The 70,563-nt window shown below is 42.1% G+C and overlaps 6 protein-coding genes across 9 annotated transcripts; 5 read left to right on the plus strand and 1 right to left on the minus strand.

Moving 5' to 3' along the window:
* Window positions 1-2,234: 2,234 nt before the first annotated feature.
* pak2a (p21 protein (Cdc42/Rac)-activated kinase 2a) lies at window positions 2,235-17,717 on the plus strand. The gene is given in 17 exon segments (XM_080837787.1): window positions 2,235-2,380; window positions 8,346-8,559; window positions 8,830-8,936; window positions 9,189-9,342; window positions 9,503-9,624; window positions 9,986-10,100; window positions 10,805-10,868; window positions 11,075-11,123; window positions 14,265-14,298; window positions 14,301-14,376; window positions 14,620-14,737; window positions 14,862-14,961; window positions 15,214-15,339; window positions 15,342-15,409; window positions 15,652-15,771; window positions 15,773-15,790; window positions 16,697-17,717. Coding segments are annotated over 16 exon segments (1,527 nt in total). The 5' UTR covers window positions 2,235-2,380; window positions 8,346-8,390; the 3' UTR covers window positions 16,784-17,717.
* A 920-nt stretch (window positions 17,718-18,637) lies between these two features.
* On the plus strand, window positions 18,638-22,959 carry klhl6 (kelch-like family member 6; the record flags this gene model as incomplete). The annotated part of the gene is made up of 7 exons (XM_080837785.1): window positions 18,638-18,900; window positions 19,070-19,235; window positions 19,827-20,276; window positions 21,351-21,588; window positions 22,043-22,245; window positions 22,360-22,573; window positions 22,658-22,959. The coding sequence occupies 7 exons, from the start codon at window positions 18,638-18,640 to the stop codon at window positions 22,957-22,959; spliced, it is 1,836 nt and encodes a 611-aa protein (XP_080693911.1).
* A 233-nt stretch (window positions 22,960-23,192) lies between these two features.
* Window positions 23,193-27,972, minus strand: ccnl1b (cyclin L1b). The gene is made up of 11 exons (XM_080837786.1): window positions 27,683-27,972; window positions 27,315-27,389; window positions 27,008-27,120; window positions 26,786-26,906; window positions 26,637-26,701; window positions 25,065-25,164; window positions 24,780-24,884; window positions 24,469-24,610; window positions 24,285-24,381; window positions 24,070-24,159; window positions 23,193-23,916 (listed from the first exon to the last, which is right to left on the minus strand). The coding sequence occupies exons 1-11, from the start codon at window positions 27,932-27,934 to the stop codon at window positions 23,547-23,549; spliced, it is 1,530 nt and encodes a 509-aa protein (XP_080693912.1). The 5' UTR covers window positions 27,935-27,972; the 3' UTR covers window positions 23,193-23,546.
* A 5,572-nt stretch (window positions 27,973-33,544) lies between these two features.
* On the plus strand, window positions 33,545-35,471 carry ptx3b (pentraxin 3, long b; the record flags this gene model as incomplete). Its single annotated transcript, XM_080836146.1, has 3 exons — window positions 33,545-33,629; window positions 34,156-34,722; window positions 34,855-35,471. 3 exons carry the CDS (start codon window positions 33,545-33,547, stop codon window positions 35,469-35,471), a joined length of 1,269 nt encoding a protein of 422 aa, XP_080692272.1.
* A 1,902-nt stretch (window positions 35,472-37,373) lies between these two features.
* On the plus strand, window positions 37,374-44,298 carry golim4b (golgi integral membrane protein 4b; the record flags this gene model as incomplete). 3 transcript variants are annotated; one of them, XM_080837908.1, is made up of 14 exons in its annotated part: window positions 37,374-37,814; window positions 38,578-38,652; window positions 38,826-38,875; window positions 39,080-39,133; window positions 39,261-39,411; window positions 40,330-40,412; window positions 40,700-40,783; window positions 41,916-42,092; window positions 42,405-42,726; window positions 42,818-42,876; window positions 43,064-43,231; window positions 43,665-43,730; window positions 43,834-43,926; window positions 44,158-44,298. In XM_080837908.1, the coding sequence occupies exons 1-14, from the start codon at window positions 37,628-37,630 to the stop codon at window positions 44,296-44,298; spliced, it is 1,710 nt and encodes a 569-aa protein (XP_080694034.1). In that variant the 5' UTR covers window positions 37,374-37,627. The 3 variants fall into 3 exon arrangements, with proteins under 3 accessions (XP_080694034.1, XP_080694035.1, XP_080694036.1); XM_080837909.1 differs by having other exon boundaries at window positions 43,834-43,906; window positions 44,158-44,292; XM_080837910.1 differs by having other exon boundaries at window positions 43,837-43,906; window positions 44,158-44,292.
* A 703-nt stretch (window positions 44,299-45,001) lies between these two features.
* On the plus strand, window positions 45,002-50,023 carry pdcd10b (programmed cell death 10b). 2 transcript variants are annotated; one of them, XM_080836393.1, is made up of 8 exons: window positions 45,002-45,131; window positions 46,093-46,274; window positions 46,644-46,697; window positions 46,858-46,975; window positions 47,485-47,611; window positions 47,957-48,035; window positions 49,307-49,389; window positions 49,516-50,023. In XM_080836393.1, exons 2-8 carry the CDS (start codon window positions 46,185-46,187, stop codon window positions 49,595-49,597), a joined length of 633 nt encoding a protein of 210 aa, XP_080692519.1. In that variant the 5' UTR covers window positions 45,002-45,131; window positions 46,093-46,184; the 3' UTR covers window positions 49,598-50,023. The 2 variants fall into 2 exon arrangements, with proteins under 2 accessions (XP_080692519.1, XP_080692520.1); XM_080836394.1 differs by having other exon boundaries at window positions 45,013-45,094.
* Window positions 50,024-70,563: the final 20,540 nt, after the last annotated feature.

Raw genomic sequence — 70,563 nt, forward strand, 5'->3', positions numbered from 1 at the left:
TACCTTTATACTTGCTTTGCGTGTTACTTGTCTCTGTTCTTTTGCCATTACTGCAAAGGATGAGAACACAGTGGTCATATGAACTGTTAAATACAATTTATTTTTGGTATGACATACAGGTGCATCTCAATATATTAGAATATCATCAAAAAGTTGATTTATTTCAGTAATTCTATTCAAAAAGTGAAACTCATGTTTTATATAGATTCATTTCACACAGACTGATATATTTCAAGTGATTATTTCTTTTAAATTTGATGATTATAACTTACAGCTTATGAAAACCCAAAATTCAGTATCTCAGAAAATTAGAATATTACTGTAGACCGATAGAAAAAAGGATTTTTAACACAGAAATGTTGGACTACTGAAAAGTATGAACATGTACAGCACTCAATACTTGGTTGGGGCTCCTTTTGCATGAATTGCTGCAGCAATGCGGCGTGGCATGAAGGCAATCCGTCTGTGGCACTGCTGAGGTGTTATGGAAGACCAGGTTGCTCTGATAGTGGCCTTCAGCTCTTCTGTGTGTTTGGGTCTGTTGTCTCGCATCTTCCTTTTCACAATACCCTATAGAATCTCTATGGGTTTTAGGTCAGGCGAGTTTGCTGGCCAATCAAGCACAGGGATACCATGGTCTTTAAACCAGGTACTGGTACCTTTGGAAGTGTGTGCAGGTGCCAAGTCCTGATGGAAAATGAAATCTGCATCTCCATAAAGCTGGTCAGCAGAGAGAAGCACAAAGTGCTCTAGAACGTTCTGGTAGATGGCTGTTCTGACCTTGGACCACACAGTGGACTAACACCAGCAGATGACATGGCACCCCAAACCATCACTGACTGTGGACACTTTACACTGGACCTCAAGCAACTTGGATTCTGTTCCTCTCCTCTCTTCCTCCAGACTCCGGGACCTTGATTTCCAAATTAAATGCAAAATTTACTTTCATCTGAAAAGAGAACTTTGGACCACTGAGCAACAGTGCAGTCCTTTTTGTCTTTAGCCCAGGTGAGACGCCTCTGACGTTGTCTCTGGTTCAAGAGTGGCTTGACACAGGAATGCGACAGTTGAAGTCCATGTTCTGGATACGTCTGTGCGTGTAGGCTCTTGAAGCACTGACTCCAGCTGCAGTCCACTCCTTGTGAATCTCCCTTGAATGGGCTTTGTTTCACAATCCTCTCAAAGATGTCGTTATCCCTGTTGCTTGTGCACCTTTTTATACCAAATGTTTTCCTTCCATTCAACTTCCCATTAATGTGCTTGGATACAGCACTCTGTGAACAGCATGCTTCTTTAGCAATGACCTTTTGTGTCTTACCCTTCTTGTGCAGGGTGTCAATGATCGTCTTCTGGACAACTGTCAAGTCAGCAGTCTTCCCCATGATTGTGTAGCCTACTGAACTAGACTGAGAGACCATTTAAAGGCTCAGGAAGCCTTTGCCGTTGTTTTGAGTTAATTAGCTGATTAGAGTGTGACACCATTGGTCATCAATATGTAACTTTTTCACAATATTCTAATTTTCTGAGATACTGAATTTTGGGTTTTCATTAGCTGGCAGTTATAACAATGAAAATTAAAAGAAATAGACACTTTAAATAGATCAGTCTGTGTGTAAACAATCTATATAATATATGAGTTTCACTTTTTGAATAGAATTACTGAAATAAATCAACTTTTCGATGATATTCTAATTTATTGAGATGCACCTGTATGTTGTATACAGTAAGAAGATGTTTCACATAGTAAATTGTGTGATTTTTAACCACCACTCATAGCTTAATATAATTTTTTAGTGCCACCTCAAATATTCAGAACATCCAGAAAACGCCATATGATCTTGGATACATCGCTCAACTCCGGTTGATTTTCATGACGTACCACCGGATGCTAAATAATGATGGGAAATGTAGTACAGAATCATGTCAGCTGCTCAACAACGTCACTTTCAGAAAATCCGTACTGCACTACCCATCATTCATGTGATGTCATCGAAAACGATTCATACTACTTAACAATGACACTGATTTCACCAGAAGGAGAATTTCCTATAAGCACAAAAAAAGATGCAATGGGTCTTTTACAGACAATGTAAAAAAAAAAATGAATCACATTTTCAGCAGCTTTTAATGTTAAAATCACTTCTAACATGTCCAGACTGGGCTGGGTCTGTAGTTCCGCTTCCCCTCCGCCATAGCGGGTCTGTCCCGGTCCAACAAGAAGATAAAAGAATAAAAAGAGATCAGCGTGGTTGAGATTTCTTCCCACACACACAATCGATAGACTGACTAATTACAGGTTCTATAGGACCGGTGAGCACGATCAACAACAAGTGGAGTTAACTTTCAAGAGTTTGCTGGACTTTACGCCGTAGATTTGTTGGTGAGTTCATTGCAACGGTAGTTCATAACACACATTACATTCTAACCATTCAAGGTGACGGACAGTTGAAAGCAATATTTTAGGCAAGCTATTTCATAACTTCATGAAGTTGTAGAGTAGGTCAACTTTATGAATGCTTCATGATATTCTCTAGCTAAATCCTGGGTGTGCTAACGTAGGCAGGACATCACTGCCTTCGGTTACTTTTTGCTGTGGAGACTCCTGTAATCGTCATGATTCACTCCCAAAAATACAAAACCTCAATGTTATTTTGTGTCTAAATTGCCCTGAATTGGCAACTCATAGTCGAAGTCTGCCTAATCTTGATCAACCGTGGCTAAGTTTGTTTACTTGAACGGTTTTTACAGTAGAAGTGGTAGCCTCAACAATTTTGTAATGCTATGTTGCTGTATTATGTTGAAACTGTATGGTTTGATGTTTTGTGCAGACCTATCTTAAAGGATAAATCTTAACTATCCTTGTTTCAGCCAATAACATTCAGCAGGATTTTGAATGGAATATCTAGCTTTAGGCTATGGACATGGACACGAACATTAAAACGTGGAGCCAACTGCATTGTAAGATCAAACGGTACATTTTACAGTAGGCTGTTCTGTACAGTTTAACACTTAGCCTGTTTAACATAATTTGATTTAAAAGTCAGTGGGAATGACCGGCTTTAGCAGATTGTGGCATGGGGTGCAGAAGCCTGAATTTGGAGAGGCTTTGTGATGTTTTTTTTTGCTTCTGATGGATTAAAGCCAGAGGCAAATATTTTGTTGGTTAATTAGACATTTTAAGGTCATTTATAAAGTTGGAGTAGGCCTACTGTTTATGAAGACTTGATCCGTGAATTACTTGGGTCAACATTTTCATTTAATTGCATTTATTCTTAATAAACATGTGTTCCTATCAAAACTGACATCACTGACAAAGGTTAAGAAAATGTCCTTCATAACAGAAGGCCCTAAGGTGGTTGCTTGACCTTTTGGCAACCTTATGTTTATGTGAACTTGTTCTGTAGTGGTTTGTGGCTGCTAGCCGTGATTTAACTAGTTGGTTAACTAGCAGATGAAGCCGATCTGGTCTTGCCCTCTGAGGGGCATCCGTGTCAGCAGGCCCCGTTCTCTCCTGTGTCAGCTGAGGGGGAGGGCAGGTTGTGTGTACGTCCAGGAAGCCCTGCTCAGAATTTCCTTTTATAGAAACTGCAAAACACAAAAGGCTCCTGGTCGCTCTTCCTGTAAACAATTCCTCCACACAGCCACACATCTGCGGTATGAGACCGAGCATCACAACCTTTGTGTTCTAGCCCAGATTGGCTGGATTGAGCGTGTCACCCTCTGTGACCAAGGGGCCCATGGGATAAGGAGGGTTCTTTCTCTTTCCACTCTTGTGGCAGACCCCTCAGTTGCAGTTAAAAGGCATGGCTTGGTCTTTCATTCATTCATTGTCATTCATGGAAAAATGTTGACTGTGCACAATTCTCATTCATTAAAAGGTATCCCATTGACACTGTATAATGTTCTGTTGTGAACATTACAGTTTCAACAGGCAACCACAAAGAAGCAGACAGCCATTTGTAAACATTTTCCCCTCATCCTCCATTGATGCATGCCATCCTGACCCAATGGCTTGCCTATTATTATTATTATTATTATTATTATTATTAATGTTTTGTATCCTTGAGCTGGTGTAGCTGGTGTGGTGGTCGTATGGCGAGGACTGAGGTGCCGTTGCTGTGGTTATGTTGCTCCCCAGTGCACTGTAGACTTTGTGTGATGTCTGGCAGAGTACTGTGAAAAACAAACATGAGCTCATGACAGGGACTCAAGAGGAATTGTAGTGACTCAAGGAAGCCGAGGGGAATGTTCAGATGCTTCCTCTTAAAGGAGTTTCTCTGGCTTTGTGTTTTCACTTCCAGTAATATTGCAGAGAGCTTGAGAGAAGATAAGTAGAGTGTTGGCTTGGTGGCCAACTGACAACCACTGAAGGCGGTTTTCCACTGCAGGAACTAGCGGGCCATTTTAGGGCAGCCTACATCTTTGTGCGTGTTCCAAACACAGGAACCTCCCCTCCTGACCTCCTTCAGGGCTGTTTTCGGGGTACTCCGGGTAGGTCCTTCTGTGCAACCGAACAAGCGCCATTTAAAAGAAAACAGCGTATCAAAAGCGTATCTATTACGCTGGGAATACAGCAACGGGATTATAGAGTACCAAGTCGGCATGAGGTTTGAGGTTACTGTGACTTGACTGAACAGGTTAGAAAGTGTCCGCTGGTGCTGGTATTGTAATTTCTTTATCAAGTAATTACAGCTGCCATGAAGCCATTTAACAGTATTAGCAAAATTCAACTTCTTACTTGACCTTGGGTTAATCCTAACGTTATATAGAAATTATCTGGTTAAGCGGTGTAATGTTAAAGCTGACATAATGTTGATGCTGAGATATCGTTATTTTTTAGTGCTGAGAATTGACATTTGGATCCAAGAGTAAAGGCTAGGTCAACCTGTAGGTTCCGTAGGACCTGCACTGTGGTGGAAAACCAAAACATAAAAAGGGCCAAGCAGTGAGACATTCCTGTAAACGGTTGAGCCACTTGAAAGTTCCAGAGATCTTGCAATGGAAAGGTGCCTTAAAATGGTTGACAGAGGGCTGGTTGAGGACCAGAAAGAAAGAAAATGAATGTCAGAAATAGGACTCTGCCAGCATTTGTAGAAAGTTAAAAAAAAAAAATTGTAGAAACTAAGTAAAATACCTTTTAACTGTTCAAGGATTGTAACAGAAATAGGTTACTTACTTACATCAATACAATGGATAATTTAGTGGCCTAAAGGCGTAAGCTTTAGAGTGGGAGTTTTGCAAAGGTGGATTGTGAAAGGTATGCCTTCAGGTCATAAGAACTTGCCAGCCCTCGTGTGTTATCAGGATCAAGGAATCTGTCTTGCTCTCCCAACCATGTACACACAACACACCCACACGCACTCCCACACACACATACACATACACACACACACACACAGTGCCTTGGAGGTGTTGACTGCCAGAAGACCACACCCAGCTCTGGAGCACCGGCTGTGTGTGAGGGCAAGTTTAGACTTGGCCACCTCTATAACTTGTCTAAGCGCCACGAGTGAATACCTAACAGCACTACTCCAGGACACTCCCTTTGACTCTCCCTTCCATCAAATAATTTATTCACATGGCTTCGCTCAGCGCAGTCCTCATTGCCTCGTCAGTGCTGCGGACAGCCGCAGCCTTACACATAAACAGCTACAATACAGATTCTGCCCAGTGTTTTTCTGCTGCATGAATTCTCTATCCATTTTGCTGTCAGCCATTTTCCATTTGCAATTAGCTACGGCATGGGCCAGGTTCACAGTGTAATGTAAAGCCACAGATCCGAGTCTGCCAGCCTCTTTGCCACAGTTCACACACACAAGAACCGTCTGAACTGCCTGTCATATGTGACGTGGTGCTTTCCTAACCAGAGATAAGCTGAGGCAGTTCCTACATCTAGGCTGGAAGATGGCCTCCTCATTTCACAGCCCGAGGGGAGAAGGAGGGAGGGCAGGGGGGTGGGGGGGCGGAGCCTATTCTCTGTTGGAGTAGTGTGTGTACTGGATAGCTTCTGAACAAGACTGCACTCGCAGCGTGTGGATGAGCTGTGGAATGAGGCCCGCCTGCACAGGCTTGCCCCCTACTCATCTCCTGACGTGGGAAGGAGAGGGAGCGACGAATGACACTTTGGACACGTAGCGAGAGAGAAGAGACCCACACACACACACACACACACACACACGTTCACACACCCTCACTTGCGTGCCTGCCTGGTTGGCTGGCTGGTCGGTTGTTCGGTGTTGTGGTCGGTCGCTTGACGCACAGGAGTGAGTGGCAGAACTAAAAACAGGAGAGGCCAGCTGGATCTCTTCTCGTGGGGCATTTCAGGGTGAGATGGTGGTGGAACTTGACCACTTTTGTTTTTCTTTGTTAACTTAATCTGCCATGGACGCATCAGTGTGCAGAAAAGCCAGGGCAAGTTTGTAGGCGCACGGCTGTGCTAGCTTCCTTTTTCTGGTTTCCTAATAGCACGAGGGCCATGGCTGTGAGATTGTGATCTGATGTCAGAAAATATTTCCTTTTGCTTATCACCCGAACCTCTCCCTGCCTCTCAGTAGTGTGATAATGTGTACTAGAAACACGTTGTATAACTGCTTAGAAAATATCTCTAAAACTTGCAGTTGGAGCCATATGGTAAAAAATATGAACCTGAACAATGATTCTGTTATGCTGACAAAAAAACATCTACAGGCACAGTTTAGATGTCTGGCCTGGGAGTTTGTGGTCTTGATCTTGGGTCTAGTAGCCTATAGGCTACCTCATAAAAAAAATACAGTGGTTAGGAGACCAGGGGCAATTTCTTATTCTACTGGCGACAATTGACATCTTCAGATCCTCACTCTAAGTCCCTGTGGCTTGTCTTCTGTTACAGATTGGGTAGCATCTTTACTGGCATTCATGGGAGGGTTATATCTTCGTTCTGTTGATGTCTCTGTGACTTCTGTCCTGATCACTGGTTTTCCAAGTGGCCCAAGTACTCCTATGGTTGAACACCACTCATGTCAACCAGACAGAGCTCTACTGTTGCTACTTCTATTTTTATGAAGAAAACAGGAACTAGCTTGCGCTCCACTGCATTTTTGCAACAGGCAACTTTTTGTCTGGCATTTCTCAACTTTGCACGTTCTCTCACGCTATATTCAAACACATACGGGAGAATGGTCTGCCCAGTTGACTGTAATAGCAGTCAACTGGGTTTACCTTTAGTTCAGAATCTTAGCTAAAACGCATGATTATAATAGTTTTGTACTTCAAGTGAAATATTTCAGATTTCTGGTGGGTCTAGCACCATGATGAATCACCTAAGACTACGAATGGCTTAGTTGATGGAATCATGAAGCCTGCTTAACTGAGGGGACTAAATTAGTGAGGTTGCAATGAATGCTGTGCTGTCAGAAAGGCAGCAACTGTGGTCAGGTTGTGGTCTGCCTTCTCGAGATTGGTGAATTCACTGTCATTGAGGAGGGAGAAGCACTCTTTAACCTTATTAGGGCATGTTAAAATGGCATGACTGCAGGGCTGCAACATGGCACTGATTTAAAAACCAAACCCTGTATCAGTGAGTGAATGTGAATTGGTAGGCAAGACCAGGCGCATCAGTCAGTTTTGCCTACACACACAATTGCACACACACACACACGCGCACACACACACACACACACACACACACACACACACACACAAAGGCCTGAACTAGTTTAACCCTTCGAGAGTCTCACCTTCTAAACACGTCAAGCATTGAATGGTTTTGCTGATGCTAATCGTAGGTGACGCGGCCTGCGTGTGCATTTAACCTCCGCGTCCTGGCTGACACGCGGCTCACTGGTTTGGTTTCCTGTTGTGCAGTCTTACACCGCGACCTAAAAACCTCGTGTGAAGAGCGTTTATGCATCATCTGCAGAGAAAGCGGTGGTTGCACTACTTAGTTCTCTCATAGCTGGTGTCTCCTGCCCGCCAGTAAATGTAGCCATAGTTGCCTTCTCTTCCACACAAAGGCCATCTGTGAGGACAGTGGCCCATATGAGAGAGAGAGGCTGAGGCTGAACTTCCCGATGAACACTAGTAGCCTCTTTGACACAAGTCTCTTTTCACAAAATGGTGGGCTTGTTAGCATACTGCCTTCACTTGGTTGAAATTTACCTCTGTGCACGTCCATGCCTGCACAGAAACAGTAGCTTAAACTCAGGACAGTGACGTTCTTGGGCCTAATTTTTACAGAAAATGCCTCTAGTACTTTCACTGTCTCAAAAGAATTAGCGAGGACTTCCTTATTTTTTCACCTGTTCATGGTCTTGCGTAACATGAGCATTCCTCACTGAGCAGCAATCTGATGTTCTCGTCCCCTGCAGGTTCATCTCTGAAGCCCTGTGTTCACCTGACTGCGCCTCCCTGTCATGTCTGATAACGGTGAGCTGGAGGACAAACCCCCCGCCCCCCCTGTCAGAATGAGCAGCACCATTTTCAAGGACAACCAGTCGGCTAATCACAGCTCCAAGCCCCTGCCCTCTGTGCCTGAGGAGAGGAAGGCCCGCAACAAGATCATCTCCATATTCTCAGAAAAAGGTGAGCTCAGTGTGACCGCTACTAGGCATCAAGACATTGCCTAGTCATTGTTGATTGGCGGCTGTCTTAGTTCTGCCTTAGTTAGCTTGTGTGAAGTGAAAGTAGGAGCTTCCTCAAAAAAAAACTGCTGATGGTTTTGATGGAACTGCCTATGGCAATGAGAACCAGGATGTCAGGGAGGGAGTTCATGGCAGTGATGGTATGATTGTAGTTTCATATGACAGAAATAAGAAAGTGACATTTTGTTTCAACATTGTCATGACATTGCAGGTGGACGTAAGAAAGACAAAGATAAAGAGCGGCCGGAGATTTCGCCTCCATCGGATTTTGAACACACTATTCATGTCGGCTTTGATGCAGTCACCGGCGAATTTACAGTAAGTGACTGTGAGGTTTCACTCACCTCACTAAATCACTCATCACTCATCACTTGTAGATCTTAATGAAAGGAAGCATCGCTTTCAGTGTTTCAGGATGTTGTGATGTACAATTAGTATTTGCTGAAGAAATGAAAATGGTATTGAATGGTATGAAATAAAGATTTGGCAAATGTAGTACATATTTACCTACTGGTTGTACCATGAACAGTGATGCCCCATTTTAAAGTGGATGTGTTTATCTTTCCATAGGGCATGCCAGAGCAGTGGGCTCGGCTGCTGCAGACCTCCAACATCACCAAGTCTGAGCAGAAGCAGAATCCCCAGGTTGTGCTGGACGTCCTCAAGTTCTATGACTCTGCCGGTGGCAACGGCAGACAAAAATACCTCAGTTTCTCCTCCTCAGGTTAGCGACCCTTCTCTCACTAACTAGCTTGGACTAGCTGAGTCCATTACTCTCTCTCCGTCCCTGTTTGTCCCCCTCTCTTTTTCGAGATCTCGCTCTGTCTCAGTTTGGTAGTCTGTCCTCAAACTCATGAGACTCCTCCGGTGTGTTTGTGTTGCAGACAAAGATGCACAAGCCACAAAGAAGGGCACAGAGCCTTCACCGTCTAACAAAGAAGAGGATGATGACGATGATGAGACACCTCCCCCGATTGTAGCACCTCGTCCTGAGCACACCAAATCAGTAAGTGGATACTACCCATCTTACTGATGCTTGTGTTATAAAACATGCCTCGGGCAAGTGTATTTTGGCTTTTTTATGATGTTTTTTCTTTCTTTTTACCTTTTAGAGTTAAACTGAAATTCACCAATTCATGGCCAATGCCCTGCACATATGTATAAATACAGTTTGAATAAATAAATGGCATCATTCTAATGTGATGCACACAGAAAGATTCTACTCAAAATATCTGGTGGCCTGGAAGCTTTATCTCCCATAAACTGTCCCCTTGTAGACAAAATGACTTCCATACAAAAATGATTTACTAAATGTAAAAATGTACTAAATGTAAAATCTCCGTATTTAATATCCTGTTCCTCTTCAGATATACACACGCTCCGTCATCGACCCCATCCCAGCGCCAGCTCCGATGGAGACGGACAAGGGGAAGAAGGGGGGAAAGGGCAAGATGACTGATGAGGAGATCATGGAGAGACTGAGTACGTTAATCTCCTCCTTCACTTTGGTAAAACATGTGACGTGAACAAAAATATAAACGCAACATGGACAAATCTCAAAGATTGAATTGAGATTTAATTGAGTTAGAGTTCATACAAGGACATCAATAAATGTATTATGTATTGAACTATGGTTTCCACAAGACTCCAGGGTGCAGATATGAGATATGTTACCATTGTGAGACTGTGTGATAATAATCTAAATTGATATTACTATTTGTTAGCATGAAGAGCTCACATTAGCTGTTTTGGCCCCTTGGTCCTGCCACTCCTAGGCTATACAGTAACTCCCCTAATTTTACCGTACTACATTGTGAGCCAGAGCTCATCAGAAAACAGGGTAGGAAGTGTCAGGGTAGGAAGTGATGACCTCATGAATCACAATAAGGAAGGGCAGTGGACATTTTGTTTATGGATGTTACGTATTTGGAATGTAATTTTTACCTGCCTATCCCGGATAACCATCTCCCCAGTGCTGCCTACAGTCCATGCACAGCTGCTGCATAGACTAAAGGGGGCGCAGTGGGTCGTAACAGTGAAGTTTGGAAAAGAATAAAGTGCTGCATTTCATGCAATGGATATGGATTTGTCTGCTGTATTGCCATTACCTGTTGGCATTTGGAATTCATAAAGCTGGTGTCATCCTGCAGACATTTTAACATGCTGATTTTTGACATTGTGTACAGGAACCATTGTCAGTATTGGTGATCCAAAGAAAAAATACACAAGATATGAGAAAATTGGACAAGGGTAAGTTTGTGCAGATGTCTGTGTGTGTTTAAAGGATTACTTTAGTAGTCACTAAATATCATCCGGTGAAAAAATATTACCTGTTGAGTATTAATTTAGATGTGTATACCACACCAAGACTTTTTCTACCTAATGTGTTAATTGCTGAATCACCTAATGTGTAATGTGTCTCTCTTTATCTCCGTCTGTCTCCTCGCCCTTTGCAGGGCGTCTGGCACCGTGTACACAGCCATTGACGTTGCCACGGGTCAGGAGGTAAGCAGTCCTCAGACAAACTGACATGATGATGTCACAATGGGCACATTCCAATTGTGCTTCCTTTAACACAGTGGTCTCAAACTCAAATTACCCGGGGGCCGATGAGTGTCCAGTCTGGTCGTTGAGGGGCCACATTTTTTACGGTAAACATTGGGGTGGCCCATTTAAATCAATGGGACTCTTTTGTTTATTATTAATGGAACTTTGCGGGCCAGATAAAATCCGGAATTGGCCCGGGGACCTGAGTTTGAGACCCCTGCTTTAACACATGCTGTCTTATGTGAAGGACATGGAATGGTCAGGAACAGGGTCTGAGTTTTGATTCTGCTGATCCAGTCAGGGAGAGCGCACAGACTGACCTACTTGTCACAGCCCAGTAGCTTCTTCTTGCAAAACTGCTGAACACACATGTTTAGGGACCGTTAGGAATGCCTCTGGCATGGCCTGAATGGGAGTGCATGCGCACATTGTATTGGTGCACTGTGTGTAAAAAATGTGTTTAAAAAAACACAAAACCACTAGAGGAAAAATGTTCAAGGTATGTCTTTACCACACCTAATACCCATACAGGACATGCCAACTCTGACACCCTGACTCTCTCGCTAGCTGAGTCCTGTTTGTGACGAGGGGTTACTACACTTAGGGGCTACCCAGGCAATGAGGTGGAAGCGAAGTGAACCACAAACAGTGAATGACTCCATTCCTGCATTGATATTGCCAGGATGTAGACTTACCATATACTGTTATGTGGAAGGTCGACGGGTGTTGTGGGATTGCTGCAGTAGACTATATATGTTATTAGTAGTCATGTACACACAGCTTTGTGGGATTTCTCCGGGCTGCCTTAACACAGACTAGCTTTACACAAAAAGCAAAGGGGGGGGGGGGCTCTCAAGGGACAGCTGAACAGGTTATTAACAGCTAGACTTAGAATGGAAAATGGCTGCACATTACAAAGCAGCTGTGTAAGCAAGGCATTTAACCGTTGCCTTGTCGACAGATGCTTCTACTAGGGTGTAGCTGGGCTGTCAAGCAGTTCATCTATTTATTTTTAGCCTCCCCTTAAGTAAGTAGCTGTTGGTGTCATTTCATATGAGGTGATACTTCCGAGATCAAGTACTAGTGTAAAATAGCGGGTAAAGTCAAGACATCTTATTATCACTACTGTGTCACTCTCAATACTTTTGTCCTCACTCAGTTTAAAATTGAATGGAGAGTTTGAGGGGAAGCAATATTTCTTATATCTCACCCAGTGCTCATAGAGTTCCTTCTATGAGAGAGTCTTGAGATTCTATGAGACTATGACAGCTGATATAAAACATTTCAGAGCTCAAGAATATGGTTTAATGACGACAGTAGTTATTGGCCATCCCATACTTCTGAGATGAATGTCACATTTAGAGTTTGAGAGGAACTCCGATCTGCTGTAGCAGGACTTCAGCCACATTTCCACAGTTTGTATGTGTGTGTGTGTGTACATACAGCGGGTAAAATAAGTATTGAACACGTCACCATTTTTCTCAGTAAATATATTTCCAAAGGTGCAATTGACATGAAATGTTCACCAGATGTTGGTTACAACCCAGGTAATCCAAACATACAAAGACACCAAAACAAATTTGTTTAGAAATTAAGTTATGTCTAGTAATATGAAATGACACAGGGAAAAAGTATTGAACACGCTAACTGATATGTATTTAATACTTTGTACAAAAGCCTTTGTAGCTAATGACAGCTTCAAGACGCTTCTTGTATGGAGAAACTACTTGTATGCATTGCTCAGATGTGAGTTTGGCCCATTCTTCCACAAAAAAAGTCTTCAATTCTTGAAAGTTCCCTGGACCTCTTCCATGAACTCTGATCTTCAGTTCTTTCCATAGATTTTCAATTGGATTCAAGTCAGGTGATTGGCTTGGCCATTTCTAGCAGCTTTATTTTCTTTCTCTGAAACCAATTGAGAGTTTCCTTGGCTGTTCATTGTCTTGCTGAAATGTCCACCCTCGTTTCATCTTCATCATCCTGGTAGATGGCAGCAGATTTTTTATTAAGAATGTCTTGATACATTTTTCCATTCATCCTTGCTTCAATTGTGTGACGTTTGCCAGTACCATATGCTGAAAAGCAGTCCCACACCATGATGTTCCCACCTCCAAACTTTACTGTTGGGATGATGTGCAGTGCCATGTCTCCTACAAACATGGTGTGCATTATGTCATCCAAAGAGTTACATTTTTCTCTCATCTTACCAGACTATATTCTCCCAGTATTTCACAGGCTTGTCCAAATGTCGTGCACTGAACTTTCAACAAGCTTCAACATGCTTTTTCTTCAGCAATGGAGTCTTATGTGGTGAGCGTGCACACAGGCCATGGCGGTTAGGTGCATTACTTATGGTTTTCTTTTAAACAACTGTACCTGCGAATTCCAGGTCTTACTGAAGCTCTCCACGAGTGGTCCTTGGCTCTTTGACAACTCTTCTGATAATTATTTTCACTCCTCTTTCAGAAATCTTGCGAGGAGCACCTTGCATGGCTAGCTTATGGTTAAATGATGTTCTTTCCACTTCCGGATTATGGCCCCAACAGGGCTCACTGGAATATTCAGAGGTTTAGAAATGCGTCTGTAACCAATGCCATCATTATGTTTTGCAACAATAAGGTTGCAATGGTCTTGAGAAAGCTCTTTGCTTATACCCATCATGCGATGCTTCTTGTGTGACACCTTGGTAATGAGACACCTTTTTATAGGCCATCAGTTGGGATATTAATTTGCACTGACTAGGGGCCGGATTGCTTTCTAATTACTGAAATATTCCAGCTGTTTTCTTGGCTTTCCATGCCTTTTTGCATATCCCTTTCTTCATGTGTTCAATACTTTTTTCCTGTGTTATTTCACATTAATACACATTACTTAATTTCTGAATGTATTTTTCTTTTTTTCTTTGGATGTATGGATTATTTGGGTTGTTAACAACATGCGGTGAAAGTTTCATGTCAAAAGCACCTTTGGAAATATATTTACTGAGAAAAATGGCGACGTGTTCAATACTTATTTCACCCGCTGTATGTTCATATGTTCATGCTGAAAGTGTGCAAAGCAACATTTAACACACTACACTGTTGTTCACTGCCCCATCAGGTGGCCATCAAGCAGATCAACTTGCAGAAGCAGCCAAGAAAGAGCTCATTATCAATGAGATTCTAGTGATGAAGGAACTCAGGCAACCCAACATTGTCAACTACGTAGACAGGTAATGGCCTACAGATATACCACTTTGACACTACCACAACTGAATGTACTGCAGGTTGGTGCTAAACTATTAATATCAATACGTGGTATTAGAATTACATTGTAGTAGAGAAGTATGTTTTGCTGTGTGCCCCCTCAATAGTTGGTGCTAAACTATTAATATCAATACATTGTATTAGAATTGCATTGTAGTTAGAGAAGTATGTTTTGCTGTGTGCCCCCTCAATGTCTTGGTTCTGCTCAGTTTTCTAGTGGGTGAGGATCTCTATGTGGTGATGGAGTATCTGGCTGGTGGCTCCCTGACCGACGTGGTGACAGAGACCTGCATGGACGAGGCTCAGATAGCTGCTGTTTGCAGAGAGGTGAGATGGAGGGGAGGGAGGAGGGGGGGGGGGAGGAGGAGGAGGAGGAGGAGGTGGTGGTGCTAAGCTGTGTGCCCTCTCCTCTCTCAGCTCTTCACACTCTTTTGTTCTCTCCTCTCCACAGTGTTTACAAGCATTGGAGTTCCTACATGCCAACCAGGTCATCCATCGAGACATCAAGAGTGACAATGTGTTGTTGGGAATGGACGGATCTGTCAAATTGAGTGGGTGGCTTCTCTGTCTCTCAAGCGTGTCAGACTGGAAATACCTCAGCTAAGCATACTTGGCTGTTTATCAGGCATTCTGGGAGCATCAGTGTCCTGTTTTCTTTAATGGACTCTCCTCTTTGTGTGTCTCTTTCTTTCTTTCTCTATCTTTCTTCCTTTCTCTCTCTCTCTCTCTCTCTCTCTCTCTCTCTCTCTCTCTCTCTCTCTCTCTCTCTCTCTCTCTCTCTCTTTCTCTCTCTCTCCTCACAGCTGATTTTGGCTTCTGCGCCCAGATCACACCTGAGCAGAGCAAGCGCAGCACCATGGTGGGTACGCCGTACTGGATGGCACCCGAGGTGGTGACCCGCAAAGCCTACGGGCCCAAGGTGGACATCTGGTCCTGGGCATCATGGCCATTGAGATGGTGGAGGGAGAGCCTCCTTACCTTAACGAGAACCCACTCAGAGTAAGACACATCTTTAGGGAACTCAATGCTACTTTTAAAGATCCTCTCACAATAAGAAGCAGTATTATTCTAAAGTCTTGATGACTAGCTTGATTAAAGAAGAACTGCAGCTGAAGATGGTTTTAGTTTTTCTGTATTTAGTTTCACCTATTTACAGGCACTTAAGCAATCTTTCAATGTATAGAGTTGGCTGTTGACAGGTGAATATCCCTCTCACCCCGGTGCTCTTTGTTTAACTCCAGGCGTTGTACCTGATCGCCACCAACGGCACTCCAGAGCTGCAGAACCCTGAGAAGCTGTCTCCCGTCTTCCGGGACTTCCTGAACCGCTGCCTTGAGATGGACGTGGAGAAGAGAGGAGGAGGGAAAAGAGCTTCTGGCAGGGGTAAATGGCAGCAGGCAGGATTGTCGATTTAGTCATAAGGCAAATGTTTGTAGCTTGTATGACTAGTGTTAATGTACTAAACACAGAAAATTAGTAATTCCAGCAGACATTTAAACATGTTAGGGTCTGTTTTAGGTGCAATCCTGTCGCAGAGTGTGCCTAAAAATATGGCATGCTATGTAGAAAACAGACCACGCGTGTCTGAAATCTCATTCTATCTGCTACAGGACCAATTTTTTCTCATTGTCAAAAGGGGGCCATGAAAAGTTTGGGAACCACTGTTATAGTTGCACGAATAGCCATATATTCTTATTGAGTGGTGTAGTTACTGCCCTGTTTTATCTCTCTGTTTAACAACACCTTATTAAAATGTATATATTTCCCAAACATTTGATTCCTTTTAATGAGAGTTGGTGGTTCATTGAGACAGGCCTATGCCATTTAATTTGTCCCTGTTATGTGAGCGCGGTGAATTACAGTTGGCGGTGACAAGCCTTGATTACGCAATACCAATCAGTTACAGGTTTAGTACAATTAACGTAAATGAAAATACACAGTGTGCTTCTTGTTGCGTTGCTGTCTAACGTATATCTGCCCCCGAGCCTTAAAATCTTAGAATCAAAATGTCATTGGTTGTGTTCAAATGTATGTAAAATATAGTAAAATACTTTAAAATATAGTAAACTGCAGTATTTTATTTTACATTTGATGCATATAACCTCACACAGAAAGTATGTTAAGTATGTTTAATGTAATCATTCTATCTATTTTGCTATGTTGTGACTGATTGTTATGGAAATTTAAGCTTGGGAGGTGCAGTAAGATTTTGTCATGAAAATTGAAATAATTTCCTTAAGAAGTAATGGGAATCCTGCCTAACCAGAGCTATTTTATCCCTCCTAGCATCCCTTCCTGAAGCTGGCCAAGCCTCTCTCCAGCCTCACGCCACTCATTCTCGCTGCCAAGGAGGCCATGAAGAGCAATCGCTAGCCTTGCACCAACACCAGAACTCAAGTGACCCTGCCTGCCTTCTACATTAGGAGGACACCGGACTGTTCTCCCTCCTTGGGCCAATAAACTCGCTCATAACTTGTCTTTGCCAAACTATGCGGCCTCACTGCACCACGGTGAGCTGTACTGGGGAAAGGGCCATCTCGTAGTCTTCGATGCCAGAGAGCTGGAGTACCATTTAAACTCAAAAACTGCAGATACTTTTCTCTGCTGATGTATCTGTGCTTTGTTGGTGGTATTGTTGATCTGATTTGTCTTTTTTGTCCATCACTTCTGTGTGATGTGATGGAACGGTGTAATGTTTTCGTGTTTTGTGTTTCGTTATTGTTGCCTGGTTTCACCAAGCCATAATTCACACTCCATCTCTCTCTCTCACTCTCTCGGTTTCTCCCTCTCCCAGGCATACATGAAACTTGAAATTTTATAGGCCTGTCTCAATCTGTCACCCTGTGCCTACTACCTATTTGCTTTTTCTTGTCTTAAAAGATTTTTAACAAAGTAGAAAATTGCTGTATGGAATACAATTTCTTTCATTAACAGAGTTTGAAAAATGAAAAGTAACCTTAAAAGTTTTGTTTTAAATGTATTAAATCTTTTTGTATATTATGTACTTTGAATAGCAAATACAGAGCGAAAAAAAGCAACACATCAGGACATTTTTGACTAGCTATTTTGTATTTATGTGTATGTATACTGTGTTTTATATTTTGAACTAACAACCTGACAGAATAACACAATTTGATTTATTTCAACCGTCTTGATCAATAAGTTCCTGTATTTCTTTGTATGGGAAGCCTGAGTTGTTTCTTAAGTCGACTATAATCTATACATATCAGTGGAAAATGTGTTCAAGACATTCCAGTTACACAAACTTGTGAAACTACCCATTGTTATTAAGTGATGAAACCAATCTCAAAGCTCCTGTAAATTATAAGTAAAGGTTGACCATGAATCAAATCAACATGACAGTTTTGTCATCTTTGATGTTTTGAAATGGCTGTCGGCTCTAACTGTTATTTGGATCACTTGTCATACTATGGTGAAGGAACACAAAGCTTTAAACACATGGCCAAAATGGCAATTTACCCAGCTGGTTCATGGGTCATGAACCAATAAAGATCTAAGATCCTCCTCATGGTGTTGGGGTGGCAAGAATGTTGTTCTCATACAGATACAGTAATCCTATTTGGGGAACACCAAAAAGCCTTTTTACTGTCTATCCCATTCAGCAACATAAGTCATTATTAAAAGGGTTATATCCTTTTTTGCCAGTGGTATATTTTGAAGCCACACTTTTACAGCAGTATTGCAGAAGTTAACACTTGAACTCGGATGCGCACATTCACAGGAAGATGTGCTGATGGTGTGCACATTTGTGAAGCGGGTAGTTCCTTTTTTTCCTTCCCCAAAACGTAACATTCATGGTTCCCCTTAAATAAGTGGTCATCAGCACTGACGCACATTTAAATAGAGAAACCCATCTCTCTAGTGCAAGGAGGTTAATGTTATCCCTCAGTGTAATGTAGTGTATCATATCCACCTGTATAGTTATATAGAATACCCTCTAGAACCCCCCTCAGGGAAAGCAGAAAACATGTAAAAGGCCTTGCTGCAGAGTACAGAGGAAGTGAATTTAAGAAACTGCTCAGCTTCCTGTTTTGGCACCTGCCCTCATTTAAGATTGTGTTGCAAATAGGAAGTCTGCACAGAGTCCGTTAAGCTTGAGGCCTGATGGCTCATACTGCCCCGTGACGCTTCACCCGGGATTGTTTGTTCTTTTGTCTAAGTGGAGCCTAAAGTAACAACCAACGTGTAGGGTGAGCTGCCCTGGTGATGGAGAAGAGCCCTGCCTGCTCCCCCCTCCGACCTGAAGGGGCAAGTGGCCCAGAAGAAGGAGTGGGGATGTTGGAGAACTCCACACAGGATAAGCAGCACGGAAGACTCTTGTTTGACGACTCTGGACTCCCTGTCCAGCTCCAGAGCAGTCTGGAGTCTCTGAGGTTGGAGAGTTCTCTGACAGATGTGACTCTACGAGTCCAAGGAGTGGATTTCCCCTGCCATCGAGTTGTGTTGGCTGCCGCCAGTCAGTACTTCAAGTGAGTCCAAACTTCCGTATCTCCACAGCTAAGAATATGTGTGTGAAATGTGTGGAATCAAGTTGGCATTGAAAGATGAATGCATATCTCCTGGCAATGATTCTGTTGAAAACTACGTTTTAAAGATATGCCTATTTGTCTTCTTCTGTTTGGGTGTGTTAATCTTCAGAGCCATGTTCTGTAGTGACCTGAGAGAGAAACATGAAGACAAAATCAATATTAAAGGGCTTGATGCAGACACCATGGCAATCCTGCTCAATTACACCTACACAAGCAAGGCACTCATTACTCAGCACACCGTACAGAAAATTCTGGAAGCTGCCAGCCTGTTTCAGGTGACATTATTATAAATGCATCATTTACCGTTGCTTTTTATTGGATTGTGCCATTGAATCTGGTTGGTTATGTTTCAAATTGTTTCCATCCCCTTGTCTTACATTTAGAATAAAATATAATAATTATGAACAAGATGTGTACTTTGCAAAAGGGTTTTCTTCTTAGTCTATGCCTTTTATACAGAAAAACAGGATGCAAAGGCAGCCTCAAGGCACTTAGACAGGGAAGTAAAATTGACCCTTGTTTACTTGTACACATTTTTCCATCTGTTCTGGTCTTGTGGGTGTGAGTTCAGTGGCACCACATGTTTATAGCACATCGTTAATGTCTGGTTCCATAGGCTGGGTGTAAACATAACAGAGGCTTTTGAGTGTAAAAAAACACCAGACAGGTTTGTGTTTTAAGGCTTATGTGTAATATATTCAGACAAATCCAAAGAAATGCCATATTGTTTACTTTTTCATAACTTTCTAAAAAAATGTTGTCACTGCTGATTCTTTGGATGAAATGTCACAGTATAGTACAACTGTTTTAATATCACTATGGTAATCTTGATAAATCTAAATGAAAAAATGATTGTTTCTCTCTAGTTCACTCGCGTGGTAGATGCTTGTGCCAACTTCCTGAAGGAGGCCCTTCACCCAGACAACTGTGTGGGGATCCTGCACTTGGCAGACACTCACTCGCTGACCAGCCTGAAGGCATGCGTCCAGGCCTACATTATCCAAAGGTTCACCCTGGTGGTGGCCCACGACGAGTTTCTGGAGCTGCCCGAGGATGTGCTCGTGGTCCTCCTGCAGACCGACGACCTGGCCGTGTCAGAGGAGGAGCTAGTCTTCACAGTAACCATGCGCTGGGTCAGGGCCCGGGAGGCAGAGAGGGCACCCTCCTTGCCGCAGGTGCTCAGGCATGTGCGGCTGCCCCTGCTGGACCCCTGCTACTTTGTGGAGATGGTGGAAGGAGATCCGCTCATCCGTGGGTGTGAGGCGCTGTTCCCACTGCTGCAGGAGGCACGAGCCTATCACCTGTCTGGGAATGAGGTCAGGTTATAGTCCAATTTATGGCAATAATTATTTTATTTTTTGTTAACAGACTTGGTGAACTCAACAATGGTGAATGGAAGCTGAGGAATTGTGTGTTTTTGCTTTGTATATCAGAATTGTCCTTTCATCGGTCAGTACAAGTTTTGATGCAGCCTGTGTCCAAATTAGTTGGATATTGACGCCCCTTGGTTCCATATCTCAGGACGTACTGATTGCATGTCATAATAAACGGCAGGGCTATCCTTTTCTAATGACGCTCCTTACTAGTCTGTGCTGAAATTTCAACTGTCATGGTTTCATCTCGACATCTATCTGATTAGTATTGTTTAAATTACTCATGAAGCTGTTATTGTGTAGACAATTATGCAGACTTTATGCTTCACAATGACACAAGTAACTTGTTTGTGAAACAAAGCAGGTAGGAGTAGTCATGTTTTGAAAACACAACAAGTTAAACAAAGTTGCAATCATTGGTCATTTCTCCACACCTTTGTGTTAACGCTCAATAAGTCGCCAATTGTTTATAGCCTTGAACATATAAAAATGAACAACAGGACTGACCCTTTAAAATGATAGTTGCTATTCTGTACAACAAAGTATGGTGCAGTAATCCAATTGAAACTACAGCAATGTTCAGTGTTGTTGCATAATATACTAATATACAGTTGCATTATAAACTATATACAGTGTCCCACCATCATGGTTCTGATATCACCAGATTACAGACAGTCTTGTCTATACATACCTGAACAGCTATCCTCCTTAACATCAAAATATTTAAATATTAATATTAATAATAAGATGTAAATGTACAAGGTAATAGACTATCTAGACCCTCTACTAGACTAATAGTATCATATAAAATGTATACACATAATATTATACAGTATGTCAAATAAAGGCAGATCTGGATAACCATGGCTGTCATATAGCATGAATGGCTTCCTCTTACCAAGATAGAGGGTCAGATGTAAAGTTAGTGATGCTGAAAATTGCATAGGAGTTAAGGTTGTTCCGTGCTTTGCTATCAAAAGTGGTTACAGTGGCGCTCTTGTGTCAATATTTCCCCAGGTTATTTCAGAGCGTACCAAGCCCAGAATGCACGAGTTCCAGTCAGAGGTGTTCATGATCATTGGGGGCTGCACCAAGGATGAGAAGTTTGTGTCTGAGGTCACATGTCTTGATCCACTACGGAGGAGTCGTCTGGAGGTGGCCAAACTGCCCATGACCGAGATGGAGACAGAGACTGACAATAAGAAATGGGTGGAATTTGCTTGTGTGACTTTCAGGAATGAAGTGTATATAACTGGTGAGTGAGAATTTTTGGTTCAGCTCATGCTGTACATGTGATTAAGCAATAAGGTCCAAAAGAATGGTCGATATCATGAAAACATTTGGCTAATGGCTTACTTATAAAACACACAGCTGTTTGAGCTGCAGTGTTGTGAAATAATATGTGAGGAGGATGTGGCAGTTTATCAGAGTTTATCATCTCACAGTCACTTTATTTTCTGAACATGAATGTCAGCTGCATTAAATATTGGAATACATTTATATTTATAGTATATATACTGTAAGCTGTTTCATTAATGTGTTTGTAATGCAAATGATTTATTTCGGCATCAGAATACTCTCAATATCTACAGTAAATCTCAACCATGCTCTATGTTTTATGTCATGTTCATAACTTTGATCATCAGTTAGACCCATATAGTAGGTTTGATCTGAAAGAGGATTGACAAATGGGTTGGTCTCAACCACAGGTGGGAAGGAAACTCAGCAGGAGGCGTGGAAGTACAATGCTTCCCTCAACAAATGGATACAGACTGAATACATGACCCACGGTCGCTGGAGACACAAAATGGCAGTTGTTGGTGGAAAGGTTTACGTTTTGGGAGGTTTTGATGGAGTCCAAAGACTGAGAAGTGTGGAAGCATATGACCCCTTTCACAACTGCTGGACTGAGGTAAGGGTTCCTGATGGTGGTGATAGGCTTATGGAATCATGAAATACAGATCCTGTGATGACTAATTGTTCTCATAATTATTTCAGCCAGTTTATTTATTCTTTTATTTTTCAGACAGCCCCACTCACCCTCTGTGTTAGTTCATTCTCTGCTACCAGTTATGACAAGTGCATATATGTTATTGGAGGAGGTCCCAATGGAAAACTTGCCACAGACAGCATGCAGTGTTACAACTCAAAGTCAAATGAATGGACCATCAAGAGTCCAATGCCTGTTGAGGCCAAGTGCACCAACGCTGTCACCTTCAAAGACTTCATTTATGTTGTCGGTATGTTTCCGAGGCGCTACACTAAGGATAGGAACATAGTCCTAATTCTTGATGGAATCTAATAGTTTTTTTGCTCTTCCAAAGGTGGTGCTATGAAAGCACTTTATGCTTACAGCCCAAAAGAGGACTCGTGGAGCCTGATGACCACGCTGACTTGCGAGAGGGCCAGCTGTGGTATCTCAGCCTGTAACAACAAACTCTTCATCACCGGAGGCCGAGACGACAAAAATGAGGTCATTGCCACGGTGCTGTGCTGGAACCCCCAGACTCAACAGCTGACCGAGGAGTGCGTGCTTCCCCGTGGAGTCTCTCACCATGGCAGCGTGACCCTGCGGAAGTCCTACACTCACATACGGAGGATAACAGCCGGCCCGTCCCCTACTTAACAGGGCCCAACGAACTGTGCACTGTCCCCTACTTAACAGGGACTTAGGCTGAGTTGATATATCTTTTGTTCAGGTACTGAACAGTTTATACAGGTACTGTCCTTTTGAAAATATGAATACCAGGGTTGCGCATCAAAAACGTAAGCATACATGACAAGACATTTTCTGAACTTATTGTATGGCATTACTGTTTCATTTGTTACAACTTAATATCCCCTGAATTAAGAACATGCTTTACGATATTACATGACATTGAGTGTTTGATTTTTGTTATTCTACTACCAAATGTCAGGCTCACGAGTCCAGTCAATGTTGGTTTTATTTTTTTATTTTATGAAAAGACGTATGTACAAAGAATTCTTTCTGTTTGAATCCGTAAAAATATACTACATATGCACAAACATTCGTAAATCTAATCAATAAATGCGAGCAGTATATCCACTGTGCGCGTTCCATCCCTGATTGTAGGTTCAACAATTCAGCTGTATTCCCCTCAGTTTGTGCTAAAAAAAAAAAAAGCAGTCAAGTATGTAAAGGCGCGGCCTCCCCCGCGGAAGCCTCGCCCGTCAGCCCAGCTCTGTGGTGTCTTAGCGGCGGTGCCTGCTGTGACCGTGGCTGGAGTGGGATCTGCTCGTGTGTTTGCTCCGCTGGCCATGCTCCCTCGAGCGAGAGCGTTCCCGCCGCTCTCTCTGGTGGCTCCTGCTGCTGCTGCTGCTGTGCTCGTGCTTGCGCTTCAGGTAGTCCCGATCGCGCTCGCGCCCTCTGTCCCGCGAAGTAGAGCGCGAGTGGCTCCGGGACCGCCGCCTTTTGATGGCGTGGCGACTGGCCTCGCTGCTTCGGTGCTCGGCTTTGAGGTGGGGCAGGAGCGGCGACCGGTGGCTCTTGTGTTGCCGAGGTGACGGACTGTGGCTGCTATGAGAGCTGTAGGTCCCTGAACGACTGCGTCTGCTTGGAATTCTATTGAAGTAGAGAATGCCGAGATTGTTTTACATTTATATGCAATCATGACATTGTTTCATAAAAATCTTTAAGGTACTCAAATTAGAAAGACAATGCAGATATAAGGAATAGTGTGGTAATATGAGCTCTGTGATTTGTTGTAGTACTTACTGTCGGTGAAGGGACCGGGAACGCGACCTGGACCGTGACCGGCTGTGGTTTTGACCATTTTGAAAGGTTTCCTTCGCATCCTTGTTGAGACTGAAAAGTAAAGACAACAATAGTCTGAGTAATGATTTCTTGACCAAAAGACAGATCTTCACAGACCTTCACACAGGCACATGCCCACAAGCAGCCTTTTAAAGTACATCTTAAAAGCTTATTACCCATTTGGGGGATTCTTGGAGATTGGCTGCCTCTCCTCTGACTCCTTTTGTGGTTTGATGGGTGGTGACTTCTCTACTTTCACTTCCCTGGGTGAACCTGTATTATGTACACAGCTTTGCTTAAAACCTGTGCAAAAGAAGCATCTGAAAGATAAGGAAAATGAGGAAAGACGGGGAAACTCACAAGGTTTGGAGGCAGGGGAGAACCCCCCAGCGCCTGTAAGAGCAGGGGTGCCACCGGGGTTCAGCCCCTTCGCCTTTAGTTTGGCCTCGTCCAGGAGGAGCTTCTTCTTCTCCACCTCGTTCTCCAACTGAGCGTAGTTTGGCTGTTAAATGTGGGAAAAAAGGGGGTAGGGAACCTTTAGAACCCTTTTCTGGAGACCGTGACCAAATTGTTTAGATAATTTACCCATTTATCTCCCTAATGCTTAAAAACAACACAATAATGTATATGGGGCGTTTTATTTTGCTTATGCATTGGAATGTAACGCTTACCTTCTTCCTGGAATAGAGCTTTAAGGTGCTGATGCAGATCTCTTTGAGGTCCTCCTCAGTGCCTCCAAACAGAAGGAACCAGTGTGGTTTAGTGGGGAGGGGGATCTGTAAACCAGTAAGAGACACAATTACAGGAAATGCGTAAATCTGGAGTGAACTAGCACACAAGGAGGGATTTAATACTAAAGGAAATTGCGTCAAAGTGCTTGTTCTATAGCATATTTTTCAAACTAAAGGCCCCAAAACACACACATGGTATATAAGCCACAGAGTATATGAACCAACCTGTAGAGCTCGGGCTGCGAGGTAGATGCAGGCACAGGCAATGGTCTCGGCTTCAAATCTGACAAACACGTTCGTCCGAAGGGCATCATTCATGTAATTCCTGGGGGGAAAGGGACACATACAGACCTACTTTGCAACACCTGCCACACTGACCTGCATATACCTCATAAGTCACTTCATTTTGGAGCCTCAAACTTTGTCCTTTCTCTCTCAATAAAGATGTAGCCAGGATGGTGAAGTTCGAGAGAATTGCCCATGACCTACTGTAGTCCTACAATCATGACGGATATTCTAATGGTTTTAAACAGGGAACTATATTGGCAGTGTAACAACTTTTGCACTGTGCTTACCTGGAGAAACAGTATATTTCAGTATATTGAAAGGTAGCCAATTGATCAAAACAAGTGAGCATCAAGTCAGCTCACCAACCAATATCTGTGAGTAAGTGCTCTTTACTATAGTGATGAGCACACACTCATTCTTTGGCAGGAATCATTATGACAAAAATAAATTCACTTAAGCAATATGTACACCATGGATAAATGACGTACCGTAAATGGCCTAATACTCATTTGGGCATTGAACAAAAATGACTATCAAAGGCACCCCCAAAAAAAGCAAATCCTTGACACCCCAGGCACACAGGCTGATGTTGCCTGGTAGAAAAGGCCCCCCCATTCAGAGAATCTCCGCTGAGAGCTCTCACTGGATTGGCCGTCTCGAAAAGGCCAGCCAATATGGAGGGGGGAATTCCTGTGGTCGTGCTGCAGGAGGAGTTCTGAAGTTTTCTCTGACACTTACCACCATGGGCTACCCTTTAATCAAAGAGTAGAGAAAGGACAAAGTTAAAGAGAGCTCTCCGTTTACAGGGATCTATTTGTATAGAGTAATATGCAAACTCATAACCAAGGAACAAAGGCGTCAAAGCATTCATGAAGTCAGTATGGTCAGTTCATACTCGTTTGAAAATCAATAGAGAGAGCGGCCAGAGCACAAAACCCTAGCTTACCTTTTTAAGTAAGTAATTCCATGTACGGTCTGTGCCAACCAACCAAGTAACATGTGATACATGCTTTACAGTGTAGTGTTTCCACTAGATCCCGATGTCTTTAAGCTTGGCTCACTACACAGAAGTGCTGCTCAATCGCTCTTCCAGCTTGATCATCAACCCATCACTTATATGGGTTGTTGAGTTTTAAGTGAGAGTGTGCTGTGAAAGTTTGATCTTGGGGTGCCATGAGCGTTTACAAAGTCTGTTTCCTTCCAAGCTGTGCTTCCAGAGTCAAAGATAAGCAGCCCCGTGCCCCCCTCAATAGTAAATATATAGCTTGGTTGGCTTAGGAGCTGATTTTATTTGGCCTGATCATTGCCTGCACTTTCACAAGTCAACCTGTCATATCCACCGCCAAGAGGTCAGGTGGATAGACAAAGGACAGACTAGTGGAAACACAGCAAATGGATGTACATTTTCCACTGTCAAACTGTCTGTGACGGAGAAAAATTCCACACCATGTCCATAGTAAAGAGGTCAACAATATAACTGCATGTTATTACAGAGAACAAAGTTCTTACCATGCTGTTTGCACAAGCATCTGGTTCTTCTCACATTCAAGGACTTGAAGATACATGACGATAATCTGAGGAAAACAAGAAATTGATGACCGTGGGTAGAGATAATACCGGAGTGTAAGAATGAACAGAAAATGGCTGGTTGAACTCACCTTGTGTGGATGTTTGACGTGGACACAGAATCCCAGTTCCTTGAGAATGCGGCGCTCCGCTTTGATTACTTGGTTTTTGGTGTTGATGTAGTTCTGGTCAAGAACCAAGGGTGTGAATGACCTGATACAATAAAAGAACAACATCGTTCAGTACATCTCACAGTGAAGCTCATCAAATGCATACCGTATTCAGTGCAATCACGTGTTTACAACTCCACTCACCGTTTCTTATCCCTGCTTGGTTTCAAATGATGAAACACATTGATCACGTCCCTCACTCGTCTGGGAGACTCCTCAATTTTCGAAGCCAAATTTATACAGGACATTGCAACAATCTGAAAGACAATAACAAAAAGTCTTGCAAATTACCCAGAAAAAAATAACCGGCTTTCTAAAGGCTTAAATGCTTCATACAATCCCAATCTGAGACGTCAATACCAGGTTAGCTAGGTATCGAGGGTAGTCAGTGATTCTGCGAACCAAATCTCTATAGGATTATACAGTGTAACGTTAAACCCCTCTGACGTACCTCGAAACTGTGCTTGATGAAGGATTTCGAATAGAAGAAACGATGGAATAGGACTTGTGCGGTAGCCATGGCCACCTGAAAAAGAGAACAAATAAGTTAAAACAGAAACTCAAAGCCGGTAGTTGTTGTGTAATTTCGTTGCGGCCTGTTTTGTTTAACGAGCCAATGACTCATAGTGCGTCATGCTGACGTTGTATGGCTAGCTATGGTTAGCCGGTAGACAAAGACCGCCGTTTGAACCAAACCTAGCATTAGCTAACGCTAGCTAACTGATTACATAGCTAAACATACAAACCAAATCGAATTACCAAAACGTCTACATTACTCGAAATATCACATTTATAAGTATTTCCAAGTCCATGTCAAACCTGTGGTAGACGCAAAAGAATCCCGGCCGACTGAATCAACTCGCAACCCAAGATCCGAAGGTCCGTCTCTGTCTCGAGGTCGAGGCCATCGAGCATGGAGGGTGTGGAAGAAAGCCTTTCCTCTGGTACTATTGAGTTATCAATCGCAAGATATACCTCGGAGTAATGTTTATCACCAATTAAAATACCCTCACTAAGGGAGAGTGAGGGTGTGTTTAAATGAGGAGATGCTATAATGCTACTCAAAGACATCTTTAAACTCTCACTTCGGTACAGAATGTTACAGTGGCAAATCCAGTAGCGGAAATAAACTTCGGAACGTATAGCGTCATAAACGGAAATGGTGTCATAATATCCGGTGAAAAAGTTTACGCGAGATTATAGGTGGTTTGACATGGTTTTAACCAGTTAATCGATATACCTAACAGTTCATCGTTGTTTGTTGTTGCTTTTTTCACATTTCCCAAATAAAACAGAAAGGAAAGATGGGTTGTCTCCTTTAAGTGCAGAGGGCAGATCATGTCTTTCTGCATTCAGAAGGCTGGTCATGAATTTGCAATTTATGGACATACAATTATTCTTATGACTGCAATTAATATCAGGCCTAATGCAACATACTAGAGAACGTGCATGGTGTCAAACTGTTTGCAAGATAGACACCTTTGTGCAGAATATTCAAAGATAATACATGGTTTATAGAAGCAAATATTCACACTTCTTTGTGTGACTCTATGACATGTAAGCCCAAAATTCCGGTGCCTGAATTTCCTGAAAGTGCCTGAAAAGTTTTAAATGGTATAGTTTTAAATTGTTACTTGGATGCCTTCAGGGTCACATAAAACCTTGAATGATTTCTATTACAATTTCCTGGGTCAAACCACAGACTGGACTACGATAACTTTCTATCTTTCTCTGGGAGAGATAAAACATGCTTTATCTTACTAAAAATATGTCAGTAGCCTTTCTTTCCATATAGTGAATGAATAATACCTAGGAAGATTTTTCATTTTAACAAAATAACATTTCACCACTTCATAGGTGTTTCATAGGGTCACCCAATTTTATTTTAAAACCATATTGTATTTTCAAGTGAAATATTCTGGTTAAGACAATACCTAGTAGACAGAGATATTTAAAACATGGGCAATTCAAATTTGGACAGATTTTTTTAATTCATTTTTTACCAATGTTTACTTTTTCATAGTTGTGAGATACCAATATGTGCCATGGAGCCTGAAGGGAAGTGGGATGCTGTAGGTAGTGCTAGTGGTTGCTTTTTATTTATCCAGGAAATATCTTTGACAAAGCTCAGTTTAGCTAGTTATATCACAGGTCCAGTAACACACCGATAGCTAGTTTTTACTCTAATTTTCTAAGAATGAATTGTCTTCTGCTTTGCCAGTTCATCGACTTTGGCTTGCATTGCCACACTATTAAAGCAGTTACCCTGTCAGGCTAAACCCTGCCTCTCATCTACTGTATACATCATGATCTGGGACACTTTACTCAGGTCATTCATTGCTACCTCTGGCAGGGATTATGAGATTTGCTAATTTATTCCAGACTTTTCCCCGCCAACACAAAGGTCTTCATAAAGAGCCCATAACTTCTACCCCCTTCAGGGGTTAGGCCTCTGTCAACGTGAACATTTGTATAGAGATGTACATGTGCTTTGTATTTGAGGGTAAAACAAAGTTCAAATTGTTTCTCTTTGTAGATTTCAAGACTTTGAAGACATACAGGAAATATGTATAATGTTGCTCAGTAATCACATAGCTGTAGCAAAGGTATATTTGGCTTCACTGGCAAAGAAAAAAAAACAATGATGAAAGTCAACAAGTTCCACCACCACATAACCCGATGCACAAATAAATTGCATCTGCTGAAGAGCTAGAGAACGACAGTGAATCGCTTGTTCAGCATAGCTATCTGGGAAACCATATAATCAAAATGTCATTTTTGCTGAGACATTTGTTTCGTGGGTGGCTGTTTTGGGCCAGTGGAACATCAGCTATCATGAATAGACTTTGTGCAGATGTGGCCCATGGGATAACCCTAGCATGTGGCCTTCCACAGATAGACATCAGATATGTATCAGCTAATGATCTGTGTCTAACACAACAATGGACACAATCTCTCAACCGGAGAAATGTTTACGAGTCTGCTGTGATCAGGGTATATTTTCCTGCTCTGCTCTCCCAGGCTACTTGAACAAAATATACACCTTTCACAAAAAGAGCACAGCTGTATTTTTCCTTCACGTTGTAATGTTTTCCCAGGACCCTGTGGCAACGAGGCGCTGCAGGAACAGACCCACAGCACTGCAGAGGCTGGAGACAGCTGATAGTAAACACAGGGCTGCTGTTTGGCTCTCCCTGACCCCCTCACCGCTCACTTCAGTCCTTGACGTCTCAATGTGTAAGGCCTGAGGTCATTTTTTCCCATTCTACAATGTGGCGTCAGTGTAAGGTTGCCGGGGTGTGCGCTGGGACTATTACATGGGTGGGGACAGAAGTGGAGTGTTAATAGAAAAATCCATGCCATAGTGCCCTCACCCAAACACGCAGCCTACACGCAGAGAACCACTCGCAAAACAGTTACACATGCTACAAATGCACACAGTCTCATGAAGTGCCCCGCACTCAGCATAGATGATTTGTGAGGCATTAAGCTTTTGGCTACACCCAGCCTCATTACTTCTCAGCAGGTAATAATAGCTCAAGACTAATAACCTGTCACCTACCCTCTTCACCTCCCTGAGTCATTTTAACTTTTCAGTCATACATGTCTGCCTCATAGCCTGTTGTGGTTTTACCAATAAAGGGCAATGAAATTCCCAAACCTTAGTGGGAACCAGCTTGTATTTTCAAAATATATTTTCGTACAGTTTCACATCCCCCGCAAGTTGTCCATGGTGCTGAGCCCATTTGTAGCACATCAGGTGTGGTGTTGCCCCATTCATGCTGTGTGCAATCCCCCCGTCAGCCCCCAGAAGGCTAAAAAGTCTAAATATTTCCATCTCCAGATGTTTTCAATTTCCCCCTGACTTAGAGGGAGCACTGTTCTGAATAAACTGTAGAAGACTATGATCAGAACAAAAGAGTTTTATGCTATTATAAAGTGTGCTGTGTATTCTGTGAATGGCTACCATATCTTTTATTGTAATTGATAATCAGTGCCCATGATATTTCAGTTTTCCATGACAATAGACTGTTCCGATGACAGTAGTTGTTTGTTTCAGGCAGGCAGAATGAGATGTTAAATCTAGAGTACATTAGCTACAACAAGTCTGTTATGGGTGAGAGCCAGGGCTTAGTCCCCATCAAGCCTTTACCACCTACGGTGACATTTTCACAGAGCAAGGAAACCAATAATAGTGTGTTGACCTGTTCTTGAAAATGATCATGCCCCAGCAGGCCCGACAAACAATAATTAGGTTCAGTTTATACCCCCAGTTTTTAATATGTTCAAGACAGACTTACAACATTGTGGCAAATTCTCTGTGTAATTTTTCAATTTGACCCACCACCCATCCACGTAAGCCCAGGTGTATTATCATTTAACCTTTGTATTGGGCAAGGAGAGGGATTCAATTACTTGTCATGGGTAAATTATTTTTTATTACATTTTTTATCTAATCATTTAGTTAATTTCAGCTCATTTTTTGGGATGCCAAGTTTAAAACATTTCCATCAGCAGCATCTGGTTTGATTGAAACACAATAATTTGTGACAGTGCTTAAACATTCAACTCTCATTGAACTGACACTTTGCCTGAAATGCTGCTGTGGGATTAAGGTTTTTTTTACTATTAAATAAATAATGCTTAGAAGTCCTAACAATACAGTAGAGTTTGTGTGGCGTCACATTGTTTGGCCAAGAGGAATATACCAGGATTAAGCATAACTTTGTCTGTCCTCTGATTACTGCGGCTTGTAACTCATGGGGCTCCAAATTGGAATTATAATATCATGGATGAGTTACTTAAATAAAGCTGGCACTGGAGGTTCCGGCTGCAGTGTCAACATTAGAAAATCTGCCAGTCACTGGGTGCGATGAGGGCGAGAGATGAAAGGGGAAATGGCACAACAGAATCATGAAAGACATCTGCTTCATGGATGAGCTTCGGAACTGCATCTTAGTGCTGAATGCATACCAGGGTGAAACATGTTGAATTATTGAAGAGATACGTGTATTTGAGTATTCATGCATTTTTGTGTGATTCCAAACAAGCCATGCTTTCCAACTTAGTTGGCTAGACACAGAATAAAACATTTGATAATGTATTGTGTGCCCCGAGCAAAACTAAACAAAGGTTTTGTTTTGGCAGTCCTCAATAGCTGATACGCAGTGGCTTTCTGGATTATTCATAATTGATTTAATGCGGAAGTCATAATGTAATAAGCAACTACATTTTTATTAATATAAACAAATAAATATTGAAACATATTGTGGTGGAAGTCATTTCCTTGGCCAGACAGATTTCTTTGTGCATAGTGATTGGCCTGCTGGCTTACGTATATCCCATTGACATTGAGCATATGATCCCATTAGGATATTTCGCTGCATTTGTTTAGCTAAATTTCTCAAGCATTGAATGGTACATGGTTCCTAGATGGTTCCAGGGTACTCAGTGTACCTAATGTTATGTAAAAGTGTGCTTACTTATAATTGTACAGCATGCATGCATTACCATTGCTGTTGATCATTCCAAGCACAAAGAGGCACAGAGCGAGCAGTAGCACCCAAGAGAAAAGGGTTGGATTAGTTGTGTCCATATGTTTGTACATATGATTTACGACGTGAAGGGAAGGGAACATCAGTCACCAAGTCCTCCTGTTTAAGTGGTTCTTTCTAACCTTACCGTGACACAGCCTCTCTGAAAGTGCAGATGTGACACACCCCAGACAGGGCGATGTGCCTCAGGTTACTGTGGGAGGATTTAACAAGTGGATGCCATCTCAACCATAAATTACTTTTGGTCTTCATTATTGGCAGTGGGTGGACACAACACCGTTTATTCTGGTTCTGACAACTGGAAACTGATTTAAAGGGAAGGGGCATGGCCTTCTCTGCCAGGGCAGAAAAGAGTTTTTCATTTTATTACACTATGACTTCCAAGTGTTGAGGCTGGGAATTTGGTATATGGGTATACATTTCCTACACAAAGACTTTATAACAATGCTTTTAACTAGAGGGGAAAAGATCACCTCTTTAATGTTATTCATGTGTAAGTGCTTCATTCTTGAGTGTTAATATCTACTTTATTATATATTTTGAGTTAGGTTCTAATTTGCCCTGATGGAAACCGGTCCACATCATTTGTCAAGATCCACCAACCTCTACGTTTCAGAATTTCAAACAAGATCTATCATTGGGGCATCCTGGAAACTTGAAATGCATGTGCAAAGCCTATTCTGTTCTCAGTCAACCCTTAATCCTCTGGGATAACTTTTGCCAGACTTCCCTTAGCAAAAGAAACTCCCCCTGCCTCCTTACATGCTCCGTCTACCCCACGCCCACCTCGAACAGGTCTCACCCAACCACCAGGATCTCACATAGACTGCCTCATGCTGCAAGTCCCCTTGCCCCATGAGCCGGGTTTAAAAGAGAGTGCCAGCCTCGTGTTTGCTCAGTCAGCTTGCTGGCCAGTGCATAAATCACATCAGGGGACTTTGGCTCACCGTCTGCTCAGTGATAACAAAGGAAGATTTTTGGAATACAAGACGAGCCAGGGGGGAGCAGGCAGTAGAGCCTGCTGTACCGACTCCTCTTGCGCACAAAAGGCTGTTCTGATATGATGAGAAGTATGTGTCTGTCATGGGGATTAGTGGCTGTTTGCATCTCTTCCACCCTGTGTGGCATGGGGCTCGGGTATGGCGAGGACATTGATGTGAACTATGCAGACTCATATTACAATGAAATTTCAGAGGACGACCCCTCAGAAGGTAAGGCTAGAAAGGTATTATTTCATTTTTGAATGAACATGTACTTATAACATGACTTTGTGAAATGTGGATGTGTTCACTAGATTTGAATGAAATCAACTAGATTTTAATGGGTTCATAAAACAAGATACCCCCAACTTCAACTAGTCATTATGGTACAACTTTACCGTCGTAGCCCATTTTACATTCAGCTTCCGCTACATAAATGAATGCAATGCATTTTAATACCAACAAAGCAGTAACTAGCATTAACTTTTAATTCAGAAGTTTATGACTGTTCATTTTGAATAATGTAAGATATGTACATTAATATGAAGCACTACTGAGCACTACCACTACCACAACAAATAATGTATCGTCCATATTGCAATATGCAATTAAACCAGAACTGTGCACAAACACCCTGTATTCATGGATGCGTGTTGTTTTGTGTATACAAAAAAAATCCACTCCACAAAGTTATCTTTAAGCCAGCTATGTCTCTGCCAGCTAGCTTTTAAAGGCTCCCCTCCCCTTCCTCCTGCAGCGGTGACCCCCACAGCAGCTCCCTGTGCTGCCAGGGAGCTGAGCAGGTGGGACAAGCTCTTCATCATGCTGGAGGACTCCCACATGAGGCAGAACATGCTTATGCAGCATGTGGATGACATGGTCAGAGTGGAGCTTCAGTACCTGAGGGACGAGATGGCGCGCCTGTCCGCTGACAACAGAAGAGCCTGCGCCACAGCGCTGGAGGGCACCTGCACGGGGCTGGGCGAGCAGGTGAGCCGAGGCTTCGACCACACCCAGCGTCAGCTCAGGGAGGCTGAGGTGAAGTGCCAGGCACAGCACAACGCAACACGCCACCTGCTACAGGACATACAAAAGGCCCAGGCTGCCCGCTTGGTCAAGCTGGAGAGTGGGTATGGGCACGGGGCTTCTCTGGGACAGGCGCCCATGAAGAATCGGCCAACACATCCCAAAGAGCAGGAAGCAACCTCTGCAGATGGAACCAAGATGGAGAAGACTCTTCTGGCAGTAGCGTCAGACCTCCAGAGAGTCCAGGCACAGTTAGCTGTCTTCCAAAGGTCATCAGCCTCTCGTTACATACCATCAGGTAGGTGTAAAATTAAAGACGAATTTCATACTACTTATTACAAAAGTGACCATAGAAACTGTAGTTGGTGGTTGGTGATGTTTAAGTGTAAATCATTTTTTTTGTCTTTTATTTTGTCCGGGTGTCTCTTAGGCTGTGAGATGGCCCTGTTCTTTCCTATGCGCTCTCGTCATGCCTTTGTCACTGTGAAGCCTGACAGGCCAATGTCCTTGAGGTCCTTCACCGCATGTCTCTGGGCTAAAGTGACAGAGTCCCTCAACAAGACAGTGCTGTTCTCCTATGGCACCAAACAGAACCCTCAAGAGCTCCAGCTTCTCCTGACGGGGCGATCAGTGCACTTCACTGTCGGTGGGGAGTCTCGGCTTGTGGGGGCACAGAGTGTGGCAGACGCGGGGCAGTGGAGGCACTATTGCGGCACATGGAGCTCCAACCAGGGTCTGGCTTCCCTGTGGGTCAATGGGCAGCAGGTTGCCCATTCCCCTGGGGTGGCCGAGGGGCATGTCCTGCCAACAGATGGCACAGTGCTGTTGGGGCAGGAGCGGGGAGGTCCTGGGCTGGAGCGAGATGTTGACCCAATGCTGGCCTTCACAGGCAAGATGTCGGGGGTGAATATGTGGGACCATGTCCTGGCTGCGGAGAGGATCGCACAGAGTGCAAGGCCAGAGGGGTCATGTGATGATCGTGGAAATGTGATTGGCTGGGGTGTCTCAGAGATGACACCATACAGCAGTGTTCAATACATCAACTGACTGACTTCCCACAGGGATGAAAACTTTGGAAGAGAGATTTCCAACAAGGGGCCCTTTTCACTATCATGATACACTAGAAAAGAGAAAGAAAAGGTTACGATTGAAATGGACAGAATTCTTGACTTGTGTGTACACATCTGAAGGGGAAAGAATACTTTTTAGTATTTATTTACCCTTTTAAAATTCCTTGTTCACCATGACAATTCACCCATAGCAATTTTTGTTATAATACATGGATCAATGGGGAAGCTAAGTGTTTTAGTTGCATTGTGTACATTGTGGGTTCAGATGGACTTGCCAAGTTATTACCTCCTTAAAAAACTCAGCAACTTCTTTTGCGATAAAACATTCTTCAGCAGCATTTCAAGGTAACTCAAAATACATGCTTAAGATTTATACAGTTATTTCAACCTTGACAGGAACTGGATTTCTCACTCAACTCTAATGATGCTTTGTGTTCTTTATACAGAATAGAACATTATTCAATTCAGTGTACATTTAAATGCCTTAGATTTGAAATGCTGAAATGCAAATGAACATTGAGGCCAGGGTGATGTGCTTTTTGCACAGTTAGGCTTCCTTGATGTTAGTTTTAGTGTACTATGAACATGAGCTATGTACCTGTAAATAATTCTCTTTAACAAATAAAGACCAGTAAAACATAATATGGCTTTGCAATGTAATTTCCATTAAGCTAATGAAAGTGCATGTATCTTTCCATCTTTTACATTTGAATGGAAGGTGGAGTTAGTCTGGTCTTGGACACGTACCTCACAATTAATACTGTTTACATTGTTGTTAATGAAAAACTGACTCCTTTTCCCTCTCTGCTGTTTATGTGCCATTTGTAATGGCTGTCCTGCCCATTACAGAACCGTTGTTTGCCATACTGTGAATACTGTTGTCAGTTGGTGAAGTCTGACCACAAGGCAATAAATAGAAAGCCATTGCCAGTCGTCTGCCCAGCCCATATTTGCGGCACTCTTGAAATTACACCCATGTGCGTAAAATGAAACATTTATTGCGATGAAGACATTTTTCCAGTTGTGAGAAAGGCGGAGACAGGGGCATTGCCAATGACCCTTGCCTATTAAAGTATTAACACAGTGCCCAGTGATGAATAATCATCAGACAATTTCCTTGTGAAGAGAACTAGATCTCTTGCTTAGATCTAAGTCAGAACCAATGAATCAATACACTCATCCCCAACCAGCACATTGCCCCTGAATACGTCCAAACAGGAAGAGTGTTGGCCTAGTATTGTGATGATGTGTTTTGTTACTGAACGATTGCATAGCTTATGAGGTTACAAAGGACAAACAGTAAGGTGAGACACTTCACATTTCAATGGTTTTGGTGCCCCTTAGAGGAAGTCATTCATATGACTGTCTATACAACTAGGCATAGGCCTCTGTGAGATAGTGTGAGTTGTATTAGCTTACTTAGTAGATAGTCAAAAACAGAGGTCATCTGCCTGAGCCATAGCCATAGTTCACACAAAGCCAAAGATACATTTAATACAGCAAGTCTTAATTTAAAGTGATGAAGAAAAAAAAACTGAATTAATGAAATGTAACATTCCAAGCATTACACTAGCTGATATGATTAGGCATGCTGCATTAATTATGTATAAGCATTGTATTTACAGCTCAAACGTTTGTATGATTCATACTAGGGTCTTTGTTTAAGTCATGTCATGAAATCATACATGATTTCGAGTTGCCTCGTTTGTTGTGTAAATTAAAGAACTCTGCTGAGCTGCTGCTTCATTGCGGGAGGAGGGACTTCCTGAAGAGGAACCTTTCCACTCCATGGAACTTCTTCACAGTCCTGTGACACGTAGCCTATTAGAAATTTTGAACAGTGGAATTGTGTGCTTCTTTTCCCTGGCCCCAAACTAACCAAGAGATTGCAAAGGGATGGGCATTGTTTTTTTTACCATCGTCTCTTATTCTGCAATATGAAGAGAAGAACATAAGACAAAGTTGACGCAATACTAAGCCAGTAATAGACTTGCGCATTTTTTGCACAAACTTGCGCAAACTATGCATTCACTATAGTTTAAAAAAAAGAAAACAGATGAACAGAAAAACAGCGCTCTCCGTAGCGTGTCTGACTTCGACGACCCAAACGACACAGAAGACAGTCCAGTGAGAATGGGGAAAGGAGTATGTTCCAGGAGACAGAAGAAAATATTTCAGTCTTTTTTACTTATTACTGTCATCTGTGGAAGTATGTATGCATTTATGATATCATACGAGATGCACAAGCAGCTAAAAAAGACAGAGGCGATGGCTCAGAAGTATCAGCAACATCAGGAATCACTGTCCGCTCAGCTTCAAGGTAAAACTAAACAATAGTATAGCCTACATATAGTGCACAGAAAGCACTACGTCACACCCAAGTGATGGAACAGACACGTTGTTCGTGTAACATGTTGTTACTGTTAGAAGTTGCATGCCTTTTGTCGACAAAGAATGTGAGGCATCGTTGCATATTCCATCAATACTTCAAAGGGGTAGTGAATTTCGTTTAGACATCACGGAAATATATCGAAGATAAAGAGGAAACAACGGTAGAATTAGCCAGTGTTCTGCAAAAGTTAGTTTTATCATATTTCATAGCGTAGGTGGTTTTCCAAATTATAAAAATGGTTTAATGGCTTATGGATAAAACAGCTATGTTCTCCACACCAGCAGTGGTCACAGCATCGGAGATATCACCATATTGTGGTATTTCTGCTGTTTGTGTCGTGTACATATTGACACACATGGTCTCTCTCTCTCTCTCTCTCTCTCTCTCTCTCTCTCTTTCTCTTTCTCTTTCTCTCATGCACCACTATGCTTATGCACACTCTTAGTATAACAGGCATATGTTACTACATGCAACATATAACATGCAGTGTTGTTTATTGCCATTCGTGTAGTGCAATTGCTCTGTGTTTTTAGTTGCAGGTGTGCTAATTGAACTACTGTCGATTTGTAATTATTATATTCACATTTACAGTTAGTCATTTAGCAGACGCTTTTGTCCAAAGCGACGTACAAGGGTACAAGTATTCCAAGCTGTCCCTTATTTAAAGTGTCTCTGGTCCTTTTTCTGCCAGTGGTCTATGAGCACAGGTCCAGACTGGAGAAATCACTGCAGAAGGAGAGAATGGAGCACAAGAAGGCCAAAGATGGTACGGGCCAAACCTCAGATCACAACACAGACTCCCCTGTCATGGATTAATGCTATGTTTAGTATCTTTTTTAATATAGTACCTCTTCTGTAGGTCTGCATCACATGTGTGTCGGTGTTGCTTGGTTATTTCCTAACAATGGCCCTTTGTTTCTTGATTTGTAATCATCACAGATCACCTTGTATATAAACTTGAGTCGGAACACTTACTGAACAAGGAAAAGGTTTGTTAAATATGTTATAAATGGTCTGTCATGTGTTGTCTATTGTGGCTTGTGTGGGGTGCTGTAATTTCAGTGTGTGTGTGTGTGTGTGTGGGGGGGGGGGGGGGTGGGGGGGGGGGGGGTATGTATGTATGGATTTGGTGGCGTTTGTTGTGAAGAACTGAATGAAGTTTATTTTTTGTATTCCTTTATAAAACTAAATAGCAGGAGTCAACCAATCGCTTAAATGCATTGCAGGCACAACATCAGATACTTAAGGTATTTGACCCGCTCTCTAGGTTATCCAGTGCAATTTCGAATACAATTAAATCTTATAAAGGAATCTTTATTTATATCTGCAGAGTCTGGCCCATGCAATAACTATGTCATCTCACATATATGTTAGAGCCAACATGAAGACTTGAAGAAACAGTATTATGAGATGCAGGAGCAACACCAGAACCAAGGGGAAAACCACGAGCGAGTCTTGGACGAACACCGAGAGGAGATTGACCATCTCCAAAGGACCAAAGAGGTGGAGATCTCCAGACTCAAAGGTAACACTAGCATTCTACTCGCTGAGTCTTGTCTATCTATTCAGAGCTGTTAGCTGAATGACAGTATTGTAATGACAGTATTTTAAACACAGTATCTTACCTAGTATTGTGATGAATTATGGTCATCATGCACTAATGGTGCCTCATGGACCATAATGAAATTCCATAATAATGATTATTGTGTTTATTAATGTTATGACTGCATTATAAACCATTATAATTATACTTAAAATGAGTTATGAGTACAAAGGTCATGTCATGTCAGGTCAGTTATGGTAGTGTTACCAAAGCAGAAGTGAGGGTTCACGCAGGGGACAAGCTGACAGGGGGGATTAGTGGGATTTCTGGTTGGATGACTTTGATTGAATTGTTTGCACTGAATTTTGTGCATCACTCATTGGCTTTTCTGCGGGTGCTTCTATTCAGTTGATACCACCCTGGATACTGGAAGTTGGACTCTCTAAAACCGCAGTACTGTGAAGTGTTGTCATAGACTAGTCAGATGTTTGATGGTATTATGAGCTAACATAACATTACCCTTGCAACAGTGTAATGTTTGCCCAACTTCACTGGTTTGTCTGCTTAGTGCCAAGTTCAAAGAAACATTGTGTGTCTATATATATATATATTATGTGATTATTTTCTTGAATAGTATTCCCAGACCGTTATATCTATATAGGCAGTGAGACAGAGACAGAGTTTGTTCAGTTTTGTCAATATTGGCTTTAGATGGATTTAGGAAGCTGTGTGACAAATCCTTCTGTAAGAGCATACGGAATGCAAAGCGGATCGTCACATCAAGATATCATTCCTTGTTTTTTTTTATGTGCCATAAGTCATTTGATGGTCATAAAAAGAGTAACCTTGTGTCCATGCACTCAATCTGATGTGTTGTGTCTTGTCCTGCATTTGTTTCAGAGAATGTCTATAACTTAAAGGAGGAGAACCGTCAGCTGAGGAAAGCACATCAAGACATTCGCACACAGCTGCTGGACGTGCGGGTCAGACACATATGGATGGCAGCACTTGCTACGAATGTTAAATAGTCAGCCTTTAATTTGAAACCCAACTGCTATCTTCATAACTTTTGTCAAACTTATTTACCCACTATGTTTAGAAAGAACAGAACCAGGACAAAGTGTTGTTTAATCCAGTGAAACACTGAATCATAAATGACATATGCCTATTGTGAACAGTGTAACGAAGTAGAAAACATGAAGGCTAATTATAAACATGAGGACACACCTTTCAGGTCATTAATATGTATATGTTTCTTCTTGCAATGCAGCAACAACACAAGGACTTAAGGACTTCAAATGATCAACTTCAACTAACTGTAGAAGATCACAGGAGTGCTCTTGCTGTCGCAAAGGTGATGGGGTACCCTTAAAAGAACTGAGATATGATGAGGCATGTTTGTACGATTGAGGAATGAGAGCTGCTTTATTGATTCTGTCTGTTACAGCATGTCTTTTTCAAACAACATAACACTGAATACAGTTCAGCATCCACGCTGAACTGTAGAGAATGTTTTTTTTTTTTTGCATAGACCTTAAAATATGGAATGCTAAGCTGATAGTCTGTCTCCTTACTAAACCTGAGTCATGTTTGTGAAGTGCAAAAAATGACACCGCCTCCTAATTGGTCCTCTGCAGCTTTGTGTATTCCTTTGTCATTTATTAGAAGCGAAGATTTTGAAGAGACAGATCTGAGATGGGGCTCAGTGGGTACAGTAGGAAACCCATGGCTTGGTAGGTTTTCAAATCAAGACCACCTAATAGCATTCAATACCATTGTGCATAGAGAGGTAGTCTCTTCCCTTTCCTTCTGTAGACTGGGAGGCTCTGCCATGATCTTTTTTTGTAACATGCTAGGAGTGCATGTGATTGCTGACCAATAACCACCAGTGGCACAAATGACACAGCAGTTGGACTGAACCGAAATGGCTGATTGCATGCTGTTCAGAACAAAGTATACCCACAGCCCTATGCTACAAGTCACACTTGTGGTGCACAGCACAGCAGCAACATACAAGCTATGGCTGCCTTTGATGTTGTTTTGTTTGTTTTTCATTACATCTAATGCCCCACCAGCATACATTATTGTTTTGGTCAGCTTCTAAACAAAATGTTATTAGTGTAATTAGTGTGATACAAGTTTGAAAAACTGCAGTAAGACATAGGAAGCAAGACATACGTATAATTTCTGATATTTAATATAAATTACTCAGTTTGATAGCCAGTCATTGTAAAACTCCAGGTGTCTGTTCTCATATTTCAAAGCAGCAAACATGGAGAGCACTGTAACATCTGCTCATTAATAAGAAATCAGGACATGATTGTAATGTGGTATTAGTCATGCAGTTTATGTTTTTAACATTTTGTTAATCTGCATGTGTGTGACTGACTGTGTCAAATCAGCCTCATCAGCAGCCTCAGGGGTTTTGCATGTTTGTTTCTTTGGTGACTCGGGTGTTGAAAATTCATGCTGCTTTTTGAACACAGCTCCACGTGCAGGAGCTGCATCGTCTCAAAGGGCAGACTCCCAGCGCTTCCCAGGCCGTGACTCACAGCCCCAGAGAAGGTCCTCCTCACATGCAGAGCCAGGGCCTGGGAGCCCCAGAGACTAAACCCAGCCCTCACACACAGCCAGGGCACACCACCACACAGGCACACACTCCGGTATGAAATGAATCACTAAAACACCTTGCTAAACAGGAGAGCCAGCCCTGAACCATTATTCCTGATGCAGCAATGTTCTTGCGTTTTATACAGTACAAAAAAGTTATAATAGAATGTTTGCAGACTTCGGAAACATTCAGTACATTAAACAAACCATAGTTTAGGCCAAATCTGTTAAAATTATTGTAAAGAAATTCATAATTCGCATGCAGTTCTGTAAATACTGAATCTGTAAGCTGTAATTGTGCTCAGTTGGGTGTACGCAGTGTGTAGCTGCACTAAACATCAATATATGAATATTTCTCATCTCAGATGGCCGGTTACAAGGAGAAAGTGGAGCCTGAAGTCTCCCATCACATAATACCACATGAGGTGGTAAGAGTTGAGAGTATCAATAAACAGACAGTGGAACCAAAACAGGTGCAGATTGTTCCTGAAGAGGCAAAGGAACCTAAGGGTTTGGAGAACCGAGAGAAGACGAGCTTTCAGCACTGGCGTAGCCGGTTAGAACACACTGTGTTGGATGGAGATCCTGGCAAGAAGCTCCTGCACTCTCATGAGGACAACCAGAGGAAGGAGGGGCTCAGCAGACTGAAGAGGCAGCCAGAGATATTAAACCCAGACATTGTCCTTGGTAAGGGAGACTCTTTGACAGAAAGAAAAGTTTTTCTGCAAGTCTGAAAATCTTGTTTTATCTTTGAAAATCTTTTTTTCTTTCCTTGTAGACCTGCATCCACATCACAAGGACAGAGATGAGGTTGGGGACATTCATATGCCTGCCAACGTGAGGACGTTTGCCGTTTCTTAAAACTGTCTCTTAATAAATAATACCGTCTAGACACCTTTCCTCCTTCATGTACCTCATATTTTTTTTCATCAAGCTTGTCTTGAGAATTTTGCCTAATTTGGTATGGCTTAGAGCACCACATGGCACGTCAGCTTGTATTCTGTGTTCCACCCACTACACACAGGACCTGAAAGATGAGGTGCTGAATCCTGCAGAAGACCCCAACAACCAGGGAGAGGATGAGTTTGAGGAGGCAGAGCAGAAGCAGCTGGACGAGCCAGTCCCGGCAGAGCAGGCAGCGCGTCGGCCAACCGGCAGCCAGGAGCGGGTGGCCCAGGAGGAGCAGCTAGTGGTGAGAGGGAGCAGGAAGAGGCCCTGCTGAGAGAAGAGGGCATTACCCCCTCAGCCCATGGAATGCAGGCAGATTATGTGATACAGTTGTGCTTGGCTGCACCTCAAGACAGCACTAAGGATTGGCAGTTACCTCAGACTGGATAATGGCTTGGAAAGCGTCCATAGACGAGAGGCTTATTAGGTCATAAGCTACCATTTTAAGCCATTTGAGGGACTGATCAACAAGAATTGTGTGCTTCATTCAGAAGAAACACTTTGTTACATTTACTCTTGTATGTTTAGATATATAGACAGACAGGCAGACAGATAGACAGACGATAAAAAACAGGAGTTATTACTGAAGAAGACTACATCAGTGCCATGGCACTTTTGTTGAGCAAGTGTTCTGTGGATAATGTCAATAAAGTGTTTTTTTTTTTCTTTAAATGCAGATGGCAGGAAGTCCAGACCAGCAGGAAGACAATCTGGATGACCAATACGAAGAGGCCGAAGAAGATGTAAAAGAATAGTCTCCTTCAGACATTTTGTGTGGTCATGGTGTTTTGAACAGATAAGTCAGATGGCAGAACACATGATAGAGTCATGATCTTGTCTTGCCAGCAGGCTGGGGATGATATGGTGGAGGATAAACAGGAGAGAGAGGAGGATGGGCCAAATGAAGAAGACCCATACAGTGAGGAAAATACTGAGCAGGTTAAATCCTCTGAAGAACATTTGTGTTTATCTTACTGTCTTGTCCATTAACTTTCATCTGTGATAATCAAACTTAAATTGTATTTTGTAATGAATTCATTGAGTGATGATTTGTTGCTTGATGTATGACCATGTATTTAATAGAAATTGATCTCTATCTGAACCCAGAGCATCTCCAAAATCAATACTTGCCTGATAGAATCCTTGACCATTGTCTCCATTTCTGCACAGGGGCCATGGATTGAAGACATCCAAGACAATCAAGAAAGAGATCATAATAAAGAAGAAGAAGACTACAAAGTGGAGGTGGACATTGTTGAAGAGAATGAAGGCCCCAAGGAAATACACACAAATAGAAGAGCAGAGATGTGAAAACCTAATAAACATGATATTTTTCAAAAAATAATATCCATTGTCTTTGAAGCTTGTTTTCTTTTCTGATTGCGTCATTTGCTCTTCTTTTAAGAAATGTTGTTGATACACTTTTTTATGATTCTTGTGCATTTGAAGTAGAATGTTGACTGAGGTCATACGGATATTTTGAAAATATCAGGTTCTTCTGACTATTTTTTGTTGTATTTTTTACTGTACATTTTACTTTATTTTGGGTAATTCACAGTGATCTGCCAAATGCAACAACAACAATAGTAAATAGTAGCCTAATAATAATTAATAATACAAATAATAGTTTGACTTATTATACAATCAACAGCAATCTGATTAAAACCTTACCAGTTGCCAATACATTATCCACGTATGCAGGCAGGAAAACAATCCCACAATTTAAAGAGAGCGTAATTTGACACTTTTTGAAGCATGGTTTAGCAAGAACTGGTATCATCTGCAAATACATTTTTATGGTGGTTTAAATGTAGTCATCTGGTGGACAGATAGACACACACCTGTCGCAATTAAGCTACGCACTATGCAGTTCTGTGACCCCCATCCCCCAACGCAGAAATGTACTGTAATAGTAAAAACTAATAGTGCACTATAATCTCTGTGCAACAGCCAAACCACTTGGTGGCAGCAGTGCACATTCCAACACTGCTTCCTAAAAATCAAACTACCCGAAGAAGGCGAATGCTGATTTCCGTCTTCCGTCTTCATCTAGAAAAGAAAACACAGCTGAACAACAAAAAGGAAGCCATTATTTCGACTAAACTGTGTACGTTGTTGTGTAATTTATAAAGAACTGGGAAAAGGTAACACTATATGGTATTTGTGGTGACATTTTTTGGCTGTTGCTTCAAGGAAACTTCTAGACAAACATACCTTCAAGCTATGAGTTACAAATGGCAAACCTGCTAGCCAGTCTTATTGGCCTTCAATGAGCCCGTTAGCTAGCTGGCTAACTGGCCTGTGAACTTGCCTTAAATAGCGAAGCAGGCGGATGATATTTTGTTCTTAAATTACACTTAGGCTGGTGTGTATTTAACGTTTTAACTGTAGCCACTGTTGTCTGCTCGTTATTCACAATTCTAGTAGTCTCGCAACGTGATTAACAAGCGTTACAGCTAGCTTATTGCGCAAATATTGTATCCATTTACGTCGTGTTTACTTTGACCCCGATTAACCAGCAAATAAGATGTTACAATGTGTACAAAGATGTTGTATTACTGGCTATAGTCATGCTGTCGATATAACTGTGAAATACTTGTCCTTGCCAGGAAAGTTCCTAATTTATAAAAGGGTAGTGGTACAAGTTGAAAGCGGTTGTTGTTAAGGCCATGCAGTTGACATGTATGTGGCAGCTAGCAAGCGTAGTTAGCAGAAATCAATGGTCTTTGGGTAGAGAAAGCTAGCCAGCTAGCTGATTTGTTTAGCTGGTGAAGTGGTCGACCAAGTGCTGGTGTGTTTTGGAGGTGCTGGCGTGTTAAACTGTAACTCCCACCGGGAAGTGTTCTGTGACAACTGAGTAAGCCAGTGTTATCCTATAAAAATGGTAATTAATTGAAAGAACACTGTGTCCAGGTTAATTCTGCGCGACTGAGTGTGCACTCTTTAGTGGATTCAGGAAGATTAACAACTATGTCAATATGCGCATTTAAGACTACCTTGTGTATTAAACCCCCGCAGTGAAAAGTATGAATTAGTTTGACCATAAACTGTTATAGAAGGTAAAAGTTATAGTGGTAACAGGTGTCCTGTTCATCTTGTTTACAGGGTGCTTCAAGGCCATAGGACAAGGCTGCTGTTAGAAAGTAGTGGCCTACTTCCCTTGCTCATTTTCACAAGGAGTAGGCCCTCCATTGAGGATGACAATGGAAGAGATGAAGAATGAAGCTGAGACAAACTCGATGGTCTCCATGACATTATACGCAGTCATGTACCCCGTTTTCAATGAGGTAATTTGTGATTGCATATGGTAGTGTGTAAACAGGACAGTCTACTGCACTTCCTCTCATTTGTTTAAAGTTATATGAATATTTACAGACAAATTTACTTTACTGGTTTTCTCTCAGAAAGTGTGCTTTGTTTTTTCTTTAGTTTTAGTTTTTTTAAATAGAGCTGGTTTTATGGTGCTCCTGTCTATTGCAAACTGATATGTTACTGTGGTAACATTAAGGCGTTTTAGGCAAAGGAAAGATTTTAGTCCAGCATCACCTGATACTACTGTTCAGCCTATTATTTTGTCACTCTTTCCCAATGTTTCACTGTTGTTAACATTACGTGTATTGTTAATGTTCTCTTGAATGGACTGTTTTGATTTGCAGTTGGAGAGGGTAAATTTGTCGGCGGCACAAACACTGAGAGCAGCATTCATTAAGGTATGAACAGCTCTGGTTTCCCAATGTTAATGTTTGTCTTGTTTTAAATGGACTACAGAAGCACTGAATATTGTTTAAAAGGTCCATTAGAAAAACATTATGTAGGATAGGGCTGTGTACTAGCTCTGGTATGTGGTGTTTATGGATGTTCGCTGTGTAGGCAGAGAAAGAGAACCCAGGACTCACTCAGGACATCATTATGAAGATCTTGGAGAAGAAGAATGTGGAGGTCAACTTTACAGAGTCTTTGCTTCGCATGGCTGCAGATGATGTGGAAGGTGGGGATCATGTTGAGCTTTCACTCGCAAAGGTTTTTTATCTGTGAAAAAGGCAGCATCCCTAATGTCTGCTCCTATTATGCAGGAGATGATGTTCAGAATAACTTAAATGTATTTTTGGAAATGAGGATGACTTAATTAGAGAATAAAGACACGAAATGCAGGAGGGTCTAAAAATACATTACAAATCCTGCTAATACATATCATTTGGCAGACTGTTTTAATTATCCAAACGTACTCTACAAAGATTGCCATTAAGTGTGTGGGAGTGCATTTATGATGCATACTCACTGATGCGAAGGCTTGGCTTTCAGACTTGCTATGCATTTATATGATACAGTGATGCATACATACATATTTCGGAATATTTCAGAGTGATGCCAGAAATTGCTCTTTTCTCTTCCTTTCCCAATCAACCTTTCCCTTTAGTCTTTGGACTTCATATGTACTGTACAGTATATTGTTCAGATCATCATGTTAACTACCAGAAATTTTTATTTTTATCACAGAATATATGATTGAAAGGCAGGAGCAGGAGTTCAAGGACCTTAACGAGAAAGCAAGAGCACTGAAACATATTCTAAGCAAGATCCCAGACGAGATCAACGATCGTGTGCGTTTCCTGCAGACCATTAAGTGAGCAACCTCAGTTTCATACAATTTCAGATAACCATTTCCTTTGATTAGGTTTGTCTCCCCCCACTTGTATAAGTTTATGAAACTAGGTCCTCACCAGAACCACTGATCTCTTAACACCCCCAAAAGATTAAAAGCACATAACTTAAACAGACCTTCAACCGGAGATGATATAAAATGCCCACTTGAACTGTTGTCTGGACGTTTTCGTATGTTTTTCAGGCAACCTAGAATGTACATTTTCCATAACATGAGGAAATAACTGTGTCTGTGCGCATGTGTGTACTCTTGTGGATTTGGGTTTAATCCTGGATTGACTTCCAATCTTTTTCACCCTCTGCACAGAGACATAGCAAGTGCCATAAAGGAGCTGCTGGACACAGTGAATAATGTGTTCAAGAAATATCAGTATCAGAACCGCCGGGTAGGTTCAGTAATACACACGCCGTCATGCACACACTCCCAGCTCCACAGTACACAAAATCTTCCTAGTATGTTAGGAAGTATGTTTAATCCAAGGAAGCGTTTCCCAAAAGCATTGTTGTGCTAAGACCACCGTAACCATCACTACCAATATCATGAAACACTTTTCTTCCTTGCTATTTTTTTTTTTTAAGTAAGACAGTTCGATATATTGTACAGAGTCAGACCTGCCAGGCCTTTGAAAGTGGACTGTTGCCAGTCTGCCAAACTCTAATAAAGTAGGTGGAGCGAATGAGCCAAACTGTACAAAAGTCATTAAATATGACGAGGTATCCACAATACGTTTTTTTGTTTTCTTTTATAGTTCCACCCATATTAACGTATGACAGCCCAAAGAAACGTGGGCAAAGAAAGATACCTAGTTATTCAGCAAGTTATGCTAATCAATGATCAGTTGTGGAAACAACAAAAAGAGGTGTTAGGGAGAAAGAGGAAATGTGCTGTTCCAGTCTGCAGTAAGTAGTTTAAATGTTCTTTAAAGGATCTTAACAATGAAAATGACACCATCAGTGGTGTTTCAGTCCAAACTGTTTTATTAACTAGCAGTCCGCAAATCATAAGTAATGTTTCCAATTTTAAACGTATATCCAAAATTGTGAGATTCAGTTTCTTTGACTGATGGATGTTTGCTAACTTGGATGAGCTTACATGTGTGAGCAGTGTGTAGTTCGAGTAAAATGAAGTAATGTTTTTGTACTCTTCCATGGATAATATTTCATTGTGTGAAAAGTTCTGCAGCGGGATACAGTTGTTTGTGAAAGGTCGATTTCAAGATTTGAAATCGAACCCCATTTAGCTAATTTAAACCTAGAATTCTGGAAAATCTCTGTTTTAATTGCCTAATGTTGGTGCTGCCAGTGGAGAAATATATCTTTGTGGTGCTCGGAATTGATGTTGTGATCAAAGAGAATTGTTAGGCTACATGTAGGTCTGGTCATCCAGCACGGACCACGGTGGAAATGCAAGACACAAAAAAGTAGTAGCTAGCTAGGAAGAACAACTAGCTTGTCAGTTAATGCACAGGTGTTTGAATTCCATCACTGGAAATTGAATTATTAAAGGTATTATTAAATGATTAAAGGTCGCTAATATTTAAACACACAGCTGCAAAACCTGCCTCTCATGCTTATGTGGTGGGAAAAAAGGTGTGTAAAAATTAAACCAAGGTCATTTTTTGTACAACTAACTTTTCTGTTTCCTTTGCTTCCACAGGCACTTGAACACCAAAAGAAGGAGTTTGTGAAGTACTCCAAAAGCTTCAGTGACACCCTGAAAACATACTTCAAAGATGGAAAGTGAGTGTGTTTTTCTTTCTTTTTTTTAAAAGAATGCTACTGTGAAAATTGCAGTAATTCTCTCCTTCACTGAAGTAGGAAGTGACACTCCCTATTAACTTCTCCTTTTCTTTCTCTTCCTTGCAGGGCAATAAACGTCTTTATCAGTGCCAACAGGCTCATCCACCAAACTAACTTGATACTTCAGACCTTCAAAACTGTTGCCTAGGAGGCCAGGGCCTAGAGGTGTGACATTTATGCGGGATATGGGCACCTATATATGTAAAATACATTTTTTTTCCTTTTTTTGTTTTTTTCAAAGTATAATTTATAAACCTAGCCTCATTTGAAAGATTTGAGGTAAGGCATTAAAGACAATTTAAAATCTATATTAATTTACTTTTAGCTTCCTAATCACGAGTTCACCACTGAGACAGCTTCACTACCTTTACTTTTACTTTTGCTCCAATCAAATGAAAGCCAAAAGACTTTGCGCCTTAAAAGTGTCATGCAACATTCCTTATACAAAGTGTAAATATTGGTATTCTGTCTGAAGTTCTGAGATAAGGAAGAGTAAGAGGTGGGAGTAATGTATTTAACATAAACTTGGTTGCAAATGTTCAATAAATAGTTTCCAAATGTTGAAATTTTTAAACTTGTCCGTCCTGTGTTTGTATATATTTTTTAAATGTATTTTGGTGTATCGCGTGCACCTCTTTTCTGCATAAGCCATTTCAGTAGTGGTGATTTTTGTGTCTGTGTGTGCATGTCCAGGAATTGAAAATGTTCTAGACTATCAGGCTTTAAGTGGTGAGCCCTTTTTTTCTGGTGTGTAGTGTGCGTTCAGGTGGTGTTCAGAGATGAAACCGAAAAGAAGAATCTGCAGGTGCTTGCCACTGATGCCTGCCTCGAGCCGTTTAGATTTCCTGTGCAATGCCGTATTCCTTTACCACATCCATGTGAGTCCCCCCTTTGGACTCGATGGACCCCTCTATGGGCCAGCAGGGCTTCAAACTGTGAATATAATGGCATGGAAATGGAGAGTTGCTCAGGGATGTGCTGTTTGCCCCTTAGGGCCCTGGGCTGGTGTGGCTAAATGCAATCCCTGAAGATGCATTGCGGAGTGTAGCAGGGGCAGAGGCAGACAGATGGAAACTCTTTGTCAATGCTAATACCTGCCAAGTGCCCAGAGGGCCCCCTTCCTCCCCTCCCCAATATCCCTGTGTGGGGCTGCATGTGTGTGAAGGAACCTGTATGTTCCCACTGAAGAGATAAGGGAATGATGTGCTTTTTTTTTTTTTGCATCAATAGATGCTGGGAACGTGTATATAGTGAGCAAACAGAGAACAGGAGAGAGACGTTGAGCCTGATTTGTCAATGTCATGCTGTTCCAGTCAGAGGCCCGATTCTGACCGATGCAATTGCTCCAGTGAAAACCAAAACAAAGCCACTAAATTGTCCTCTCATCTAAGGCGCATCCCCCGTCTGCCACCAGTGCCTGTTTTTTATGTGCACCTAAATCCTTTAGAGGAAACCATAACTGACAGCTTGAGCACCCCACAAGATGAGGCCGGTGAGAAAAAGCGTTTATTAAATTCTCTAAATGGAGCCCCCCTCGGCTTGAAGAGACAGGTTGGTGCTGCTGCTCTAATAACTCATGATGCCTTTTCAGGCGCCTTTATTTGTCATCTGGAAACCGTTTAGCCTGGCGCTATTAGTTAGGCGTTTTTTGAATGGTTCTCGCCGAGATTTTCAGTTGGGGATGGCTGCGTTGATGGAATGCTATTGCCCTCTTCTCAATTTGAGTGGCGAAGGGCAGTGTTCTCGTCACGGCACCTTCTCTGCTCATTACGCGCTCCTCCTGGCCAAGATGGGCGCCGGCATGGCTTCTGCAGGCTGAAGCCCAGACACAGGATCATCTGACGGGCGTTGTTAAGGGCAGTAGCGCGCTCTTTGACTGGCAGTGGCCACCGTTAGTGATGCTGGAGGAGGGGGATCGAGGGTGGTGTGTGCTCCTGGTGTCCGTGGTGGCCTTTGAAGTGCAGGATCTCCACTGACACACCATCTCCAACACGTCTGTCAGAGCCACCCTCATCACAATAAGTGGCTGTTATGGCATTTTAAAGAAATCACCCCCCTTTGGAGATAGCTGCAAACTAGGAATTCTACTTCATTTTCCAAAGTAGGCTTTGCATTTGGTATATTTTAAATTCAAATGAGCTGCCCAAAGTCATTCCAGTCAAAAATGTCCAATTTAATTTATACGTAGTGCTTGGTATTCATGTTATGCCTTGCTGTCCTCAAAATTTGAGAAAGCGCAGGCATTAGTGGAAAATAGCCATGAGCCAGCAGAGAATTAGCATTTAAAATGGAAAAACCTTGATGTAATGAGCCACTGCAAGTAGAAGATTTGTTTTTCATGTATGGGTATTCTTGCACAAATAGAGCATTGTTCAGCAAAAATAAAACGATTCTCCTTAAATAAAAGTGTTAATGAAAGAGGGACTCATCCTCGGCAACAAGTCGCCTTGTAAATGCAATGGAAATTAATTAGAAGAAAGCAGAGCATAAAGGAAGGAATTAAAAAAGCGCTGTTTCTCTTAGCTGTGATTGGTTAATTTATGGCCATTTGGAGATCAAACAACCATGCAAACCAGAATCATACTGAACATGATGCAGGGCTCGCACGAAGCCTCAACAGCTGTCAAAGGCAAGTTTTATTTAAAAAGTCCAGTTGAATGCATGTCACTGTGAAGAAGTAAGGATGCACTGAAAGTGAAGTGTATGCCAGCTGGAAGCAGTCTCTAGAATGGAGCTAGCCCAGATCTGGAGTGGATCAGATGTTGGCAGTGGTGTTGACCTTACTCCATTATGGTCCGTCATGCACTGCAACATATGCAGACATGCAATTCACCTGTGGCTCAGCTTGATTGGATATTCATAATTAGAGTTGTTTTGAATAATGATCTTCGTCTCTAATGGGCTTTGAATGAGTCAATTACAAGAGTTCCTAGATAATCGGGCAATCTGTGGCACAAAATTGTCATAATTGTCAGGTAAAATGATCCAAGAACCACTTAAGGCGTTTTGTGAATATTGGCTTGTTTAGCCTGCATAAGACAGTCAAAGCCAAGTGCTGCTACTTTCTGGAAAAGGATGCGGAAAGGATGGTTCTATAAATTCGTTAGGAGAGAAATTTGACAATTACCATGCTGTTTTTGGGAGATTATAAACTTCTTCAAAAATAGACATTTCAGGACTTTCTCGCAGAAATGTATTAGGTGACTAATGAAGCTCTAGCAAGTATATGCCAGCAGACCCCGTTTTAGGGTTGATGTTAGTGTATTAATATTACCAGTCATTCATGGTTCAATTTTAATTTGGCAGTGGAATCACCTTTAGCCTCTCACTCCATCTCCAACACTCACGCTGCTCTTGGAGTAAAGAGAGAGAGCCGCTTATGATGGCATAGCCCTGGATCGGCTGTTGCCATAGAAACACACTTGATGACTTGATAGATTAGTAATTTGTTTTATTTTTTTTGTTTAGTTTTGTGTGGAGTAGGGTGCTTATCTTCCAGAGCTACCAAGAGGAAAAATAGGATAAAATGTCCACAAATGACACTCAGGGGCAGTGCTGCTATAACCCAGGCCATTAAAATGCAGAAATCTGCCAGAAAATCCCCAGGTATTTGTGTACTCTTCCATGAAATTAAAATTGTTGTTGAACCATGGATTAACTTGGGGCGAGATAATTGAATATAAAATTATGGATGCTCTGACGGTTATGTGGTCATTGTTTTTGTACTGGCTGCTTGTGTAATTCTGCTTACTCTTATTATGTTCACACTTATGATCTGCTTGATATTGTCCTTTCCATCTTACCACATTTCCTTCTCAGATGAGAAATATGTGTTTTTGAATCATATGCTCATTAATCTTCATGTTGGTAATTGGATATGTGCTGTCCAGGACAGGCAAGGACTTGTATGTATTTCAATATGGAGAATGCTGACCAAGATCTTGAATAATTCATGACATATGATGCCGCTCCCCTACACGTATGTCCATTGCTAATGGAAAGGTTGTACAAGTGTGTGTGTGTGTGTGTGTGTGTGTGTGTGTGTGTGTGTGTGTGTGTGTGTGTGAGAGAGAGAGAGACAGACAGAGAGAGAGGCGGAGAGGGAGGGAGAGAGAGACGAGTGAATCTGCTTTACATACTACAATCACCTCCCTTCTGCAGCCACTGGATGCCAGTATTGTTCTGGAGTACTGCTAGTCCCCATAGCAGCCAGGACCTGCCAGTGGACTGGTATGGTGTCATCGGATCCTTCCAACACAATCTGTCCTTTTAATGATGGTGCAACCTGGTGCCGTTGTTGCCAAAGACAGACATATTTTGGGTGCAAACAATATGTGCCAGAGTCTCTACCTCACTAGGATTTTTTGTGATATTGTAGTGCAATACTACAGTGATATTACAATGGATCACCACTGTGTGATCACCACTTTGTACATGAGCCATCTACATTAATGATAGTGTAGGATCATGTTATTAATCTGCCTCATTGATTTGCATGATCCGATGACCCTCTGAAAATGCTTCAAGTTATTGTAGGAAACCTCTGAATGTTCTCTAGGGAACAGGGCGTGAGAGAAAGAGAGTAGGTAGAAAGGAAAGATGGCACAAGTCTTGGCCAGATTTGCCTGAGCTTAAGGCAGAGTATAACAAACCAGCTCATCAGCCCCAGCGAGTGCATTCGCGAGGTTTCGAAGCCCCCTGATGTGCATCCTGTACATCAAAGGAGTGTGTTTCGCTGTGTTTTTATTTATTTATTTATTTATTGGGCATGCTTACGTCTGTCTGGGTCACTTCACTGATATTTCAATAGGTCAGCCTTGTTTTCTTCACTGGTCAGGGAGCTGTTGTGAAAATGCCACATCACTGCAGCTGTGTCTGTCACTTCATCAGCTAGTGGAGAAAAAATCCACCTGTCAGCAGGGCTGTCTGAGGTGTCGTTGAAAAGGTGAGTATTGAAGCTGATTCAAATCTATTCACTGCATAGTTTGCATGAAGACCTCAAGCCCACAGGTCCTCATTCCTTGTGTGTTTGTTAGTTATTGTGTCATTCCCCACCTTCCTGCTTTCTCTATGCATGGCACAGTTTGTGTTTAAGCAATATCTGTGCATACAGGTTCATTGCAACGCCTTTCGTTCAACGCCTTTCGTTCGTTTTGTTTGTGATTCAAGTCAGGGCACAGGAAATCTCTGTGAGACTCTCTGCTAAAACATTTTATTGCAAGCATGATGTTTCTACGTTGTCAAGGAGTCCCTAAAATGTTTCCTTGCATTATGCACACACAACCATCTCGTGCCATGACTGTTTAATTGGTGCTCAATTAGGGTGAGCTGCTTTGGGCTTGAATAAGTGAAGTGCCTCCATTATGCATGGTCTGGTGAGGATGTGTTCATGTCCAGTCTTGCAGCAGGAATACGATCCCTGGGCTCTCAGCTCCATCCCTAGCCCAGCCCAGCCCAGCCCAGCCCAGCCCAGCCCAGCCCAGCCCAGCCCAGCCCAGCCCAGCTCAGCCCAGCCCAGCCCAGCCCAGCCCAGCCCAGCCCAGCCCAGCCCAGTCCAGTCCAGTCCAGTCCAGCCCAGCCCAGCCCAGCCCAGCCCAGCCCAGTCCAGCCCAGCCCAGCCCAGCCCAGCCCAGCCCAGCCCAGCCCAGCCCAGCCCAGCACAGGCCATTTTTAGCCACATTATTGCATCAGGCTGTGCTCTGGAGTTATAGGCTGAAAAGTGCACATCGCCTGCTCCAGTTTTTTTTTCAGAGCTGAAATGTGTTTTTAAAGTGTTGCTCCCTGCAAACCATCTGAGCCTCGCTTTTTTCCATTGGGCAGGGCCTCTCTGTGGAATTACAAGCTTTTCCCCTCCCTCCATGCAGCTGCTCATTTCAGACCCTTCCTCTGCACTGTTGTCCACGCTGGGGCTGGATAATAGAAGAGCATCCCCCCATGCTGAAAGATGCTTCTTCCTGGTGACTATTGTTTATTGTGTGAGAGGGAGAGGGAGAGCCAGTTGCTCAGCAGTCTCACATTTGTGGGAGAAATAACAATCCTGTTATGATGAACCATGAAATGTAATAATAATGCTTTCTACATTTTCCCCATCGTTAAGCTTTTTTTTGGTCAGTGCCAGATTTTCCTATGTTAATGTCAGTTTTTTTAATAACCTGTCCATAGATATTCTTAAAGCTATTTCTTTTTATTTCCATCAAGCAGGAGGATCAAGCACACGAATGTATTATTGGTAACGTGCTGCAACTATGCAAGGGTTAAAACAACACACAGCTGGAAGGACGATGATGATCTAAACCCTTATTTGAATGGCACTGCAGGAATATTCTGAGGACAACTCACCTTCCACTCAATATAAACACATTAAGGTTATTAAGAGAGCACTGTCGCATTTCATAAATCATCTCCTTGCATAGACCACGCAGAGCAGAGCCCCTCCACATGTTTTCAAGAATTAATATTTACAGATATAGATTTTTATCTTGGCCCAATGCTTTGGTTTCAAATGCCCTGTGTGTTTTCTCTCTCTCTCTCTCTCTCTCTCTCTCTCTCTCTCTCTTTCTCTCTCTCTCTCTCTCTCTCTCTCTCTCTAAACAAGCACACTTATTTGCATTCTGAGTTTACTGTATCCCTGCCAAATTTGCAGATAAAAGTACTGCAGCAGTTCCGCTCCTGAACCACCACAAGGTAAAGAGTGAGTGTAGTTTGTCTCCGGTGCATGAGAGCAGGAATAAATGAATTAGTAAGCAGTTTTGTGGTCGAGGTGTAGCTCTGTAGTACTGTGGAGCACCTCTTGCTAAATTAGGTCCCCATGGTAAAGTGCATTCCAACTCCCTGCATACCATAACAGTATGCCTCAATGCTCCACGCCTCTGCCAGAGAAGGATGATGTGGGTGATGTCCACCTCATTGTTTTTGTCCACTTCTCCCTCATTTTGAACCCCATCTCAGTCTATTTACACAAATCATGTGCCTTTGAACATTTTTATAATTTATATCCCTACAATTCATTCTGCAGGACAGTCTTAATTAGGAATGTGCCAGCGAAGACTCTCCATCCAGGCGATGTTCTGATTTAGAGCTCTGACACTTATGAAATGGTGCTGCAAATTGACTTGATGGATACTCCCTTGAACACTCCACAGAAGGAGCTTTTTTTAAATCACGTTTTAATTAGTCATCGCAATCATACCAGCTTAGCTTCCACTGACAACCTGTGGTTCCAGCATACCCATAAGCCCCCAGTATGCACTGGAAGAAAAATGAGTGTGCTGTAGCAGTCAGTGATGATGAATTATGCCCACGTGTGATATGCAGAGAGCAGCTCGACCAGGCTCGGCGCATAGCCGACAATGTACAATTGGTTGTTTTCTCGTTATTGGCGGTCTTTAGTGTTTCTGTCTGTCGGTTTGTGTTCTCGTCTTGACTGACAGGGTGAATGTGTTGTGGCTAATCCATCCCTCAGCAGGTTGCACCGAACAGACACATTGTTTTAGTTCTCCTTATTCTTTCAGCTCCCTGCGTATGTTTTTCCGCAGCTAGGTTACTTTGCAGGCTCCCTGTGGGCAGTCAAGGTGTTATTAGCTGCCCCCCCATTTCCTCCCTCCTGTTTGGTCTCTCAATAATGATGGGATAAAAACGAGATTGCAAATAAATACCGCAACTCATAAGCCCTGAGGTAGGCTACATTGCTCGCCATGCCTCTCCCCAGTACCCACCCTCAAGCCCTACTCTCTAATTGTGTGGCGCGAGTGGGCCAGGTAACAATGCAAACATAATTGCAGGCTCTCTGGCGCACATTCAGTCTCTAAGTCTCTGGCTTCTTATTGTCGTTCCCAAAGGTTCCAACTCGGACAGGCTTCCTTTCTCCCATCAAGCCTCTCCTTTCATCTGCACAGTTATTTAGCCCAAACACTTTGTTGTCCTCTAAATCTAATTACGGCGCAACTAAATAGCAAGACCCAAAAACCTCATTCAGCGTTGCTCTGACAACAATGAGGAGCAAATGTGTTCCATCGTACTCCAAACTCCCCACAGGCAGCACAAATGAGATCCCTTGTCCCAGGGTGCAGGTGGCGGCACACATCCAGTGCAGTTCCACAACACCTTTGGGTTTCCAAGTCTGTGGCTAACAGCAAAGGCTGACAGGAAGAGTGATTGAATTTGGGCCTAATTTCTGCCAGTCGTGCCAGCCGGGAACAGGCTTTAAATGTCCCTCTGCAGTCAGATTAAAGCCCCACATGGCATCTCTCAGAGTGCTCCCGCTGGGGCGCTGGGGTGTCATCTGCACAAACATTCTATTAATTAGTCATACCAGAGCAGTAAACGTTAGCACCATGATCAGATCCATCTTGTATTTGTGCCGGCTTGCAGCTCTCTGAGAAAATGCACCACATATAGTAGGTCTTCTCTTTATCTTGAGAGATGAGACTTTATTTCTATAGGCTAACCTTGCTTCAAATGAGTGCATGAGTAGGTTAACAGTGTGCCATGCAAAGCTTGACAGGAGTGTTTAACTCTTGAAAGCACAATAAGAACCATGAGACCATAAGAAACTCTTCAGAATCAAACTTTTTGATGTTATTAGTAGCAAATAGGGCTCTGGGGAGCAGTGGTTGGTAATAATATAAAAAAATAGTTAACCCAAAGGTTTTTCAATAGAAACAAGAATAGGTTCTGAAACACCCCTCTAAATTGCCACGTGTTTGCTGTCAATGTATCTGTTTTGGGTCGTTGTAGCCTTTTTGCCCTATTTGGTTGTGTTGTGTGTATTTGCAGCACGTTTCATAAAAGTAATTCCTTCCTGAGTTTGTTCCCAAAAAATTGTGTCACCCCAATTGTGCGCTGCAATTAGAAAAAGCAAGTTTTTCATAATAACATTTGATGTGTGGGCTTTATCAAAGTGGTTGAATTTAATACAAAACCTTTAAAAGTTTTCAGAGGCCACAACTCTCAAATCCTCAGCAAATTTGGCATAGATGTTCTTGACATAAAGTCTCACAAAGCTGCCAAACAGAACGCAAGCTCATATCTCAGCCAACCTTCGGTCAATTGACATGAAACTTGCCGAGAGTGCTTACAGCCATGTCTTTCTCAATGACATCAAGTTTCCATGGCAACTATGCCCTACTGCCATGCTTGGCCCCTTCTTCGCTGCTTGCCACTACATTTCTCTTTGCATTCTTCTCTCTTGGAAGAGGATAGAAGCAGCTCATGACCTTCTGGGCTAGTTCAGTGTCTAATCACATCCAGTAACTCCTTGAGAATACCCGCAAATTAGCCCATCTCAGCATCTACTTAAAACTGCAAGACCATAGCCAAGAGGGCATAATTATGTCACTTTAATCTTCTTTATCCTGATGATATCGTTGAGACCATGCATGGTTTTGCATAGAGCGATTTCAGCTAAAGCACAAAAACTATTGTTCATTTAAGTCCACGGATGCCAGCAATCATCTTAAATGAATGAGTAAACCACTACACTCATTCTGCCAATAATTGTTTTATTTTATCCTGGTGGTCTTTGGCTGGTTTTGACATAATCTCATCTCACGAAGAATGTCTAATAGCTGTTGCCCATGTATATTCATGCCTCCCTTTTGATTTTTTGGTGAAAATTACCAGTTGTCTTCCAACAATCAGACATCAAACAACCCTCACATTTTGATGAAAGACAATTAGCTTATCTCCAGCTAACATGCCACCGGTATGACAACATGATAGATGGAGTTCTAAGTGAGACAATGCACCGCTCACGTCTCTGATTTCCCTGGCATGGCTTCTGCAGGGAGACAAAACATATGCATCAATCATCCCTCAGCCACCTTTTAAAACAATAGACGCAGGATCTGTGGGGGAAATGGCAAATCGGTAATTGCAATTTCATTGTCATTCTCTACTCCTCCCCGCTGTATTATCCGTCTGTAAAGTTGATCCGACACCTCTGCATATCTAATAAAGCATAATTATAGCAATTAGGAAATCACAAGCTACAGTGGGACATGGAGTTGACTATTCCCACAGGCCTTTCTCAGAGGTAATTGTTAATAAAACCACAGTGTCTTTGTGGTGGTTTTGATGAGGTTACCTCATAATAGCACCACTTTCTCACAACTCCCAATTACATGGGCATGCATAGGACTTGGCAATGGTGTGATTTTGAAATGTTCGAATTGAAAAGAACACCTAGAGGAAGCTAATGAAGTACACTCCCAAGCCTTTGATTCCAAGCGCTCGCTTGTCTACCATAACCGGGGGCCTCTCAGTTGCAGCAATTATCAAAAGCATGTAACCCGGTGAGAGCCATCTGCAGCCTCTGGGAGCTTAATCTTTATAAAATAGATTTATTTTTTCCCCCAGAGCTCTGAATAAAAGAGAAGATGGCGTTTCAAATGAACCCACCCTTTTTCTCTCTTTCTCTGTGTCTCTATCTCCCTCTTTCTCTCTCTCTCTCTCTGTATTTCAAGGTCCCATATCCTCTGAATCATTTTCTCCAGACTTTAAATGTACGGCCCCTGATGCAGACTTGGCCCCAGTGTGGCCTGCCCTCTAGTTACAGTATACAGTGTTGGTGGAGGATGCTCTTGTTCTTGTTGGTCTTTTTGCTCTTTTCACAGGATCAGAGGCATGGAGCCGGATGGCTGAAGGCTACAAAGGCCTCTTGTGGATCCACAGCAATACTGCCACAGTATCACACACATCAAAGGATTGGAAGACAAATACAATGTTTATTTACTTCTGAGAATCATCAAAAAGCCAATCTTGTCTTTGTGTTTGCTTCTGTGTGACCACAGCAAGACTGGCTGGTTGGATATTCATAGTCTCTGCAAAGATTTCAGGGTAGATGTGAGCTCTTTGTATTTTAGGGGATGGGCGGGGGGGGGGGGGGGGCTCAGGGGGATTTGTAGCATTCCTTCGAATTTTATCCTGATGCAGGGGTCACTGGCCTGCTCGAGAACAAGGGAAATAAATCCCCGTGTTACAACATCTCCGAACAATTTGACATAATCGCCTTTAAATTACCAGAGCCTGCAAATAATGATTCAGCCAATGTTTTGATTGATGTTTTCTAGAAAAAGAAATTTCAAATAAGAAAATGGTTCGTCTTGTACCACATCCTATCAAACTTCTTCTGAGAAGCAACTGGTGCTGATGTTAATTATTCAGAGTAAAATGTGCCAGTATCCTATCATGAAGAGAAGTCTGATAGGTCACAGCTGACTCAAAAACACAGATCCCTTATATGCAACTTCTGTCATATGCTTTGCTTGTGTCTGTATTCATTTTTAAAATCTGACTAGAATCGTTATGAAAACTAAACAAAACTAAATCATCGTTGTCTCATTGCTATAATATTACCTTATAGAACCTGCTTTTTAACAAAATACGAAAAAGAGAAACAAACCAAAAACTGAACTACATTTTTCATATGGTGAGGGAAGGCACAATTGAGACTGAGGCACTGTACCATCTGCATGCACAGTACAATTACAATCTTGACCAAAAGCCAAGAGTGAAGTAGTGTTGGTATATTTAAATGTAGAGGAAATGTACTATGTAGCTCCTTGGTGATGTGTTAAGAGTCTGTTGAGGTCCAGTTCATCTGTGGCTTTGAAGCTCAATGCCTCGGATTTCAGCACGGTGACAGATATTTTTTAGTCTTTTGTATTTTGAATTATTCCCTGCTTATCTGCCATAATATTTCACTGACATAATATTTAATTATCAAAGACACAGATCTCAGGTAGCCCTTATATATATCCTGCTGTTTGAAGCCACTCTTGGAGAATCTTTAAAAACTACAAAAAGCTGATCATATTTGAAACTATGTTGTAGGAAATAATGTATAGTAATGACACATACGTCCATCTGTAACACATTTCTTCAGACAGGACCTGCCCTGGAACAGAGCCAGCACACCTTTGCCAGATCAGGGCCAGACGGGATCCAGCGTCAGCTGCTACTTGGACTGTCCTCCTCACGTTTTGTATGATTAAATCTGTAGGCACATCTTCCTGACAGTAATAGGACTTGGTGGCTGCCTAAGCTGGTTAGTTACACCAGTGACATTGTGGCAAATACTGTACAGCGACATTTTTGAATTTGTCCCATGGTGGTTGGCAGCAGAAGGCACAAGTATGCTCAAGTCAAAGATCAAGACATGAGGGAAATATCCTAGGCTCATTTCAAAGGACGAGTGTTTATGTTCAAATCTGACAAAGAGCTGTTGAACCTCGGCAGTAACAACATGGACTCAATTGCCGGCTGAACAGCATCAGCTGAGGTCTGCACACAGCTCATTTATCTGTCCCAGAGCTGAGAGACACATCAGTGGCAGAGGTCTCAATACTGAAATGCTTTCAAATCCCATTTCAATAATTGATCAGCACGTTTATCAGCAAGGTAGATGGTGAGCTCTTTCTCTCTCTCTCTCTCTTTGTCTGTTGTTCGTTGTGTGTGTATTTGTTTATGTGTAGATGAGACAGAAAGAAAGAGATTGATATATTGGACAAAACAATACATTTTCTGGAATTTCTGTCTTCTTTCAGCAATATTTGTCTTACTCTGATGACCTTTTATGTCTCCATCTTATTATGTGGGATACATCAATCAACTGTAGCTAGGTGATAAGCTCTTCGTGTTATGTCCTGGCATTTCTGTTGTAAATCAATAATAGCAATATCACTACTTCTTAATAAGTACTGCTAATGGTGTAACAATCATGGCCAAGAAAGGTGTTTATCTTGTGTTATATTATATTATCATCATTAACATACCTTTATACTTCCTGTATCTTATTATTGATAACTTGTTGCTGACCTCATCTTCATAAAAAGCAATAGCCATATTCTGCCTCAGGTTCCATCAAATCTCCTGAGCAAGGCACTTTTTTCATAGAAATAATGACCACCTGCACAGTCTCTCATCACAGATAATGGCTGCCAACATCAACATTGCCACAGAAAAGTGAGTTCTGTTATATATATTCGGCCAACAAGCTACTGAAAAAAGCTTCAACTTTGTTAACAGACCAACTCAAGGTGTTAGTTTTCATTCAAATCTTATGCTTTAATGATAAGCATGGTTTCTGTCTTAACCAGTGCTGTAGCGATTACCAAAGTGGCATTTCTATTCTTTAGATTATTATTTTAAAGGTTTTGTATGCTTGTTTATCTTTCTGTCATTCACTCTCTTGTATGCGGCCCAGATCTGGCGTGATCCAATAAATCATGTCTGGATTTAAGGCCAGATCTAGTTCAATCTCTCTCACATTCTGTCACAGAAACAAGCTTTCTGCCGCACACACAAACACATTCTTTCTCTTTGGCTTTCTAATGTTGTTCATCCTCTACGCTATTTTCGAAGAAGCTCTAATGGTGATAAGTGTTGGCAGTAATTGTGTGCTCATGTATTTTTCCCTTTGCTAAGAGCACGGCTATAAAGTACGCAATTGACCTGTTTCTTAAGTAGAGCAACATAGTGCCTGCAGTCTTTTCCTGATTACTGTAATGCACTCTGCTAATGATAAGGATCCTGAACATGAAAATAGGCTTACATTATTTATTTTACCTCTGTGATCAAAACAAAGTGCCTGCCTGATCCAACACAAATGTGAGTCAGACAATGAAACTCTGACTTACTAGACAGAGCTGAGATAATATGGAAAGATAATCCTTAGAAGACAAGTGTGCTGTGCTTGTTAATGTTACAATCTGCCTTACTCTTAACCATGCCATTGGTTGGGCTGGACTCAGCTGAAAAAGAGCGTCTCCATTCTCAGCATGTAATCAGAGATAACTGTTGCCATGTCTTTTACCTGCAGCAATGGCAGACAACATTTCCCCAAAGCCTTCGCTTTCGCAACTCCATATCAGTGCAGCGCCTGTGAGACTTGAAACCAGCCTGCCGTCTGCAGTCCCAGCTGCACCAGAGGAGGATCCACAGTCATGAAAAAGAGCCTGTGATATGCAGGAGGCCCCGGCAGAGAAAGCATCTACGCTGCATGCTTTTTCATTGTTCTCTTTGAATTGCTATGAGCTAGAGGTTGGACAATGCTGCCACACATCAGCTTTGCTGATATTTGCCATAATCAATAGACCTCTTTACTATGGACAGTGAAAATGGGCAGTAATGACACAGTGCATGCCTCCCTTTCTGTAAAGTGGCAAAGTACAGGCAGTTAGTTTTGCTTGTTTGTCTGCATTGTTGCTTCTGAAAGGAGCCTGCACGTAGAGGTCGATGACGCATCCAGTGACGACAGCAGCCAGGCCAGTTCAGCTGCCTGCTGAAATCGTTCCCTACCTGCGATGAATAGACGCTGCAACACCGCCAGGAGCCTCTTCTCCATGCTGCCGAGCAACAAAGCAACAGACTGAAAATGTGGGGATTGAGATCTGATTGAGAGGACATTCTTGTGTTTGACAAGGTGATTGAAGTCAGTGAACCATTTAAAGATAACAGTTTAGGGGAGGTCAGAGAGGTGGGGAACTCTTTACCAAAGCTATCTTCAACTCATATTGAAGAATTATGTTCATATTACATGCTGTTCCACAGCAACACAGTATATTTACTGTTCAGTTAAGCATCTTCATAAACCCGTTCTTAAAAAGTCACATAACATGCTTTTAACATTGGAGTGATGATGTGAAGAAATCGTCTTGTGTGATAACATTAAAAAGTACAGTGCACGATTCTGGCAAAAGGTTGTTGACATTTGAACTCTACAGCCAATCAATTTATCCCTTTTGTGCTCCAGAAGTTGATGGGCTGGAATTGTTTATAGGTCAGTCTGAGCCACTAGGTTTCCCATTTACAGAGCCAGGACTGTGGACATTTCAGCTTCGACACAAATGTTGAACACAAGTTAAACTTTGCTGTTCCTGTGTCATAATCCTTAAGTACCTTAAAGCCATCCATGCTGTTTGCCTGAAAGAGTTGTGTAATTCAGTTCTTATACATTGCCTGGCCTTGAACTACATCTCTTTGATTTGACAAAAAGGCAGAAATAGTGTTCTCTTTGTGTTGTAGATGTACCCCATTGAGTGGATGGTTAAAAGCGGGATGAATGTGCAGATCAGTGCTTCAAATGGAGTCATAAAAAGACTTGGCTGAGGGCAGTATCTGCACATTTCCTTGTCATTAAAGCTTTAATCCATAATGCCTCAGCCACTTCGACACTCTTTCATGGCATGAAAAGTACCAGTATGGGGCCGTTTCAGATTAGCAATATTAAGATATTTCAATTACATCAAGACAATAGCATGCTTAGGAATGTGGCGCTGCTCTGACATACACTTTTGTGAAAATCATGAAAGGGCTTTTTTCCAACGCACTAAATCCCAGCCTATAGGCAAATTAGGATTTGAACTCTGGCTCTCCCACATGCCATGTGTAATGACTTCTGCACTTCTTTGCACTTTACAGTGGCAACTCAGATTGACCGTTGCTTTATTCTGATCCCTGTTTTGATTCCTTGGCTTTTTTGGGACATATAGTAGCCTACTCTGTTGCATGGTGTGTGTGCATACCCAGCCTTTGCAATGCCCTGGTGTGTTCATTTATATGATAGCTTATATGATGCTTCATGGCTGCTGAACTGTATATGTCATAATAATAATAATAATAATAATAACTAGAAAATGTATTTCCTGAAGGAAATACCAGTGCATGAAATGCAAAGGTTAAGAAAGGAAGAAGAAAAGAAAGAAGAGTGAAAGAAGGAAAGAAGAAAGGAAAGAAGAGTGGAAGAAGGAAAGACAAAAGGAAAGAAGAGTGAAGAAAGGAGAGAAGAGCGGAAGAAGGAAAGAAGAAAGGAAAGAAGAGTGAAAGAAGGAAAGAAGAAAAGAAAGAAGAGTGAAGAAAGGAAAGAAGAGTGGAAGAAGGAAAGAAGAAAAGAAAGAAGAGTGAAATAATGAAAGAAGAAAGGAAAGAAGAGTGAAGGAAGGAAAGAAGAGTGGAAGAAGGAAATAAGAAAAGAAAGAAGAGTAAAAGAAGGAAAGAACAAAGGAAAGAAGAGTGAAAGAAGAAAATAAGAAAGGAAAGAAGAGTGGAAGAAGGAAAGAAGAGTGAACAAGAGTGGCTCTGGATGAAGAGATAAAGAGAGAGTGAAAATATTGAAAAAAGGAGATAAAAATGGAGTGAAGAAGAGAGATTGAGTGTGAGAGAAAGTTGACTGAGAGAGAAAGATGGAGAGATGGAGAGAAAAAAAAGTAGAGAATGGATGGTGTCTTAATGTTCCTAGTTACAGTAATTGAGAGGGACAGAGAGAGTAGAGGTTCCTTTGATTTGGTGCAGCTGTCAGTGAAGCACAGGTGCAAGCCAGTTTAAAGACCCTATTATGATGTCATAATGGCCCAATGTAAGTCAATGGGAGGAATTTATATTTGTTTTTCTTTAATATCTTAAAAAGTATAAAGTTTAGAAAAGTGAAAAATACATAGCATAAGTGTCGTTTACAAGACCTACGCGTCAAAGTTTGAATGAAGTTTCTACGTTAAGCGGTTCGGGCTGAATTAATCGCAGAAAAAGGTAACAAGAACTAGAAAATGCATTTCCTGAAGGAAATACCAGTGCATGAAATGCAAAAGTTAAGAAAGAACGAATAAAAGAAAAGTGAAAGAAGGAAGGAAGAAAGGAAAGAACAGTAAAAGAAGGAAAGAAGAGTTGAAGAAGGAAAGAAGAAAGGAAAGAAGAGTGAAGAAAGAAAGAAGAGTGGAAGAAGGGAAGAAGAAAGGAAAGAAGAGTGAAGAAAGGAAATTAGAGTGGAAGAAGGAAAGAAGAAAAGAAAAAGGTAAGAAGAGTGGAAGAAGGGAAGAAGAAAGGAAAGAAGAGTGGAAGAAGGAAAGAAGAAAGTAAAGAAGAGTAGAAAGAAGGAAAGAAGAAAGGAAAGAAGAGAGGAAGAAACAAAGTAAGGAAAGAAGAGTGAACAAGAGTGGCTCTGGATAAAGACAGTAAAGAGAGAGTGAAAATATTGAAATAAGGAGAAAAAAAGAGTGAAGCAGAGAGATGGAGTGTGAGAGAAAGTAGAGTGAGAGTGATGGAGAGAAAAAAAAGTAGAGTATGGAAGGTGTCTATTAATATTCCTAGTTATACAGTTGAATGGAGAGGTACAGAGAGAAGAGGACCCTTGGAGGCTTGCCGCAGGTGTCAGTGAAGCACAGGTGCAAGCCAGTTTAATTACCCTATTATGATGTCATAATGGCCCAATGTAAGTCAATGGGAAAATTTAGATTCGTTTTTCTTTAATAACTTAAAAAGTATAAAGTTTAGAAAAGTGAAAAATACATAGCATAAGTGTCCTTTACAAGACCTACGCGACAAAGTTTGAATGAAGTTTCTACGTTTAGCGGTTCGGGCTGAATTAATCGCAGAAAAAGGTAACAAGAATAAGAAGAAGAAGAAGCCTAGGAATAACAATACAGGGCATTTCATGCACTGTAATAAGAAGAAGAAGAAGAAGAAGAAGAAGAAGCCTAGGAATAACAATACAGGGCATTTCATGCACTGTAATAATATTTATGTATATATATATAAAGGATGGGGGGCACAAAACACTATCAAACCTCGCTGGGTCTCCTTATCATGATTATACACAACAAGGTGATTTCAAGTCAACGGCTGGAAAGTAGATTGGTTCTGGTCGATGTTGTGAGACTGTGGAGCATGCATAGACTGGAAACACAGATTTTAACACAGTGCCATTTGCTTTGAGACTTCTTTAAGGAGAAAGGCCAAACCTCCAGGGGCCTGTGAGAAATGCTCACCTCCATTGCCTTCCTCTTTTCCTCCTTTTCCTCCTTTCTTCCTTCTTCCCATTACATCTAATTCCTCTGCTTTGCCAAGCAAATGAACTAGACTGAAGTGAATTATTGATATCTCTTAAAGATACTAGAAAAGCACTCATACTGGGATGGTGGAAATTCATCTCTGCATGTAGCTATAGCTATAAAGTGAGAATATTCTGGTCAGGTGACATGGGCATGGTGGTAAACAACAGAGGTGAGCACTCACGTGACTTGAGCGTTGACACAGGTGACTCCCGAAAACGCACCCAGATAGGGCGGTCACTTGGTCATTTAATAGTTAAATAATGTTAACGCCCATGGATAGTTGTTTAACTTAGTTTAGCTATCTAACATTAGCATGCTTCTGGCTCTGTAGCTGAGGGAGGTTAAGGAATGTTTGTTTGTCACACTTGTTCAGCAACAGACAAGGGAGTCCTTTCTTCTTTACAATTTTCTCAGTAGCCTTGGTACGTTATCCAGTTGTGATGATCATAGACATTTCACATTTTTCCACTACTGGCTTGATATTTAAACTCATGTTATCAATCCTAATCAATCTACTAGTTTGACCCATTTGCTAGTCAAGACTTACACAATTAATAGATACCTATGTGTTTTTTAGGGGTAAGACTAAACAGCAGATGATTGTACATAGGCTTTTGCCTGAATGTGAAAAGGTATCCAAAATTTTCAAAAGAATGATAAATTGCTGTTATGATTTGCACAAATGAATAGATGATGTGGAGTTTGAAATGTTTTGAGAAAGGTACCGCAGCACCAGAGAAAAGCTGTTATTAGGACCTCAATACTTGGTGTATACTGTAGCTGTGTGTTCATGTTAGAAAATACAGTTATTAACTTAAAGGAAGGCTTTCATTGTTCGTTTTTCCCCCCATATTGCATTACATTAGCGTGTTTAGAACTATCATGAACCAAACAACTAATCTATGCTAATTCTGTATGGTAATAGATAAATGAGTGATGATAAGACAGTACATTTTCCTCAGATATAGCTATGTTATGTTTTAAGCAGGCTGGATGGCATGATAGAAAGCTCATTACAACCAAAATATTTAAGACTCGACTTGTGACCAAAGACTTGGGAATTGACTTGGACTTCCAAATAAAAGACTGGTGAGCATCTCTGGTAACCAGTCACCGTGCCACTGACCTTGATCCGTCTGAAAAGACAATGAAGCCCACCACATTCTCATGCCGCCTTTCTAATGGGAGCTGGGCTGTTTGTGGTGTTTCGCAGTGCATTTAGGCAGGTTTCACAGAGCCGGGTCGATGCAGGAGCGCTGCCAGCCCCGGCCCCCAGAGCCACTCCAAACAAAACCACTCAAGCTGTACACACAACGCGCACCGGCAAGCCTTGCATGGGGGTGAGCGAGGCTGCACAGATATCAACAACAGCCACCCCCCTCATACACATCAAAGCAAACAGTCGTTTTATTCAGTCACTTGTTTTAGTTTTTCGCCTCCACGTTAATACAATATCCATTCTTTAAATATGCGGTGTGTAAATGTGGTGTCATCTGTTTGTTTACCTTTGTGGTTTACTTTGTTGTTGTTGTTGTTGTTGTTGTTTTGCTTTTAGAGGTTCACTTCCTTCTGAGAGTGCAGACCTGTCTTACTCATTCAGAAATGTCCATTAGCAAAAGGTGCATGTCTGTTTGGTTCAACAAAAATTTGTCAAAAGTAAGATTACTTGTGCAGAGGGAGTTTTAAAGCCTATTGCAGGCCCCAAATATGATGTTTGCACATGTAAGTAAAGAAATGAATAGAGAATGCTGATTTCAAATTTGTGTGCATGTTATGTTGTGTGTGTGTGTGTGTGTGTCTGTCTGTGTGTAAATGTGTGTATGCGAAAGAGTGTATGTGAGACTCTGCCTTCACCAGTCTCACAAAAGTTGCTGAGACCGATAACAGGAAGCTCATTCCACTGGGTAAGGGAAAAGCAAAGGTAAGCAGGTGGCATAAACACACACAAGCATACACACAAATAGACACACAAATATACACACATGCAGACGCATTCACAAACACACACACACCACAAACATACTGCCGCAGCCCAGCTCTCAGCACGACGCAACAAGGGAATTCCAAATCACATTATTTTATTAACTATTTAAGTTACAAACAAAAGTAGTCAAAATGAACAGAAAATAGGGGGAAACCTACGCCTTGCACCCAGTGCAACCAGCGCCTTCCCCTCTGTCTCTCTCTCTCTAGCTCTGCTTCTCACTGACTATTTAACTCTAACAATCTAGTTGCTGCTCAGGTGCCAAACTATTCTAATCATTTGCACTTGCAATCAGTGGATGCCCGACCTCACTAGTCCCAAGAGCACCTCCACAGGGTCCTAGAGCCTGCCCTGTAGAACTGGTCACCTAAGTGGGAGCCTAAGAGCAGCGTGGCTACCACACACCCTCCCCCTTAACTTCAGGCCCTTCCAGGGGTTAAAAGGAAGGTTTTTAATTTGTGCCCCAAAGCTAAACACAAACAAAGTCACCCAACATAACACTTTTCAGGGAAAAACAGGCATCTTAACAACAAAACACAAAATGTCCTTTTCCCCTCTTCATTCATGGTCTTTTCTCAAAGATCTGTTACTTTCCTGTGTCCGTAACCAGTTTGTCTGTCCAGCACTTTTAACCTTCGGGTCTATCCTTCCCCCTTCCGGTCGTGGACGCTACTTCTCTCTGGCCAGGGGATCTCTGTCCCCCGGTTTCTTTTGGCCATGGGATCACCATAGTTCTCAGTCTCGCTGTTGGTGGTCTTCGTGACCTTGCTGGAGTAGGCAAAGGAGTGTTCTTCCTCACCCAACAGAAGGCTGCCATTGGCCAGAGACCAGCCCACTTGCACCTTATGGATGTGGAGGCTCTTGCTGGAGCTGTGCTTCACTGGGATCTTCTCAACGACCTCCATCCCAAAGTCAGGCTTCCCCTTGGCCTCTCTGCTAGCCTCCTGAGCAGCACTTTGACTCTTCTGGAGCTTTGTCTGCAGCTCTGTGCATTTCCTATGGGCTTCTGCAGCCTCGGTGTGTGCTGCTCGCCTGGAGCAAAGCTCTGCACTGAGCCTCTCCACCTCAACTTCTATCTCCCGTTTGAGAGCCTCATTCTAGCCCTCCACCAGTGAGAGACGCCCTCTGACCTTGGAGACCTAAGAGCGGAGCTGGTCCTCCTGGCTCTGCTGAGCAGCGTGCTCCCTCTGCAGCTGCTGGAGGCGGCTGTGTTCTCGCTGCAGCTCCAGCTGGCTCTCCTGCAGCTCACAGACTCTCTGCTCCTGGACGTCGAGCTGAGCACACTGGGTGTCGTGGGCCGGCCCT

The sequence above is a fragment of the Sprattus sprattus genome (assembly GCF_963457725.1).
Source record: "Sprattus sprattus genome assembly, chromosome: 4".
In the NCBI taxonomy this organism is placed as follows: Eukaryota; Metazoa; Chordata; class Actinopteri; order Clupeiformes; family Clupeidae; genus Sprattus; species Sprattus sprattus.

Excerpts from the sequence above, each read along its gene's own strand:
- ccnl1b (XM_080837786.1), bottom strand. The coding sequence starts at position 27,934 with ATGTCTTTGAGTAGCATTATAGCATCTCCTCATTTAAACACACCCTCA. Across the intron at positions 24,611-24,779 it reads AGCTCTATTCCAGGAAGAAG|CCAAACTACGCTCAGTTGGA; the intron begins GTAAGCGTTACA and ends CACATTTAACAG. Across the intron at positions 24,160-24,284 it reads TCCAAGAATCCCCCAAATGG|TCTCAACAAGGATGCGAAGG; the intron begins GTAATAAGCTTT and ends TTTACTTTTCAG.
- pdcd10b (XM_080836393.1), top strand. The coding sequence starts at position 46,185 with ATGACAATGGAAGAGATGAAGAATGAAGCTGAGACAAACTCGATGGTC. Across the intron at positions 47,612-47,956 it reads CGTTTCCTGCAGACCATTAA|AGACATAGCAAGTGCCATAA; the intron begins GTGAGCAACCTC and ends CCCTCTGCACAG. Across the intron at positions 49,390-49,515 it reads ACATACTTCAAAGATGGAAA|GGCAATAAACGTCTTTATCA; the intron begins GTGAGTGTGTTT and ends TCTTCCTTGCAG.